The following is a 70,754-nucleotide window of genomic DNA, read 5'->3' on the forward strand; positions in this document are numbered from 1 at the left end:
GACTGGGAGGACTCGAGGTGATCCTCATCCTATGCAGAGACTGTGCTATGAGGCTGGAGTGAAGCCAGTGAAGGGCGGCGGGACAGTCTGCTCTGGGGCTGCAGAGGAGAGGGGTCTGACCCCAGCCCTGTCATGCCACTCAGGAAACTCAAATGCTGCCTTTGTTTACTCTGAATCAGCAGATCAATATTGTATTTTGTCTGGACTACAGAGCAGCATCCTTCCCTTCAAGATGCCCTCTTGACAGTTTGCTTGCTGCTTAGGCCTGCTACGACCTGCCAGTACAAGGCTGTAATGCATTCAGTCATGGAGCTCATGCAAGGGAGGATGACATCAAACCAGCCTCATCACAACCTTCCCTTCTAGAAGGATCACAAGCTCCTAACGGATCAGCTGGAGCTGTAGTCCCTTCCCCATGTGCTCCTGTGCTACACACAACATGCTGACACTGCAGAGCCTGCTCTCTGCTGATCTTGTCCACACCTGGACACACGTGGTCAGCACTGTCCACCACATTCTGCATCCTGTCCATCTGTACATCCCAGAACATGATTTCATAGCAATTTTTAGGGGCCTGTTTCTTTGCAATGGTGAAGAGTAATTGCATAGAAGCTAACAGAGACCTCCACAAAGCTCTCCATGGCCAGTAATGACCCTTCCACCGAGCCTGTGAGCGGGCTCCTGGGCAAAGGGGTGAGTGATAAGAACAAATGCCAAGTGCTTGTATTTACATGGGCAAAACATGGAAGGCCATGGATTTGTTATACTGAGCCCTGAGTGTGGGCTGTTCTTAAGCTTTCAGCCAGAATACAGAGTTTTCTGTGACAAGAACTGTGGCTGTGAAAGTCCACTTATCATCTAGATATGAACTAGACTTGGAAACTGATGTAAATGCAACGGTTCTTTACCTCTGGTTTGAGGGAGTGTGAGAACCTGGGTGTGAGCGAGGAGCCTCGGCGAAGGTGCTGCCCAAAAGAACCCCGACAGAGCCAACATCTTAGGTTGAATTGAATTAAAAATTTTAATGGCTAAATGACATTGATAGTCTGAAAAGATGAATGAGTAACATATATTGGAAATGAGATTACAAGTGTAACTGGAGGAGGCCGATGCCAGCTCTGTGCCGCAGCATCTCAGAGAAGGTCGCCGTGGAGAGCGCAAGACATCCTCACAGCACCAGCGCTTCCCTGCTCCACTCTTTGGCCAGGGGTACAAGAAGTTGTAATAAACTGAGATGCAAGAGGCTTTACGTTCTCCTCAGGAGACTGTGGTGCAGCTGTGGTGCAGCGTGCGGGCCGCAGGCGAGAGGCTTGGCTCCCCGCTCGGCTCGGTCACCACTCGGCTCCCCGCTCAGCTCGGCTCCTCTTTGGGCTGGGAAATGCAAATATCCACGCACAAAAATAGACTTTAAAAAAATAAACCCTCCTTTGAGCACTGTATTTGTGACAAGAAATGTACAGGTCAGGTCCTCTTCCATAAAAAAGCATCATCAAAAAGAACTTGTGCCAGTTTTGTATTAAAAGGCCTATAGAAATCTCTGAGGATCGCCTTGGTTGCCGGCAGCATGGGTCCCAGGTTCCTGTCTTCGGGCCGCCTGGTGTTGGATGCAGGACTCTTTGTGATCAGAGCTTCTTGCTTCTCGCTCAGCGGTCCTGTGGACAAGGAGAACATTGCCTTCAAAGAGTTCACCCCAAGTGACAGTTCTGCCTCCAGTTCTGGAGCCCCTATTACAAGAGGGATGTGGAGGTGCTGGAAGGTGTCCAGAGCAGGGCCAGGAGGATGAGCAGAGGGCTGGAGCACCTCTCCTGTGAGGACAGACTGAAGGGGTTGGGGCTGTTCAGTCTGCAGAAGAGAAGGCTCCCAGGTGACCTCATTGTGGCCTTCCAGTATCTGAAGGGGGCTACAGGAAGGCTGGGGAGGGACTGCTCAGGATCTCAGGGAGTGATAGAACTAGGGGGAATGGAATGAAGCTGGAGGTGGGGAGATTCAGGCTGGAGGTGAGGAGGAAGTTCTTCCCCATGAGAGTGGTCAAGCCCTGGAATGGGTTGTCCAGGGAGGTGGTTGGGGCCCTGTCCCTGGGGGTGTTTAAGGCCAGGCTGGATGAGGCTCTGTCCAGCCTGATCTAGTGTGGGGTGTCCCTGCCCATGGCAGGGGGGTTGGAACTAGATGATCCTTGTGGTCCCTTCCAACCCTGACTGATTCTATGAAGTGCCCATGCTGAGGGAAACAAGCCACCAAACCAAGAGGTTTGCCAGGGGATGACAAATGGGATTTGTGTTAGCAGCCATGATGCTTCAGAATATCGCACATGGGCTTTGATGAGCCAACACAGAAACACATTGATTAGCAAACACAGAAACACATTGATTAGTAATCACAGAAATAAGAAGCTTTCCTTTCACATTAACTAACCATTCCTGCTACAAGCAGCAGAAATAATTTTGCAGGGAAAAACAATTGTTTTCAGACAGCAGTGCTGCCAGTGACTGGCATCCCTGTCCCTTCTGGAGACACAGCCGTTTCAGCCTCTGATTTCATTTCATGCTGCAAGTCATCTAACACTTGGTAGAGACTCCACAAGCTTCACTCATGTAAGCCCTGTCTATGTTTGTTTGGAGGCTGGGATCAGAGTGGAACACAGGCAGAGTATGCCACTGCTCCAGGAGGAGATGTAAGCCCCTGGCACATAGATGTGGCACTTGGGGACATGCCTCAGCAGTGACCTGGCAGTGCTGGGTTAACAGCTAGACTTGATGGTTGTAAAGGTCTCTTCCAACCAAAACAAGTCAATTATTCTCTGATTCCATGTACTTGAGCAAGACAAAACACCCACAGACTTTTCCAGCATAAACCACATTCAAGAAGGGGATGCCAAGCTCTTCATCTGTTCAGTCTGCTGCACTCAAACTTCCTCATCATCCAGTGTTTGGGCCAGACAGGCTCTTTTGCAGCCACATTTGCATCCTCTCGCTACTGTCAGATCAACGTTGGGCAACATTTGTGTCTGCCAGCCTTTCTCTGACAATCAGCAACAAATGTCTCAATCAGCACAGCAAAACCACAATTTCCTCCTCCTCCCTGGCTAGAAGCACAACCCTCACGATCAGATGGGGGGTTGGATCTGCACCAGGGGAGCACTTCAGTCTGTTCAAACTCTGCAGGACATCTCTTGCACCTGTATAAGCTCATGATAAGCACTTCTGGCTGCCTGCAGAAGCAGGGCTGCCTTCCCTGGGGTAAGATACATCCCTGCCTTCGGAATGGCTGTGATATTTTTTCTTGGTATAGTCTTAGCAAGGTCCTCTCCCACCAGTCTTTCCCAGTTTTGATTGACTCCAGGCACCAAGATCCATGCATCTGTCAAGACAAATTCCCATGTCTGTCCCTTAATAAAGCACAAATGACCCTGCAGAAGGACAACCAGGACTTCAGCACCTCTCTCAAAGCAGCCAGGGGACACCTACCCAGATCCAAGAACTGGAACACCATCTGCATGGTGTACCTCATGTTTGAAGCGTGGTCCTCCAAGCGAAGAACGAGGATCTGATCTTTGTCAAACACTGTGAGCCAGTCCAAAAGATACACAACATAGAGTCCCACCTGGAGCCTCACCTGCAGCACAAAACCAGAGCAAAATTCATTCACCTGGCAACACCCCTAGCAGTAACAAACCAACACTCGCCTCTGTCCCCTGGGCAGAATCCCAAATGTCTGCTGCTGATGAGCCACAAGAAGACAAGAGCTGAACACTGTCTGTTCTCCCTCTGGTTTTCAGTGCAGCTTAGGGAAATCTTTGCAAAGGGCCTTCCTGCTGCTTAGGGATGGCCTTTCACCAGCAGCTTGGCTATGCACTGGCTTGCTTCCACCCCTCTGCTGCACAGTGCTGCACTCGGCATGCAAGTGCTGCACAGAGACAACAACCTACAGAAGGATGTTCGAAATGACCCAGGCCTCATGGAGACACTGAGAGCTCTCATCCCCTGGGTGAACAGCAGTGGAAGGGAATGTGACTGTCTTTTTAGCAGGGCCTGTTGCAACAGAGCAAGGGCTAACAGTTTTAAGCTAAAGGAGGGAGATTTAGATAGAAGGAAGACAACTTTTGTCACTGAGGGTGGTGCAACACTGGCCCAGGTTGCCCAGAGGTGGGAGATGTCTCATCCCTAGAAACATTCCAGGTCAGGTGGGATGGGGCTCTGAGCAGCCTGCTCTGGTTGAGGATGTCCCTGCTGACTGCAGGGGGCTGGACTAGACCTTTAAAGCTCCATTTCAGTCTAAAACATTCTATGACTTCATGTTCTATGCTAGGTCCTGCTGCCTGCTTCAGGTCACAAGGCTGCTTATCTCACTTTGAGTATCAGCTGCACCAGATCACACTGCTATAAGCGGTGCAAATGGCCTGATTCCATGGCAGGAATTAGATTTGGTGTATTTGCTTGTATCATCTGATTGCAATAATGAGCTCTAGATGTAAGCTGCAGTAGCAGTGACTGCTAGACAGCATTAATGGGGCACTGTCTGAGCACAGGAGGAGAGCACCAGGCGGCATTAGAACACAGATGTGCAAAGGCAGACTTTCAGCCTGTCCTGACCTCATCCCTGTTTTCCTTCCCTCCTCAATTTTACATCACAAGCTGAAACATAAAAAGGGCAGGGTGGTGTTCTTAAGAGTCCAACCATGCTTATAAAATGTTTTCCAAATCCCTTTGGGCTCAGAAGAGAGGAACATGAATCCCAACTCATACACATCTTTCATCAAAGAGCCTTCACTCCTGCAAGCACATCGCAGCAGAGCCCATCAGGCCAGACAACGGCAGCCTCCTTTGCTTCTTGCCTGACCCACACTGACACATCAGTTCCAGCCAAACAGTTTGAATGATTGCCAAGGCATTCTTTTGATGATGACAAAGCCTTTGCTTTGCAGGAGATGTCCATCAGCGCTGCTCATGGCTATGACATCTCTCTCCTTTCAGGGAGACATTAACAAACGGCAAACATTCTTCTGGCATAGTCACATCATCAGCAACCTCATGAGCTCAGCAGGGGAAATAACCCCAACCCTCTCAATACAGCACACCATGCACATCACAGACTTCAGAAGCTTGGCTGAAGAAGCAGCTACAGAAGGCCACTGAGGAGCACAGGTCACATTTTTTGTTTTATGGTGAACACCTGCTTTGGCTCCCTGCAATGAGGCATCCTCTCGTTGGTGCCCAAAGCATCTTCTTCAGAGGGACAACAAATGAAGGTTGGTTCTGCACCCTGAGGACAAGGATCAGAAGAAAATCTTTCCTTCTGATTCCCTCTCTGCCTTTCCCTACAATGGAAGAAGTGCACTTGTGTGAGCAGAGGGCTAGAAAAGACTGGAACTGCCCAGGAGCAGCTCTTGTCTGTGGAGGTCCTGGAGGCCATCACCAAAGAGCGGCAGCTCCAGTGCAGTAGCCACAGCAAGCAGGAGCAATGTCCTCCTTGCCCTGCCCCTGCAGGACCCTAGCCTGTGCAATATGGTCTCTGGTGGCTGTTTTATTGAGTGGAGAAGGCAATAACTTCACCCTGGAGACAAAGGAGGGAACTCTGAGTCCTTCACAGCCTGAGCAAATAAAGAAGGATTAAATGGTGCACTGGCCAGATGTGACACTTTCAGTCAATCTCTGTCATATTTTCTTCCCCTCTTCAAGCAAAATTGGAAGCCAGTTCTACACTAAAAATATGAATTCTGGGATACCAAACCTGTACACTCAGCATGCCCCTGCCAGCAGTTTCTGATGGGCACAACTGAAATAACATTTAAAATGTGCTATTATTGGTGGCCTTTCCTCGAGAAGGAATACATCATCGACTCTGATTTTGAGACAACTTTACCCCACAAAGACCCTCACCAGAGCTGCTTTTGGAGAGATGTGCAAAGGATGGAGAGAAAAAAAAGCTTCCAGCTGTAACCTTCCCTAAATGTGCTCCCCGCAGGCTCCCCCGGGCACAGCTGCTGGCGTCCAGCTGAGCGGGCAGCCGAGCCCCGCCAGCAGCTCGCAGGTAGACCGACATCATCCGCCTTCCCAAGGGAGCTTGTGTGCACTGCGGGTTGGAAGGGGAAGGAGCTGGCCTGAGGCAGCGCCGGGGAGCAGGGGCCGAGGCGCGGTGGATACGCACGGGCATGGCGTTGTTGAGGCTGTTGTTGTAGACGCAGGCTCGCAGGGAGGAATCCAGCACGCAGCTTTCAAACAGCTGCAGGGACTCCGACACCTTCTCGTGGAAGTCTTCTGCAGACTTGTTGGCACTTGCAAAGTAGAGATAATCGGAGTACAGCCTGGAAGGAGAGCCGGGAGGTGAGCGGCAGAGGGACAAGGCAGCTTTATTTACACGACAGTGGGCACCGAGGGGCACGGCGGCTCCTGCGGGACGTTACCGTCTCTGTCCGCTCTGAGGAGTTCAGACACCCTGCCACCCTCTGCAGCATCCACCGGCCGCACACCCTCCCCACTTCCCCGTCCGGCACCCCTTGGGAACCGGCCCCCAGCAGTTGTGCAAGCCAGTCTCTCTTCTTCCTGCAGGAAACTGTTCAGATGTGTCACCTATGAGCAGCAGAACTGATCTCAGCTGTCCCTGCTGCCCCTCTGTCTGTGGTGCTCCTCTCAGAAGCTGAAAGATGACTTCAGAGCCACCAGAGGAGCGGAACAGGTTAGGAGGAGTGATTGTTAATATGATTACCAAGCTGGCTACCACAGGAGCAGGCAAGAGCCCACATTTCCTATCTTTTTTCCAGGTACCTCCAGTCCTGTGTTGACTTTCTATTACAAACTTTTAATCTACAGCACCCCAGCTCTTGGGTTGTTTAAGCTGAAACAGTACAGCTGGGTGACTGACCCACCTACGATCTGCAGTGCTGCAGTCTCCAAGCACAGATGTGGTGCTGTGGTGCCTAGGGGCTGGGGCTAGCACCAGCCTTGGTAGAGCTAGGGAATGGTTGGGCCTGGTGGCCTCAGAGGGCTTTTACAACCCAAATGATTCTGTGGTTCCACAAGCAATGCCACCTGCACTTTGAGGGCATCAGGACGTGGGCCCATGAATGCCTGCAGCTGGCAGGCCAGCAGAGCCCCTGCACCAGCTGCTGCAGGAAGCAACAGCCACCAGCAAGAGCAATCTCCCTAAGTCACAGCAGGGAAGCCTCCCCTCACAGCACGTTTTTAGCAGTGTTTACAGTTGCTTACTATAACTCAAAATAAATCTTAATTGAAATGCCTTTGGGGGTGGTGTTGGTGACACAACCCAAACCTACAGGCCGGTAGAGGATCTGCTTCAGCACTGACCCCTGGAAGCTTGGTTAAACTTCTTCAAGGTGGTTTAGCCCCAGCCTTGGTAGAGGCAGGGAGTGTCTGGACTCAATGACCTCTAAGGGCTTTTCCAACCAATACAACTCCATGATCCTATGCTCCTAAGTTAAATATGGTTCAAAGAGACCAAGAGAATGCTCTTCCATGGCATAAACACCACATCTGCTGACACAGGAACGCTGCTTACACTGAGGCTTAGACACCATGACCAGAACCCCAACAGCACTGCAGGATTTTGGAGACATCTTCACAGTACAGCTTGCAGCACAGCTCTCACACACCCACAGCAGCCACCTCTGGAGAACATTCCTGAAGTCCTAAACATCCTTCAGCCTCTGTCAAAAGGCACAGGTGTCCAAGACAGGATCTTAAACCCCCTGCTTTATTTAGGTTTCACTTTACTGCTGCACTAACCTTTGCTATTCCACTTACTTCATTTATTTTTTAACTTCCCTAGATTTCCACAGGTACTTAAAAATTCATCATTTAATTTAGCAAGTGTAGGCCCTAATCCAGCAGAGCACTTAAGCCCAGGAGCAGCCCCCCTGCACTCATTACTTATGGCAGTGTTTTGCAAGAGCAGGACTCAAATGCCCATGTGAAAGAAATGAAGACTCCCTACTCCTCTAAGGTGGGAGAAAAGAGATTCCTTTGTGTCAGGTTGCTTTTAACTTGGTGGGCGTTTGTTTTGTGAGGTTTTTAACACATCTTATTAACAGGAAAGTGAAGATGAGAAAAGAGAATAGAAAGGGGAAAAAAAAGCCAACCTGTCCTGGGCTGATCCCCAGCAGTGTGGGCAGCAGGGGCAGGGAGGGGATTTTGCCCCTCTGATTCACTCTGCTGAGACCCCCCCTGCAGAGCTGGGGCAGCTCTGGAGCCCTCAGCACAGCAGACAGGGACCCGCTGGAGCAGGGCCAGAGGAGGCCACAGCAATGCTGGCAGGGCTGGAAGCCCTCTGCTGTGAGGCCAGGCTGGGGAGTTGGGCTGGGTCAGCCTGGAGGGGAGAAGGCTGCAGAGAGAGCTTGTGGTGGCCTTGCAGTGCTTAAAGCTTACAGGAAGGCTGGGGAGGGACTCTGCCAGGGAAGGAGCTGGGGAGAAGCTAAGGCACAAAGGCAGCCAACATCAGCTAAGTTAGGGCACACAGCAGTAGCCCCTGGCTGCAGCAAAGTGCCTACAGCAACAGCACTTGGGCTTGCCCAGCTTGTCCCAGGGATGGCAGCACAGACTGCTCCTGGAAGAGCAGGGAATGAGCTTCTTGCCAGCAGACATTACATACAGCATGGGCCTGTCTGCACCTTGATTTAAAGGGTTTGATATGAGCATTTCTGACCATCCATTAAAACAACTGCATCGTGCTGACATCTTGTGGGAAACCACACTCTTGAGGAGAAGCTCTCTGCAGGGCAGGCAAGAGTTTCTGTTTCTTTCAGGCTGTGTTTAATTCTGGAGACATCTGGCTGAAAATAAACCCTCTGCTGATTAGGATTTCAGCTGCTCTGGCTGCCTGAAGTGGCTCCCCTCAACTGTGAGCTGTTACACCCATGTCATTCACACTCACCACCACAAACCTTGCTGCCCTCCAAAGATACCCTGCTGCAGGACAGACCTTAGCCTGTGCAGCTTAAGTCAGCCTCTGTCCCAGACCCTGTGCAGCATCCACCACTTCTTGGCAGGAGGGGAAAGGGGTGGGGAGGCGGGGGAGTTCTTTTGCTCTCACACTAGACCCATAACAGCTACTCCAAGGCAAATGCTCCAATGCCCTGCACCACCCAGGAGCTCCATTACCCTCCAACGTTTGATGGAGCTGCCCAGGCTGCCCCTGCTGCCACAGCTGCTTTTGCTCCTGCAGTTCAGACAAGCTATCAGCAACAGGGGCACAGGAAATCATAAACAGAAGGAAACCAATTAATTCTAAATACAGTAAGGGAATGGAGCTGACTTTTTGCCACCAGCATTAAAGCTGGCAAAGAGCTACAACCCCATTACAGAGGGTGGTTAAACCAGTCAGGGAATTGGTCAGTAATTTACATGAGGAAGCCACTTCAGCCAGCTCTCTCCCATAAAATCACCATCTGTTAGCTCCTGAGGTCAGGAGTGCCGTTAAAAGTGAGAGCTGTATTTACTGATGCTTCACAGCTCTGCCTCTCACCAGCAGCCATGTCCTGCCCAGGAAGGGAAGCTGCATCCCTCCCCTCCCACTGCCCAGTCTCCCTGGAGAGCTGCTAGGCAGAGGGGTACAGGCTGCCTGCACCAACACCCCATGCCTGCCCCTCTCCCAGTGCCTGAGCTCACCCTGGCACCTGGATTCCTCTCTCCTGTTTCCTGGGTGCTTCTTGGCTTTGTTAACACAGGCTTGTTGGAGAGGGTACAGAGGAGGCCATAGAAGGGATCAAGAGGCTAGAAGCCCTCTGCTGTGAGGCCAGGCTGAGAGCTGGGCATGTTCAGCCTGGAGAGGGGAAACAACTTTTCAGTACAAAGGAAATCAGGAAGGCCAAGGACGATCTGCTGTGCTCAACACCACTGCCTAGGGAAACCTGATGTGAGAGTTGCACCAGAGACCAGGAGATGTGGTGCTGCTGGCCAGTTTAGTGGTGACCTAGGAGTGCCGAGTTAGAGGTTGGAATTCCTGACCTTAGAGGCCTCTTCAAACCAAAATGGTTTTATGGTTCTGTGATTTGCTGACTTTGGAGCTGTTTGCAATCTTCTAATCCTTTTGAACAAGATGCCTCTTGAAGACATAGAGAGGAGCTGAAGCACCTCACAGGGCCTGTAGCTGCAGTGCCATTCTCAGCCCAATGAGCCCTCCCCAGGGCCTTAGCTCAGGCAATGGACATGCATGCTTTTCCCCCAGGGAGCTCATGGCGCTTGCAGTGGCACTCTCACTCCCACGCCCCTCTTTGAAACACTATCACAATTCCCTGAGCCACAGCGCACAGAGCAAGGCCCTGGGCAGCTCCCATCACAAGCCAGCCTCATGTCACATGCAGCGGAACACTCAGGTGTGTGCAAGAGAGTGACTGAAGCCCCTGCAGCCAGAGAGCGTTCTCGTGCACTTCACAGCGCGTTCCTGGCTCACCTTTCAACAGGGTCTCTCAGCATGATGATGAGTTTGGCATTTGGTTGGAAGGCATGGATGAAATCCTGGATTAAGAAGGGAGGTTCTCCTTCAGTGCTGTTGTCATAAAAAAAAATCCAAGCGTTGTTGTCCCACATGGTCGAGGCGCTGGCCTCCCCTGCAAGGGAAAAGCATCCCTGCTGGTTACTCATTGCATTCTTGGCACTGCAGGCGGGCTGAAACCTGCTGCAGGCTGATTAAAACTGACTCTATTCATGTCCACAGACCTCAGTTCTTGCACAGTGGCCTGGCTAACGCTCCCCACAGCCAGAGCAGCCACACTGCCTTGTACCTTTGTGCCTCTAGTCATGGCTGAGGCATGCTTGATGTAGTTCCACCTGAAATATTCCTGTCCACTAAACACATTGCTTCCTCTCAGTGGTTAGCAGCTGCCAATCTATTTGACCTGGTCTGGAATGGACTGCTCAGGGTTTGGCTCACACTCCAGCAAGGAGGCAGGAGCTTGTGGCTGCCTAAGACCTGTCATCTCTGTAGCACCCCCAGGTTTTGATGCTCCTCATCTCAGAGTAGGGACTTGGGAAGCATTTGTCCAATCTGACACAAACTAAAGCAAGAAGCAGAACCCACCCCTCCAGTGGATGAGGAGATTGAGAACATGGACAGGAGAGTTGGTGAGCACATGAGAAACCTCTAACCACTGAACTGTGTCACTCCAGTTTGAAATGTCCCCTCTGGAGAATTATCCATTGATCTGATCAGTGAAGGGGGTCTTATCAATGCTTATAAATATCCTAAAGCTGTGTGCCAAGAGGATGGGGCCAGACTCTTTCCAGAGATGAGACAGGCACAAACTAGAACCTAGGAGGTTCCTCCTGAATGGGAGCAAAAAAATTCTTTTGTGTGAGGGTGCTGGAGCCCTGGAGCAGGCTGCCCAGAGAGGATCACAGAATCACAGGTTCACAGGATGCTAGGGGCTGGAAGGGACATCGAAGGCTCCTCCAGTCCAAATCCCCTGCCAGAGCAGGATCACCCAGGGCAGGTCACACAGGAACACAGCCAGGTGGACTGGGGAGTCTCCTTCTCTGGAGAGCTTCCAAAGGCCCCATGCCATTGTGATCCTGGGCAAGCTGCTGTGGGTGCCCTGCTTTAGCAGGGGGTTGGAATGGGTGACTCCAGAGGTCTCTTTCAGGCCCCACCATGCTGGGATCCTGTGATCAGAGCTTTTTTATATAACTACAGTCGTTCATCTAGATTAAGACACAGTTGGTAATTAGACCAGTGGTTTCTAGAATAAGGCCAGGTTCTGATGTCCTTAGCTCCTGAGGAAGCTTCCCCTGAGTGTGATGCTGCTGGGAGAAACACAGTCACTCCTGTCTGTCCAGAGCAGGGTGCATGATGCTTCAGCTGCCAAGCGAGTGACCTGATAGGGTGTCTGGGGCAACCTTCCCCACCTTTTAAAGCATGCTGGCATTTAACTGCCACACAACCCTTTAATAAAACACACACAGAGGCTTTGGGGAAAATTCCACTCTTTGGCAGCCTAATGAGAGTTAATTCTTGTTAATGAGGTTATTCAAATCAAAAGGAATGTGATGAAAAATAATCATGTTGCAGGCTTATAGACTCACACATGATTGCACTTTTCTTTCCCTCTCTCCTGGGAAAATTCAATGAGGATTTAAAAGGCTTGTCAAAACATCCCAAGGAAAAGGTATGGGCTCAAAACTGAGCTGAGCATAATGTGAGTCACTAATAAAGTCTGGGAGCTGGGAAACACATTCATCTTCTGGCATCTCCATTTGCCTCTCCTCAGGAGGAGATCAGGTCCAGTGAGCAGCGCTGGGTGTTCACCATAGCTCTGCTTTCCCATTCTAAATTGATTAGCCAAAGCACTGCCTAATCATGGGTGGGCTTTGGCTTGTCAATTAAAACTCAATTAGCCCAGCCCTCATGTGGGCCAAGTAGAAACACAAAAGCCTACATGCAGGCCAAGAGGTGAGCTGCAGCACAAGCACCTCACGCAGCGAGTGCTGCGCTGTCAGCAGGTGGAATGATGCTACTGGGGAGCAGCACTTGCATGCACAGTGCACTTCAGGCACGAGATCCACCTTGGAAAGTCACTGCTGCAGCTCTGCAACAGGAACAGCTAAGCTTCCACTGCTTCCTCAAGCAGTTTGTCTAAACCATGCCGAAGATTAAAGTCTGTGACTTCCTCAGGCCATCTATTCCTGGAACTGGTCTGCTCATCAATTCCATCTGCTCAGAACAGAGTTGCTGATCTTCCTTCACGTTTCTCTGCTCTGTAGACCTCTGATCATATTTGATGCTCTGTTGGATTTATTCCGATTAGCTCACATATGGTGACCAAACCTAAGAGGATCTGCTTACACCTGTGCTACCTGCACTAAGATAGATCAATGCATTAACACCTCAATGGGCAGACTCTCCCAGAATCACAGGCCAGGCAATGCCACAGGAATTGCTCCAGCTGCATCAGTTGGCACCACCAGAACTCTTCAAGGAGTGTCAAGGCACACAACCAAGTCAAACTACAGTGTCACAGGGACTCCAAGTGCTGCTCCAATGCACTCAGTCCAGGATAGCCTGGGTGCAAGAAGGCAAAGCTTCCCAGAACAAGATGATTGCCTAGAATGAAGCTGGGGGGGATTAAATTAAAATAAGTAATCCTGGGCTCTGAAGACTCTTTTAATTTTGTGAAGCAGCCAGAAACATTCCTGATGATCTGGCAGTGTTCTTGTCTGGTTGCTAATCCAGAGTCAGTATCTGCAGAGGGAAGCAGCTGTCCCGAGAATGAGATACGCTCATCACTGCTATAGCAATCACGTCAAATTAAAGCACTGCAACCAAAAGTGTGTTCTTTCTTATGGACTTAAAGGACTGAGGAATTGCTGGACTGCCTGGAGACTGGATGTATAACCTCCACATTCACTCATTCAGGGATTAACCTCACACTGTGCTTTCTCAAGATAAATTAGTGATCAGCAATAAAAAAGTGCTGCTGCAAATGCCTCCAGCTGCCACAGCTCTGTCAGCCCTTGGGGTCATCTCTGAGCAGATACTGTTCTGAAAGGGGGGGAGCTGGAATTATTGCCCACTAAGTTTAGCATCCAAAGAAGCTTAACTTTTCAAAGTACCATGAGGAACTACTGAGGTATTTGTATTTTTAATTGAATTATTCCTTTCAGTCATCAGAAAGATGAAAATGGAGGACTCCAAGCAGCCCTGATATTCCTGCAGCTTCATTTTGGGCTGGCCAGCTTGGCTGTGGTTTTTACCAAGGTCGTAAAAGACTGACTTAATGAGTGCAATCATTCAGGGCTTGCCTGTAAACTTAATAAGAGCAGTGAACAGAGCCCTAATGGAACGAGAAATGAGACTACAGGAAAGAGAGACACAAAGCAAACTCTGGAGAAAGCCATATCAGGAGGCAACCAATCAAAGATGTACACAGCCAATTAGATTACTGAATTTAATTAGCATGAGCACTTCACTCATGAAAGGACAGGAGGAAAATCTGCAGATGTCCTTGACAGCAACACTGCTGGAGACCCTGTCTTGCAAAATGTGCTCAGTGTTGGATATGTAATAGAGGAATGACAGGCTGGACTGGCGGCTGAGGCAGTATGAAACAGATGTGACCGGAGCCAAGGCTCTGGTTTAGCCACCAGAAGACAGTGCCAGCATTTCATCCAGCCAGCAGCAGCTTCAAAAGTATTATTCTGAGGGTATTCCCTCTGAAGGCAAGCAGCAAAATGCTGGTCTCTATTTGCTGTAGAATAATGACCTCAGGTCTCCTTGAGAGCTCTCTTTGTAGCAGGGAACTGTCTCTTGCACAATGAGCACGTTCATGGAAGGTGTCCAGCTGCCTGGGGAGGTTGTGAGGTGACAGAGTAAGTCTGGTACAGCTGTGGAGTCAGCAGAGAGAACTGAGAGATTCCTGGTGGCCCCTGCAAACAAGGGGCACCGTGGCCTGAGGTGGATGAGCAGGGTGCATCAACCAGTGTGTCATGGAAAGCAATCCCAGGATCCCTCCCTAGAGCCCCTCCATACCCACTCTGCTCCATAAGGTACAATACAACAGCATCACAAAGTAATGACTTTGTGCTACACTTCAGTGCTAACCAGGTAATTTAGTCTCAGTTAAAACTGTAAGACTGGCATCAGCTAGCAGCTTGCACTGTGCCTGCAAAGAAATACAGCACAGGATAGCTACAGCTTGACTCTGTTCCTGCTCTTGAAACTTGCATTGTCCTTGCTGTTAGCAAACCAGCTCTGAGGTTAAGTCATTTCTACTTCAGGCACCACAGGCTCCATAGGGGTGATGACACACACACAAAGTGGTGCTTCCCCCTGTGTGTATCTTATGCTGGAGCTCAAGTGCTGCTTGGAGCTGTCCCTATCGTGGAAACTGCCTGCAGTCAGCCACGGGATTTCCACAGCACCCACTGTATGTGGTAACACCTCAGTTAGTGTGGCAGCTCCAGCACTGGAACCCCAGCCTGCAGTCTCACTGTCCTGAGAACACAATGAACACAGCATTTGAAGGAGCTGCCAAGGGCACTCACTCTTCTTTTAAAGCCTGAAGTAAATGCTAATGCTCACCAGCACTTACCACTCTCTACAGGCCCCTGAGTGGCAGCTGTAGCAAGGTGGGTACTGGTCTCTTCTCCCTGGTAATAAGTGATAGGATAAGAGGAGGCAGCCCCAAGCAGTGCCAGGGAGATTTAGCTTGGACATTAGGAAAAATGTCTTCCCCCAAAGGGTTGTCAAGCCCTGAGTCAGGCTGCCCAGGGCAGAAGTGGAGTCCCCATCCCTGGAGGGATTTGAAAGGCACATAGCTGTGGTGCTGGGGGACGTGGTATGGAGGACTTGACTGTGCTGGGTTAGCAATTGGACTCAATGGTCCTAAAGGTGTCTTCCAGCCTAAAGAATTCTGTGCTCGTATGAGACATTCATTGCTTGCTTGGACACTCTCCAGAGATAATCACAGTTGTTTGGCAAAGCAAGGCAAGAACTCCTGCACTATCCACACACCCCAGAGAAAACCAGCTTCAGAGGCCCTGTGCTGCCAAGCATTCCCATCTGGGCAGGTGCCCCTCTCACGGCTCGGCTGGAGCTGCAGGCACTGGGAGCTGCGTTTGCCCTACCGATGATGATGTTGCTGACGGCGCCGTGCTCCTTGGCCGCTTCGCTCTGCAGCACCCCCTGGATCTGGTGTGCTGCTAAGTCAAACAGATCCAGGTAATCCTCCACGGGGTAGCGATCGTGGAACCCATCCCTCAGGCGAATGATCCCTGGAAAGAGAGGGCTCTGTTAAAAACAGCGTAATAGCAGGGCAGGATCGACTGCTGGTGTCAACCACGGCAGCTTCCCCGGCGCGGCCGGCACTGTGCCAGCCGGCGGCAGTACACAGCCAGTGCAGTGCTCAGGCACCAGTGCCAGCAGTGAGGGAGCTGAGATCTCAGGTACTGTGAGATTAAGCCATAAATCCACAGGGATAGGAAATATCTTCAGTGTTCTGGTTCACAGTTCCTGCAGGCATAGCTTGCACTTACTCTCTTCTAAATTTAGCATCTGGAAGGAATACAAAAGAGCAGATTCTGCTTGCTTTTGCCCCAGCATAAACTGAAGCAATATTAGACTCCCACTAGATTTACTGTTCTGAGACTGAGCACAGGTTCTGATGCCAAATATGCAAATCCACACACACTTATCAAAATCAGAAAGCTGGGAAATCATTCACGGGTTTGTCTTTCACCAGGATGAAAACAAAGCTCCACAGCAGGGTCTCCCTCCACTCCCTCCTTCCCCCACTCCCAGGTGGGCTCAGTATCACCTTCCCCCTGCATTTCACAGCATCTTGAGCCACCTCTGTGATTGTTATACTCCTTTTCCTACACTTTCCCCCAAATCTAGTCCCACTTCTACACTTTCTGTTCAAGCTCCTGGTGTCTGTCTTTGCATTCTTGCTTCTTACCATACCACAGGAGAGTTTCTCCACCGGAGAGTGGGCAAGGACAGTATTAGGAAAGCAAAAGAGTAGCAGCAAAGATAAGAATACAGAGTAGGACCTCTCAGCTCTCCCTTTCTTGTTCCCACAAGGCCAACAATTATTGATTACATGAGACAAAATCTCAGCAAGGGAGTTCTTTTGTCCACTCTCTGATTTTCCCCTTCAGGACAGTGGGATTTAATGAGAAGAAGAAAGCAGAGCAGTGTATTTTTGCTTATTTTGAGGGGGGGAAACAGACTGACTGCCTTGATTTCTTGCCACCCTACTCATGGGAATGGAGATTGTGGCTAAGAGCCAGGAAAAAAAGACAGTCCAGTTTGGACAACGTCCGGTAGAGCATCAGCCAGCCCAGCAGAAGGGTAAAGCAGTGATTTACGAAATGGGGCTCCCCAGGAGGGCTGTTTATCTTCAGCTGAAATTAGCCAGCCTCACAAAACCCCAGGGAATCAGAGGAGGCCACAGACCAAAGAGACTTTCTCGTCCAGGTAAGTGTCACAAAGCAAAGCAAGTTTATAGCCCTGAGCAGCTGCCTTACGAAGGGAGATGTCTCAGTTCCACTCGTTAGGCCCTTTGTCACAGCCTCTTTTTCGTTCTTTAAATACTAGCCATCAGTCACTGCACTACCGAGGCACAAAGCAAGGGCTGAGCCAGAAGGAGCAAACTTAACCCTTCATTCCCAATGGCAGACAACCTGAGATGATCACAAGGTCATCTGTGCAGATCTCCCCTCCACGAGACCACAAGCTCTGCAGTCTTTCCTCACTCCTTGGCTTTACAAAATGACTTCAAACGATGTAATTGTGTGTAGAATGTTCTCCTCGAGGGTCTGCCCTTTGTCCTCAGTGGCTGACCACAAGACTCTGCAAGTGGAGGGTTTGTGAATGCCAAAGCAGAGACAGGAATTCAGCCTTGCTCTCAAAGGTCCCTTCCAACTCAAACCATTCTTGTAAACGCAAGGAAGCAGTTCCTCTTCCTGCCTTTACACATTCACAGGTTGGCTTTACCTAGCAGTTCTATTTTTCTCCTAGATCTCCCAAAGCACTGCCAAGAAACCACATGAAATGTGCATCACGTAGAGAAGCCTGTCCCGAACCAGCAGTGACCAAAGGCAGGCTGCTGGAACCTGCCCAGCATCCATCCCCTGGAGTTTGCAGAACTGTTAACTCCAGCGGTTTCAAGACAAGCCAAAATGAAGCAAATCTGCAAACATCACCCCAAATATGCCCAATAAACACCAAAGCTCTCCAGAGACACCTCTGCTGGATGCCAGGGGACGTTGACTCACCAAACCGTTTCCGCGTCCACCAGTGCGGCTCCTTGCTGGCCGAGAAGCGAACCTCGGGGTGCAGCCTGAGGCGGTCATAGAGGTCTGTGGTGCCACACTTGGGCTGGCCAATGATGTAGAAGTGTGGCAGGCAGCGCAGACGGTAGTGCCTGCCCTTGTAGTGGTACAGGTGGTTCCAGAACACCTTCCTGAGGTAATCGAATATCAGCCGAAAGCGCTTGGAATACAGTGCATAGGAGTTGGTTGCGTAAGGGTCTGTGGTAGTGTTCCCTCTGTACTCTGCATACCAGCAAGGATTCTTGCTGTTTGGAAGGAATTTAGTAGGAATGACTGAAAACATCTGCAACATGAAGCACAGCAGTTTCAGTCAGGACAGCCAAAACCTGACAGTTGAACCTTCCTAACTTAGCACAGCAAGAGAACACTGCAGAAAGGCGCCACGGGCATCCTTAGCCCGTAGGTTTTGAACGACAAAGCTGACTTAGCTTATCTCTTCTGGTGACACTGGGACCAAATCCTGCACAAACAGTTGAACTGGCAGAGAGGAACGTTTAGAAATGCTTTGGGCTTAAGGCCAGAAGGGACCTGCCCTGCAGCCCCAGGAGTTACTTTCTAAAGTCTAACACGTCGTACTCTGGGCAGAGTAACTGCCAGGTTTTAACTCTGAACGACAAGGCTTGTCAGGAAGGCACCCTGATGATCACCCATTAGAAAGGCTCTTTCCTTATGTATCGTTCAGGGTGACTGGCCAATCCAAGTCAGGGTGGTTTGGCATTCAGGGAGCTTGTACAGCTATCAGAAACCTGCCTGATCTTTAGTTTCTGGTGTCAAGACCATTTCTGTAACCCATCTGTTCTGCTGTGACTCAGAAGGACCCGACCCAAGCTCTCAGCTTCTCAGCTGGTTTAAGCCAGGAGGCTCTAGATGGTATAAATCACCACATGAACAGCTCAGAAACTGCACTTCCCCCCCCCCCAGTCTCAGTAAGAGACTGCCCCAGAACTCTGGAAACAAGCAGGTTTGCAGCAGCTTCGGGCACACCCCGCTTCATACTCACATGTGGCTCCTGTTTCCTCAGCTCTTCCAAATCAGGGCGCTGTCTTGCCATGAACTCAATCTTTGAAGTAATAGTGTCAATAATTAATTTAATGCTGGGATAATCCTTCACATATGAAACATTCATTTTAGAAGGCTGGTAATGGTCTTTCATGTCACTAAGGCTTTCATTGTCCATTAAGCTGGGATTGCTAGCAAAAGCGCCGTAGTGGAAGGGAGATGGTATTAACAACAGGCCACGCTTGGCCCCAGTCAGTATGTAGGATGCCATCACTAGAGTCATTATAATCAGCCCAAATATTAAGCTGCATAGCTTCCCCTTCCTCAGGCAGAAAAATCCATTCCAGCTTTCCCTGTGATCAGTCCTTACTTCCAACACTGCAAGCAGCTTCATCTGCTTGCTGTCGGTGTACAGAGGGATCCTGTTCTCTCCTTTGCAGACAGGACACTTGTGGTTATGATGATTAGGTCCACAGCATCTGAAGCACTGTCTGTGCAAGTCATTTGGTAATAAATGGATGCAACAATTAATGCAATACCTCATATTACTACCCTTAAACTCCTGGAATAACGAGACAAGCACAGCCATAAAAATGTTTCTGAAGCATATGAGTCATCTTCTGTGAGTCTGGAACTATTAAGGTTCAAACAGGACAGCTTCAAACCAGAACAGGTAAAAGCACTCAGAAATTGACATATGTCACATAAAGGGAGAAAAAACCACAACCAAGACACAAAAATAGATGCACTGTGGATGTGGCTCAGCGAGAGGAATGTGGCAAAGAACAAGCTGCACAAGGGGCTCAAGTTTTTCCAATTAAACAAAGTGAGGAGCAAAAGAAACTGTTGGGCAGTGTGAAAATATGCAAAACCCAAAACCAATTCATTGTCCTCTGATTGACACCAGAACAGGCAAATATGGGGAGAAATTCCCAGGTACTTTCAAACCAGGCAGGTTCCAAACCAGACAGATGCCATTGGAGGGAGCTTCTTCCCTGAGATGTTTCACAGGCTTGCACTGTGCAACCTAGAGAAACAGAGAACAGCAGATACAGCCTCTGCATTCACCTTCACCCAAAGCCATAGCAAAGTGCAGCCTCCCAGGAGCAATTTCCCAGTTTCGATTTGCCAAGAGTATTCATCACAGCACTCAGGATATTAAACCCAGGCAACACTTGGCTGCCAGTTCAGAGAGGGCTGCCTCCCTTTGCACTCACCCATCTGCTCACAGCCACACACACTTACTACCACAGGTAACACTACCCCACTTCCCTCAGCTGCTCACCAACCTACCTAACAGATCTTCCTCTGCTCTGTAAATACAGAAGCATTTCTGGCTAGTGGCCAGTAAGACAAGATTAAATATTTACACTCTGTCTGTATGTGAGGGCCTTACATTAACTGCTCCGAAATGGGGTGGGACCCTAGCTAAGAGAACAAGGCAGGGATGAGATTGGCTTTTACCTCATATGCCTGAGGGAAGTCTAACAAGAAACTCCTTAAGCCACAAGTAAAACATTCAGCAAATCAAAGGGCTTAAGTAATAGGCACAAGCAAAGGCTCAGGACAGGTCCTCTGGCTTCTGGGCCAAATGGTTCTGAGATCAGAGTAACCACACCCGACCCACCGCAGGGTACCTTCAGCTCTCCTGGCCAAACACCTTCTGAATGCACTGTGCTCACTCAAACCAGCAAGAGCTGCTACCCAGATGCAGGGTACCCATCAATACTGCAACTCCAAGGCAAGACCCTGCATCCAGGAAATCATCCCAGTTCTCATCAGCACCATTACAGTTCTCATAGAGGCACTGCTCCCCTGGTCTAAACACACCTCATAACCACATGCAAAGACTTTCCTCATTACTTTTTGCCAGTGGGCCCACAGTAGTTGCTTTTAAGGTTCACAAAAGCTTTTTCTCTGCACTGTTTCTAAGCATCTTTCTCTCTTTCCTATCCTATCTTTGTTCCACCCAAACCCACCTAACTTCACTCCTGCTTTTGCACACCTCTGTCTTCAGCAGAAGTCTTCCTGTCTGACTTTGGACCTCAGTTCCTGAGAAACAACACAGACCTACACAGAGGAGGGTGCAGAGGAGGCCACGAAGGTGACCAAAGGGCTGGAGCATCTCTCCTATGAGGATGAGCTGGGAGAGCTGGGTCTGTTCAGCCTGGAGAAGCAAAGGCTCAGGGGAGAGCTTATAGCAAACCGAAGAGGACCTGCAGGAGAGCTGGAGAGGGCTTTTGTGTAAGGGCCTGTGTTGACAGGCTAAGAGGCAATGGTTTGAAACTAGAGCAGAATAGATTTAGATGGGGCATTAGGAAGAAGCTCCTTACCACCAAGGTGGTGAAGCACTGCAATGGGTTTCCCAGAGAAGCTGTGGGTGCCTCATCCCTGAAAGTGTTCAAGGCCAGGCTGGAGGAGGCTTTGTGCAAGCTGGGCTGGGGTGAGGTGTCCCTGCCCAAGGCAGGGGGTTGGCACTGGATGATCTATAAGGTCCCTTTCAACTCAAGCCATTCAATGAGTCTGTTGCACAGTGCACATTTGTGTAACACCCCAGACACCAGCAAGGAACATAATTACTCGTGACAATACAATGGATACACAAAGGCTGCTCTGATTGTTCCACAACACCCTAAATCAGACAAGGATGAGTCCCAGAGTTTGACTGCTCTGCCTTTAGCTCTTTCAGCAGACATTTGTAATTCTCAAGGAAAACTGCTGTCCTGGCTCATTCCTGCACCAGTCTCCAGATGAGGCAGGGCATTCACCATCAGCCTCTAGCTGCATTCTCTCTGACACAAAGTGCTTTTGTACAATGATTTGTATTCCCGATGGCTCTCCTGCCCAACGCTGTCACACACGGGTGCATCCTGCAATCAGCACCAGCAGGCTGTGTCTGAAGGACTCAGCAATAATTACTTAGGGCAATACTGAACAAAATTATTTGCAAAATACCTTCCTACAAAAAAAATAAAATGCTAATTTCCTTAATGAGTTTATTCTAGAAGTCAGAGGAGGCAGACAGAAGTCAGAGGAGGCAGACAGAAGTCGTGGCATAATTGTTACTGACTACATTTAAACCAAAGAGAAGTAGATCAGTGTAAGACTTCCCCAAGAAACTACTCTTGCAAACTTCTGTAAAGCAATGGACCTGGAAGCTGACTCAAGGGGGCACAGCTACAGCAAAGCACAGCGCTTGAGCACAGCAGCCTGGAGGGCAAATCGAAAGTTCCACCAGCAACCACAGCTCTGCCAGCCTAGGCATGCACACTACAGCAGTCAGGGGATCAGCCTGCTGGCCTGGCACAGGGCACGGGGACACACTGCCCAGCTGACAGAACACAGGCCTGGATTTCATTCTTCACTGACTGCTGGATGCAGACATGCCCTGCTAGATGATTCTCCACTCCATGCTCATGTAATAAAACCCCAATGTGCTGAACACATTAAAGTCAGGATGTTATTCCCTCTTGCCACTCCTTTCTCTTTACCAAGAAGGTTCCAGTGGAAGTTTATTCCCCAGCTTTTTGCCAGGCAATGAGGGATGGCCACCAGAAGGCCAGGAGCTTTCCCCAGGATCCTTCCCCACCCACCCCACAAAATCAAGACATTTTCAGTGTACTTTTGTTTCTTCCCTTCAGCACTGCCAGCAGTCACAGCCCCAGTATCTCACTGCTGGAAGCAGAAGGATGCGGGGTGCGGGCAGAAGCAAGGTTATGAGCTGTGAGTCAGTAATAAACCACTGATGTCTTTTTGTGCTTTGGTTGTAAAGCTGCCGTGGGCTCACTGGCAGAACGCTGCTCTCTGTACACAACAAGCAGTGTCTGTGTGCATTGTTGAATAATGCAGCAAGTCATTTCCTCTTGTTGAAGTGAATGCTGAATTATTTACACTGCTGTCTATATGGTGTTTGGCTGTCCCACACAAATGTAAACCACAAAGCAGAAATCAACACAAACCCTTGCAAATTCCTTGGCCAAAAGCAACCTTCCTTGTAAAAGTGAGGGCGCTGGGGAATCTCCAAAGTCAGGAAACAGGGAGAGAAGAGATGGCACAAGGTGGAATGGGGATAAAAAATAATGGAATCAGAGAATGGTAGGGGATGGAAGACACCTACAGAGATCCTTGAGTGCAACCACCTCTGCCAGAGATCACCTTAAGGAAGGCCACACAGGAATGAATCCAGATGGGTCCTGAAAGTCTCCAGAGAAGGAGACTCCACAACCTCTCTGGGCAGCCTGCTCCAGGGCTCTGTCACCCTCACAGTGAAGAAAGGTTTTGTGATGTTGAGGTGAAACTTCTTGGGTTCCAGCTTTTATCCTTTGCCCCTTGTCCTATAGCAGGACACCCCTGAATAAAGCCTGGCACCTTCTTGACAACCACCCTTCAGAGGATGACAAACACTCATAAGATCTCCTCTCAGGCTGCTCTTTTGCAGAGCAAACAGCCCCAGGTCTCTCAGCCTCTCCTCATCACACAGATGCTGCAGCACCTTCAGCACCCTTGCAGCCCCCTGTTGGATGCTCCCTGGTACATCCCTGCCCCACCTGAGCTGGGGAGCCCAGAACTGGACACAATGCTCCAGGTGTGGCCCCAGCAGGACACAGTAGCTATCTGATATGTCAATATATTTCAGTAATATACTCAATAGTCAATACATATTTCAATATACTGCTGCTGAAACCAAGGAGTCCTGCATCACTCTTCCCAATTAAAGCCGACTCAGACTAAGAATTATGTTCATGTGCAACAGGGAACTTGATAGCAACCAGCGGCTTTGCCACAAAAGCAAACAGCAGAAGGCAGAGCTGCCTGCTAGAGCCTTACAATAAACCACCACCAATTCAGTACCCACAATGTGCTACTCGGTGCCAGGCAGGAAGCTAAACAGAGTAAGAAGATAAATTCCACCACAAATGAAAGCTGCAGGATTTCTCATCAGTCACCTGTGTTTGTTCACTGTATGGAAAAGGGCTGAAATTCTGCTTTATTACTGCCAAACAAACGTGTCACAATCCCTCCCCTTTCTCCTCAAGGACAGTATGGAAAGCCTGCAATCAGAATGGCCATAAAAAGCAATGACTTTCATGTCCCCAGCCATATAACTGCAATTCTCCTTCTCTATGCATAAGATCAACCAGATGGAATAGATTTCACATGCACACACATCCTCTGGACATCTAAATGTGTGACCTCTTTTTCAGGTCACCAGTTGTAATAATGACTGTGCTCTCGAGCAAAGATCAAACAAATGCTGCTGGTACTTCTGAGGCTACATTTCACACCAGCTTTGTTACCTTTAATCATGGTACAGCTTCTCCTGCTACCACTTGCAGAGTGGCACGCTGCTTGCCCTGTGATAGACACACCTCAGGCACAGCAGTAACACAACTGCTCCTCTCTTTGTTGGGCTAAGGCACTTTGCTCCCTCTCTTCACACAGTGTAATTAAAATGTGGAACTTGTTGATGCCAAAATTATGGACTCATCAGACAAGTAAAGGAGACTAAATCTATCACAGGTAGCTATCTTCAAGTCCTAGAAGGCAGAGAGGGATGGGAGAAATCTATCCGTAGCTGTTCTTGCAGTCTTTCACTGAGCATTTATCACTGGCCTTGACCAGAGGTAGGAGAAAGGGACAAAGGTCGCTGTGCCAGCTGAAGATTTGAACTAAGATGGTCACATTGGGCAGGTCACAACCTAAAATACAGATGCCTAAGAGCACTGAGAAAATAATCCACCAACTCTCATCTTAGATGGGACCTACAACTACCTGAAGGGAGGTTGGGGCTGGGGGCTGGTCTCTTCTCCCAAGGAACAAGTGATAGATCAAGAGTGAATGGCCTCAAGCTGAACCTGGGGAGGTTTAGGCTGGACATCAGGAAAAAATTGTTCACTGAGGGGCTGTCAGACATTGGAGCAGGCTGCCTGTGGAGGTGGTTGGGTCACCATCCCTGAATGGGTTTTAAAGTCATGCAGATGTGATGCTTGGGGATATGGATTAGTGGTGGACTTGATGGAGCAAGGATAATGGTTGGACTCGATGATCATGAAGGTCTTTTCCAACCTCAGTGATTCTACAAAGCCCAGACAAATCTTGCTCCTCCTCTGCAGCTCCACAGACAGACTGCACTCTCCCTGAGCAAGCTCTCTTCAATCCCTATTCTTTTTCCTACTTCCAGCAATGGCATGCTTCACACCAAGGATGTTGTATGTTGATCTGCTCATCAGACCTGAGGGGAATGAGCTCTGTTTCCCAGGGAATGTGATTGCTTCTGAGCAAAAGCCAGAAGATAGAGCTATTGCTATGTGCAGACACAGGAGCATTTGATGTTCTCTGTTGCTTCCTCGTTACCAGCAGAATGTAGCTGCTGCGATGTCTGCTCCCTCCCCACGTGATGAGAAGCAGTTTCACCAGGAGCAGATACCTCATCTGAAGCATCACTCAAAGCAGAGAGGTGGAACATGTCCTCTGCAGCAGGTAGCCCTTGCTCTCCCTCTGTTACATTAAATGAAAACTACAGGTGCTGTAGCATCTTTAGCAATAACCAGTCAAAGGGATCAGGCCAAAGGCAGTACCTGATCTCACGTGGCCAGTAGCTCCTGGGGAGGACATGGATCCTAATTTAATCATGTCTAATCCCTTCTTTGATTAACAGCTCTGTTGTTTGAAGTCTCCCAATTGCTAAGAGAAGAAGGCAGGGATGAGACAGACTCCTGTCAGGAACACGAGGTAAAAAGCCAAACAAGAAACCCCTTAAGCCACATTCAGCAAACTGAAGGCTCAAATAATGGACACAAGCAGAGGCCCAGGACAGATCTAGACAAACATCCTCATTGCCTAAGTGCCTTCCCTGTCAAATTAGGAAGATCTGTTTAATTCAAGTTCTCAGTTTGTGCTGCAAATGTTTTTTGCACTCTCAGAGGAAGGCTGATCCAACACCATCCACCAACAATCCAGAAATGAACTTCATTTTGGCAACAGCTCCCTCCCCAGAGCTCCCGTGGCTGTCAGTCACACGAGAGTTAGGTCTCCAAGTGAAGCTGCCCACGGCTGTACCATGACTCACATGAATAGGAATGGAAACATGAAGGGGCAGAGTGAAGCTGGCAGAGTAAAACCTTCATCAAAGTTTCACATGAAAATAAACAACAACAAAAGAAGCAATATTTAGAAGCAGTGCAGCACAACCACCTCATTCCTTTTCTGGTCCTTCATTGCCCCTTGCAACGTGGCCCACAGCAGGGATCAGCTTCCTCCCTGCACCACAACAGTTCTTCAGCCTGTGCCAGACACGTTTATGGCCTCTGGACACAAAAACCCTGCAAAGCTTGACCATTACAGCTGCTTCTTGGCTCTGGAGCTTTCTGGAATGGACAAGGACTGAACCAGACCACAGGATGCACGATGGTTTTGCTCTCAGATGTGGTCTCTAGCTGAAGTACTTATGCAAGTGTAGTGAAGCATTTGTACAGCATGAGGAAGTCAGTGGGCAGGGCGCACCACTGTGACAGGCAAACAGTGCAAGCAACAACACTGGGGAAAAAAAGGAAAGACAAAGAAAATGAACTCAGGAAACTTTGCCTGAACTCACATCTATTTACCTCAAGAGAAATCAACCAGCTGCCAGAAAGAAGATGAGTCAATATAAATGAGAATCATGAATCACTGACCTCTGCAACCTCCTTGCACTGACAAAAAAAGAGGGAAGGGGGAGGGGAAGGGGGAAAGGGAAAAGGGGAAAAAAGGGGGGGGGAAAGGGGGAAAAAGGGGGGAAAAAGGGGGAAAGGGGGAAAAAGGGGGAAGGGGGAAAAAGAGGGAAAAAGAGGGAAAAGGGGGGAAGGGAAAAAAGGGGGGGGGAAGGGGGAAAAAGGGGGAAAAAAGGGGAATGGGGAAAGGGGAATAGGGAAAAGCAAAAAGCTATTGTAGCTGTTTAGAAAACCAGCAGGCCAAAGCTCAGCAAACTCCTGCAGGCCCAAGCTAGGCAAGGCTCCACTGTTTACTTAAAAAATAATAATATTTAAAAAAAGGAGTCCTAACCAATCAATTCATCTACCAGGAAACTCAGCAATCCTCTGCAAACACTGTCACAGCAATCCCTTGAAACACAGTCACACTTTCCACAATGTGCTGTGTGCTCACAGCCCATGAGCATGCATTCAACCTGCTCAAACAGCTGCTGGAAACTTCCATGAGTGTAAATCACTCTTTAAAGGCACCAGCCCTGAAGACTTCTGAAGTCAAACCAAACCCCTGAACTGTTACTCAGCAAGCTGTGGCCCGCTCCAGAGCCCAGCTGGTTCCTCTCTCTAGATCTAACCCAAACATGCTCTGCTCTTTTCTTGTCACCACACTGCCAGTGAGTGTCAGAACCACACGAGTCACAGCCTGCATGTGCCGAAACTCTAACAAACCCCCCTCAAATGAGAGCACCCATGACTGTTTCAGTGACACAAGGACCACAACAGGCATAAAGAGAGCTTGAGCATAAAGGTGATTGGAAGCAAGGAGAGCAGGAGCTTGTCCTAGATCAGCCTCAGCATGGCCATGCTGTCCCCCAGAACCTCTGATTACATATTCGTTCTGCAGGGCCTAGGTCCAGCCTCTGTGCTCCTACCATGCCACACCTGCACCTTCAGACTGTCTGATTTGCCTTGAAAAGGTGAAAATAACCACTCAGCTTGGTGTTGCTCATTTTGACTCTGAGCTGCTTGTCACTGGAGAAAAACAGTGACAAAAATAATTCATTACTGCTGGGGCATTGTTTTGGATTCTTTCTTTTGCCTTTTCTTGTTTCCTTCCTTCTCCTGGTTAGTCTGCTTCAAACCAATCTAGAGTCAGATCCATCAGTTCAACAAGGTTCAACCTCATGACGTTCGAGCAGGCCAAGCGCAAGGTCCTGCAGCTGGGTCAGGGCAGTGCAGGCTGGGGGATGGTGGAGCTGAGGGGAGAGAGTCAGACCAGAGATAAGGAAGGCAGTTTTTACAGTGAGGGTGGTGAAACACTAGCCCAAGATGCCCAGGGAGGTGGGAGATGCCCCATCCCTGGAAACATTCCAGGTGAGGTTGAGCATGGCTCTGAGCAAGCTGACCCAGATGCAGATGCCCCTGCTGACTGCAGAGGGTGGGACTGGATGGCCTTTCAAGGTCCCTTTCAACCCAAACCAGTCTGTGATTTTGGGCTACCTGCAGCACAAAACTCTAGACAGGGAAATAAATCCGAAGCAAAGCCAACCTCTGAGCTTCTGCTGAACTACAAGCTGTGCTGTGGTCTCCTAGTCAGATAGAAATAAGCACATAGGTTTAGAAGACAAGGACCTGGTTTCTCCACAGGTAAGGCAGGCATGAGGGCTCGGCAGGCATGAGGGCTCGGCAGGCACGCGGGCTCAGCAGGCACACCACTCTCAGATGCACACAAGGACATGTCCAAAGCTGTTCCCATGAAGGTTTTATGAGGGCTGAAGAGAAGGGTAGGGATTTGGGGCATCATCATCATCATGACTTCCCCAGACACACAGGTTCAAAGGCCCTGGAAGAAGTAAAGCACTGCTGCCAGCCGCTCAGTATGTTGTACCACGCGTCCCAGGCACCATGAATCCATCACCCAGCACCAGGGCAGAGCTCACACTGATGTCTTTACATCCTTCCTTTGGTACAAACAGAGCAAATCCTCTTCTTCTCATTTATAAGGACACTCAGAGCAGAATTGTGCTTGCAGTGCACACTGGCTTCCCAAATCCTGATCAAAACTTGCTGCCTGTGATGTGCAACATCTCCAGCAATTCATCAGCTCACTTCAGTTGGTTTTCATTCATCTCACACAGAGCCTGGCTGCAGGAATGCCAACAGGTTTGTACTGGATGTGAAAATACAGCACACGGTAGAGAGAGTTTGTCCTTCCACAAAGAGCTGCAGTGCAAGGCTGCTCACAGCCACGCCAGGGTAAGCCACTGCCAGAAATCACCATGCACGGTCCCACCTTAGCAGCTTCTGTGTGTGTGTGTGTTTGTAATTCTCACGGCAACCACAAGCACCTTCCCCACCTGTCTTACTCACCTCTTGAGGTCATCCCATGAAAACAGAGATAAGCCAACACATCCATCCTCTGGGACTCCCAAATTCCCCTCCCCACAATCTGCAACCAGATGAAAAAGTTGTGGTGTTTGAAACAGAGGCAGCAGTCGCCACCATCTACCAAAAAAAGAGTCAGGCTCTCATTACAGTGATCGAATCACGAAGAGGCAGAACAGACATCAACTACTGCTGCCAATGGGAGTCAAGCTTCACCCCTTGCCAAGCAGAATTCTATAATCTCCAGAAAGACAATGAACGTCAGACCCAGACAGCACGAGAAGGTTAAGTAACTGCCTCAGTGGCTCAGTGTCAGGGAGAAGTCTCCAGGCTGGACTTGCCACATTCAATGTAAAAAGGGAACATACTCTAAGGGGCAGAGCGAAACACGAGCGCAGGTGGTGAGGCTCGGCTTTGCACAACTGTTTCTGTCACATTTTAACAAGATTAGGCAGGCATTAGGGCTGCATTCCCAACACAGGACATCACATTACAGGCACAGAGATTCTTACCTCCATGTTCTTTCAAGGAAGGTATCCCTCCAGCAGCCCACAAGCCAGCCAAGTGCCTCTGACAAGCACTAAGGCAGCAGGGAAGCACGAAGCCTGAAGGCTGAGTCTGTTAGGAAGCTCTCCCACCCCAGATATTTTTATCAAACAAATCCGGGGGGGTGGGGGTTGGCAGGTGGGAAAAAAATTCATGTCTAAATGCAGCTCCCATACGCCCTGCAGGCAGGCTGTAATCAAAGCTAAGTAAGTACTCATCTTCAGACAGCTCCAGAGGCAGGGGACTGATGCAGCACTGACAGAGTTCACTTCACAGATCAGGCTGGGGGTTGTTACTCCTCTCTTTCTGACAGCTGCCTGCTCTGCTCTATTTGCAGGCTTTCAAATCTGCTTCATTGTTGGAGCCTCTGGACAGATCCTGCTGCAGAGTGCTCAAACAGCTCTTCTGGGGCAACTCTCTCAAGAGAGACATGTGCTTTCCCTTCATGCAGAGCTCAGCCTTTTAACACTTAAAGACACTAAGGAAGATGGACACGGACTTTTTAGCCATGAGGGTGACAGGCCAAGGGGTGATGGTTTTAAACTAAAAGAGGGAGGTTTCGACAGATAGAAGGAAGACATCTTTTACAGTGAAGGTGGTGAAACACTGGCCCAGGTTGCCCAGAGGGGTAGTAGATGCCCCATCCTGGAACCATTCAAGGTCAGGTTGGACAGGACACTGAGCACCCTGATCTAATTATAGATGTCCTGCTCACTGCAGAAGGGGATTGGACAGGATGACCTTTAAAGGCCCCTTCCAACCTAAACCCCACAGAACTATGATCTTGTGGTTCTACAACAGCACACTTGTTGTCATAGTATCATCTGTATTCGAGGAAGCTGCCTGGGACAATGTCTTTATGTCAGCCACACTGTGAGGTTAGAATGGCTGCTTCAGATTTAGGCATCTTTCACCCACATCGCCAGGGTTAGGTTTGCTGCATGCCAAAGCCTCACTGAGGAAGAGAAAGAGAAACCTTCCCTTTCAGAGTGTCAGTTGAGTCTGATTCAAGGAAGAGCTGGAGAGCGAATGTGGCACAGCTGAATTTGCAGGCAGAGAGCTTTGGGCCCTGGAGAGTTATTTTAAGCCTGAGTCTTTGTCTCTTTCATTGATTACTGGTCTATAAGCAGCACGTGGGAGAAAACCATTCTGAGACTCTTCCCAAAGGTCCTGGCAAGCTCCTCCAGCACGCTGCAGAACAGTGGGCATTGACAGTCCTGTTACTCTGATTACCATCTTGTTCTTTTTACACATTTCATCTTGCTTGCTTTTTGCAGCTGCTGCCTCAAGTCAGTGTAAAGCGAGAAACATTCTTTCCACCATCTGAAATCTAATACTTTCTGCCACTTTGCAAATGGTATACAGTATAAATTGCTAAATCCTGTGGGTTGTGAGAGATCAGCTGCTAATTTGAGGCTGCTTTTGAGGGATGAATAACATTTGATGGAATAAATAGAACATGCATAACGTAATGCCTCTAGTGCCTGTTTATCTCCTGGGGTGGGAAAGTGTTTCTGCCGGCAGCGCTGCAGCCAAACGGCATCGACTGGAACTGATTTGATATACCTACAGGGGTCACAAAGCAGCAGTCTGTCTGGAGGGGATCAGGCTGTGCCACACTGAGCATTGCTTTAAGCACAATGTTGGTGTTACCGCTCTGGAGCTGCATGCATGCCAACAGCAGCTCATCCGACTGTTAGTGGCTGAGGAGGGAATTTCCTCCACCTCCAAAGGGAATTTTCTCCATGGAAGTTACTATCTTAACACAGCCATCTGAAGGCTTTTGTTATGACTCATCTGTGGTACCTTCTCCACGAGACATCCATTCAAATGGGTGGAAAATCATCTCTCATCTGTCCATAAGCACCACGCAAGCACTTCTTCATGAATAGGGTATTTCATCTTTCATCTCGTGCTGAGTGGGCGAGAGGAAACATACACAGCTGCATCCTGAAGAGGCAAAATCACTATGCCAGGCTCTTGTTAAAGTTTCTTGTGAAATCAAACAAAAATTACCCAACTAAAACTGTTCACTGAGGCCAAATTACTGCTGTGGCTTTGTGGGAACCTTTGTAAACGTTCAACACCTTTCATTCTTCAGGAAACAACACAGCAGATAAAGCTCAGCCCACTGAAGCACAGGCTTGCTGCAAAGCCAAGCAGATTCAAAGTCCAAGTGGAGATACCCCAAAAGGTCTTCAGTATTCTCAGGAAGCTGCTAGTTACCTCTCTCTGTAAGACTAGTTAAAATCCCTGCAGGTAACTACTGGCCAGAGCTCATGAATGCAAACCTTTCTGATGGAACACATTACAGCAGTTGTGGGAGAGGTTTATTCTGCTTAAGTCAAGCAATATTTCCTTCCCACATCGCCTACCCTATCCATAAGGGTCTCACTGCAGGCTTCAGCTCCATCACTCCTATGTGCTCCAACTGTACATAGGCAGAATCATTTCCTACTAGCCAGCTCACATCGTTCTGAAGGTGTTTCCGCACAGCTTTGCTCTATTTTGTGTTGCTAACACCACAGATCTTCACAGTCAGATCATATGCTTGGTGTGGAGGCCTCAACCTTGCAAGTGCTCAAGGCCAGGCTGGAGGAGGCTTTGAGCAGCCTGGTCTAGTGGGAGGAGCCCCTGTCTGTGGCAGGGGATTGGAATGGGATGGTCTTTAATGTTCCTTCCAACTCAAGCCATTCTATGTGGAACCTAATGCCATTTGATAATGGATCAAACACTCAGTATTGTCCTTTAGGTCACCACAGAAGAACACCACTTCTGCCCCAGATGACAAGGATTCAAATATCTTCATTTACTGATTTCTGCTCTTACAGGGAAGAAAACGTGCTGCATTCTTCCACCAGCTGCCCACAACAGTCACAGCTCTGGACACAGTTTTCATCCTGTAGCAAACTCTAAGCCACCACATGAACAGTCCTGGCTACAACAGGAGCAATGAAGAGACAGAGAGCCATGCTGTCCGGGGGCCCAGCACTACAGTGAGGGAAATCTGTTCCTCAGCCACCCAGTTGCTGGCTCCTGGGCTTGACTCTGTGCTTGGCTGCAGCACACTTGTTCTGCACTCGGGAAGCACACAGCCACGAACACTTCTGCGTGCTTTAGGCTGTACTTAGCTGGACTGCAGATTGCAAACAAGATAAAAATCTGAGAACTTCCTGAATTTCCATTCAGAAGGTCCAGGAGAATAAAGAAAAGCAAAGCACATACCCAGCTCTGCATAATGGTGAACAGACCAAGAAGATATTGGCACTTCCCCTCCCACTCTGCCTCTCCTGCATCATTTTCTTCAACACAAAGGCAACGTTTAGCCTAGCAAACCAGATGCTCTATGGTTGTGGCACAGAGGCAAAGGCAAGCTCTCCAAGAGACTTCCAATGGAGATAGCTTCTGTTGTAGGGAGACTGCCTCGAACTCACCCTCCACTCTTCCTTTGCTTGAGCTGCAGAGGGTCAAAATTCACTTCTTATGGCCTTGCACTGAGAAACTGGAAGAGAGCCTCCCACCCTTGCAGGAGCTCCCATGTGGGACAAGTGCCTAGTTCACTTGCTGGTGCTCACTGATTCCTACCTGAACACTGTACAGGGATGCCTGGGACCAGGATGACCCTTGCACCTGCTCTGTGGGACAGACCAACTCCTGAGATGGCCCAGAAGACACAGCTGTAATGAGAAAGGGAGAACTGTTCTTAAACACCCAGCTCCAGGCAGAAAGCTCTCAGGGCTGCAAAAGTCCTGCGTCTCCGGCAGCAGGGGGGCACAACTCTAAAGCAGTCAGTAGGAGGCAAAAGGCAGTTTTGTTCTGTAAGAGCAGTGCTTGCTGATGGAAATGACTCTAGACAAATGAAGGAGCACGTGGAGTTGCTTTAGAACTTTGCAGCTGACATCAGATCAACATCAGTGCTGAAGCTCCAGTTCCTCCTTTTGAAATGAGCCTTTCCTGAAGCAATGCACAGAAGAACTCTAAAAGGAAACAAATTCCATCAGCTGCAGTTGGCAGACAGCTCTGCAAAAGCAGATGCCTGGCTGTTAGCTCAGATTCTAATGCAGGAAAAAGGAGACAGAACACAAACACCACAACGTTCTGCAGGGAACTGGAAGCATCTCCAGAATGCTTCACACGACCAGAAAGCATCTCCAGTAAAGACACCTGCCAGGTACTGCAGTGCATTTCCACCCACCTCGAGTCAGCAGCACGAGTCTTGGGTTTCACCAGATTAATGCAGTGACTTGGTTCAGGCTGCTAATGTATTCAGAGCTTCCAGACATGCGGGAGACTGAGATGGCATCAAAAGCATACAGATGAATTTGGAGGAGGTATTTTTTTATGTGATACAAACTGGAACTTCCTCAGTATGTCTTTGCAGTAGGGACTACACTGAAATAAAAACCTTTCTAGGATCTCTTAGGGCTGAGGAGGTGGCTTCCAAGCCCCTTGATGGTTTCTAGGCACCACAAGGTAACCTATTCAGTATTTAGTATTCCTAAGGTTGGAAGAGACCTCAAAGATCATCGAGTCCAACCTGTCACCACAGAAGGTAACATACCACCGAGGCAAATGCCTCAAACTCTAACAACTAAGTGACAAGACAAGCTTCCAGAAGAGCAGTGGCCATTCCACAGCCACGTTTATGGCCAATGAAGCATCTCCATGACGTGCAGTAATCAGTATCCAAATGCAAGGTGTCTGTCAGCAGCTCCATCCAGCCGATGCATCACACTGGAGCCCTTCCAGTGCCTCAGTTCCAGAGCCACCTTTGGATGGGTCTGTGTTTGCCTGTCCTATCAATCATGCCACCGAGTTACACCTGGGCTCTTTCACCCAAAGGGGGCATGGCAGAAGCTTCCTCCAGAGGGGTGTGGGCAACAGCCAGCAGCTGCCCGGAGAGCTGGATCAGTCACTGTCCCCTGCAGCCGCCACGCTACGCCCACAGCTGACGGCAGCAACATGCCATAACCTGCCACAAAACACCACATCTTCCCTCAGAGCCTCGGGAGGGTGACTCAGCACCCAGCAGGAGCAGCCTCAGACACTGCAACACCTCCACCCTGTGTTAGTTCCTCTACCAGAGGAGGTCCAAGAGGCACAAAGCTGCCCCTACCCCAGCAGGTGTTGCTCGCCCTAGCGTCAGCAGACGTGACCCAAACACCACTCTCTCAGCCTTGGCACACAGCTGTGACAGCCTGCATGGGGCTGGACAGTGGGGCTGGCACCCAGACTGCCTCTTTCAGTTGGGGCTTTAACCACTGACTGCTGTGGTACTCTGCCCATGAAAACCTTCCACCACCCTGACTGCTTGTAGAATCACAGGACCACTACAGCTGGAAAAGGCCTTTGAGATCACCCAGTCCAACCCCAACTCAGCTACCATCACCACTAAACTGGGTTGGAAGGGACCTTAAACCTCCTGCTATGGGCAGAGACACCTTGCACTAGATCAGACAGTTGAAAGCCCCATCCGGCCTGGCTCTGAACACTGCCAGAGAGGAGGCAGCCACAGCTTCTGGAGTTCATCTCTGTGTTCCTGCCTTCAGGAGGAGCTGGCATCTTGACTGTGACAATCCCCTTGGGCATCTCCAACCTGGTTTAGCAGGGCAGGTCCTGTTTTGCACAGCTGGAGCAGAGCTTTGAGCCAGAGAGACAACAGGGGAAGGCACCCAGGGATCAGCTCTCTGGCCCTGATGGACAGACTTTTTCTAGTGGAAAAAATGAAAGCTGCTATGAGAATAACTGAGTCAGCCCTGCTGCTTCTACAGCAGCTACTGCACCAGCCTGTGGAGAAATGAGGCATGCTAGAAACCCATTTATTCCAGGTGTGGGAGAGAGCTGAGAGCTTTACCACTGATCATTTCATCTCATTTACAGCTTTCCTGCATGTTTAAGTTCTGAGCATTCAAAACATTTATAATCAAACCAGGAGACTTCAGAAGTTTGGAACAGACTGAAGCCTCAGCATTTCAGAGTCCTTCTCATGAAGTGAAAGAGTCACTTCTGTGCTGAGAATATGCTTCCACACAGCACAGCTCAGTGTTGTGAATTAGATTTTCATAACAACAACAGATCGGAACAGAGCCTGACAATTCCACACTGCTGCTTCTGGTACCTGTGAAAACTTGACTCTGGACTTATTCTGACTCCTCCTCCTACAGGTTACTCGTGCAGGGCTAAGCCAGGCCAGCAGAACTGAGCTGGAGCAGACAAAATGTATTCCACTCCTCCCTTCACAGAGAAGCTGCCACCCTCCCTGCAGAGCTAACTAAAGGCAGCAGCCTCACTGCAAGCGTTGCTGCCACACACAGCAGGCTCGGGGGTGCACTGAAGTGTACTCAGACGTGCCTCAGAGCCTGGCTAAGGCCCACCTGTGCCAGGCCCCTGGGGCACAGGCAGTATCAGCCTTCCCGGGGGCACTGCCAGCAGCAGATGTCACAGTGCTTTTCAAAAGTGCCTCTCAATTTGGGGGTGAGAGAGTGCCAGAGCACTGCCATGCCTTACTGCTGCTGCCGTATGGCACAAAGTGGTAGGAATCCAGGGGAACTCTCCATCTCCTGCCTCACCATGCACAGGCCATTACATGGGGACTGGGGGCTTTGAAAGTCCCCAGCAATCCAATGCCTAAATAAATCATCTGAGGCAGACAGTACTGCATCTGAATCTCCCCAGCAGTCACACTAAACACTTCCATAAGCCTGGAAGACAGAGGAGGTAATTTTTCCGACCCTTCCAAGCTGCCATCACACTCCCTGAGCCAGTGCCAGTGGCAATTAGCAGTGCTCAGTGTTCTGGGGGCAGGTGGCACTTTCAGGAGCAACGGTGCAAGCTCTGCAGCTAGGAAGTGAAACCCTCAGCCTCATAAACAGCTCAGTCAGGGCAGTGGAGCACTCATTAACATAACTGCTTCCAGAGTAGCTTCTAACCCAGTATTTCACTGCATTGACAACATCGTTTCTTGCAGTTCAGGAGTGCTTTCCTCGGCTCTATTTTCCCTGAAGCACAGAAGAAAGCAGGGGAGAAATGTCTCTGTCATATACTCTGCCTGCAGGTAGTGAATGGCATGCTCGAGCTCATTTGTCACCACAGATGAAACATGAAGGTTGGTAGTCTTTCAAAACAGCTGCTCCTGGGGACTCAAAAGGAAAATAATTTGGAAAGCAACCCCCAGATCATTCCCTGGAACCAGTGGCTTTTACATCCTCCAACCTACATGAGATGCACAGAGTGAGCATGACTCCATCCCAGACTGAAATCTGAGGTAGGAGATGCATCTAAAGCATAAAACCAGACTCCAGTGGGGAACAAATCCTCCCTGACCATCACCTTCAAAGAATTCACTCCATTGTCAGGCTTCCTGCTTCAACTCCAGAACATTAAATTTCCCCTGTCAGAGACTGCCTTTGAGCACAGAGTGAAAAATAACTGAGCACAAGGCTTATGTGACCACAGAGCAAGGTCTGCCCCTCGCAGCTCAGCATCTCTGGGGATGGGAGGAGCAACCCACTGCTGCTCAAGCTCAGGTCACCTGCCCTCTGCTCACCCTCCCTGCTGAGCCAGTAGTTGTCTCATCCTCCTCACTGACACCTTGTGCTCCCTGTGCTGGGTACCAAGTGCTCCTTTCCACATTCCTCTCTATCCACCTTTATGCTTTTATTTGAAGGCTTCAAATCTGGAGGGTGAAGTGGATCACTCTGTAAGTGGCTGCTGTGCTGTGATTTTAGACGTGGTCCTTCCCCTGTCTGCACAGGTGTCCACCTTGCTCCCAGCCCTGCGAGACTCCAAGGCTCACCTCACTGCTTTTAACTTGACTGAAGATGAAGAGACACTTAAGCCTCTGGCTGGAGTGCCCTCAGTGACAGCACAGTTCATAATGATAAATCTCTCCTTGCTGTAAAATGTCCTTTCATCCTTTTGAACTTTCAGGAAGCTTATTAATTATTTTCTTCAAGTGAGTTCCAAAATGTCACTGCTGACATTTAAGGCTCATAAAAAGTGCAAGCCTGCCTTCTGTGTGAGAAAGGCGTCCAGACCACCCGTTCTGAGATGAAAACGTTCATCAGGGGAGACAGTTATCAATCCTGAGCACAAACAGCAGCAAAGCCACTTAAGCAAGCTGCTATTCTTGTAACCTTTTGCACACCAATGGCACAAAACAAGTGACATCTGGTGGCTACACGCTGCAGTGTGAGGCAGCTCATGGCAGTGCCCTGAGACAGTGCCACTTGGAAGTGTCCTGCTCCTTACTAAAGCTTTGTAGAACAACAACACTGAGTTGCTGGAGCAGGTCCATAGGAGGCCAACAAAGCTGGTGGAAGGTCTGAAGAATAGGGCTGGTGAGAAGCAGCTGAGGGACCTGGGGGGTGTTTAGTGTGAAGAGGAGGCTGAGGGGAGACCTTATGGATCTCTATGACCCCCTGAAAGAAGGTTGGAGTCAGCTTCTTCTCCCAGGTAAGCAGCCATAGGATGAGCTGAGACGGCCTCAAGTTGAGCCTGGGGAGGCTCAGGTTGGGTATTAGGAGTAGTTGCTTTGCTGCAAGAGTGGTCAAGGATTGGAACAGGCTGCCCAGGGAGGTGATGGAGTCTCCATCCCTGGAGGTGTAGACGTGGCAGTCGGGTTTAGTGGGCATGGTGGCTCGGGTTTGACAGTTGGAGTCAATGATCCTAGAGGTCTTTTCCAACCTTACTGATTCTGTGGGACTCCTGGACAGGCATGGTGACAACTGCTGTTACCTAGTGAGAGCAGGATTGTTATCCTCACGCCAGGAAAAACATGGCTCCAGGAGGGAATCAGCAAGGCGTGGCAAGGCAGTACTAACAGCTAGCTGGGCAACACCACTGGGGAGTAGGCAGAGCCAGGCTGAAAGAAAGGCTGTGCAGAATTTAGCAAAGGAAGCCCTTCAAGTGCTCAAAGTAATTAATACCAGCCAGGCTCCTCTGACTTGTTTTTGATTAGATTTTAATTAAACCCAAAAGGAAATGGCTGCAATTTCCATTCTGAGCTTAGTAGCATCCTGGTGGCTGAAACTTTCACAAATTTGAAACAGCCTTTCCACTCTACCACAGCTCATTGATCCTCAGAGATGGTCACATCTAACCCAGCCAAGCCTCCAGAGCCTCATCCTGCACTCCAGGCAGAAAGCAATTTCTGCTCCCCTTGTAACTCCTGCAGCCCAGAAATGAAGTTCTCTTGCAGAAAGCTGTATGCCTCTCTTGGATCGTTAATAAATGCTCTGCCAGTCAGCTATGCCTACAATTACAGCATTGCCAGCACTGCCATTTCAGGGCTGGTAACATCATTTTCCTCAGTAATAAGTATTTATGGAGAGGAAATATAAGCAGAGCCTAAATATTTATCAGCAGAGGAAGTTCAGAAATATCTCTGCACAAACAAAGCGGATGGCAGGCGAGATCCAGAGCCACGCAGGGCTCTTCAAAGGACACGCTAGGAGGAACTTCATCTTCAGGCTGACATCGCTAAATCAAACTAATTCCTTCCTCCCATTCAATTGCCACAGAAAAAAAACCTTGGTGCCAAAAGGACAAAGCTAAAACCATCCCTAAAGCCACGTCTGAAGGCTGCACTTGAGGTCAAAGTCTGCCCAGCCTCTGCCCCAGGCAGTGCAGCAGTGCAGTACTGCTTTAGGGTTTGGCTTTGGGGCTTCCCATCACCTTTCAGTCCTAAGTAGTAACAAGCAACAGGACAAGAGGAAATGGCCTCAAGCCGAACCAGAGGAGGCTTCACTTCATTATCAGGAAAAATTACTTCCCCCAAAGGGCTGTCAAGGCCTGGCCCAGGATGCCCAGGGCAGTGGTGGGGTCCCCATGCCTGGAGTGATTTCAAAGCCAGGTAGCTGTGGTGCTGAGGGGCATGGCTTAGTGGAGACCTGGCAGTGCTGGGTTAAGGGTTGAACTCAGTGGTCTTAAAGGTCTCTTCCAACCAAACCAGTTCACTGCTTCTATGCAATATCCTAACCAGCAATGCCCACCTGCACACTCTGCAAGGGCAGGCAGCTGCCGTGTCTCAGTAAAGGGGACCTCTGGGACGACACAGCTATCGATGGGTACTGCAGAGACAGATCATTTCCTTTTCGCATTTCCTTATGGCCACCAGATGTTATCTGCACCTTAACTCTTCCTGGCTGAACACATGCACAGAAACACACGACTGAGCAGCTTCAGCTCCAGTCACCCAGCAAGAAGCAAACCTTGCAAGATCCCATTGCAGTGACTTGAAAGAAGCCAGAGGTTCACCCCGAGAGCTGCTGCTGGGAATGCACACAGCATTTATATGAGCTCACTGGAGACCCTCAGGTGTTTTTGTTGAAGGCAACATAATGACAGCTGCTATTCCAGAATTATTTGTCATCTTCAGACAGACACAAAGAAGGTCATTAAAATACCACTGTGTCAGACTGCCAGCGAGCATGGCTGGGGTATTCTTGGTTCAGCAACAGGCAGGGATTTTCCACACAGAAACACACATTGGCATAAAGCTTCAGTCCATTTCCTAACACTGAAAAGCCTCAGAAATGGTAAGAGCCCAGCAAAGCTCACTGCTGATGTTTACGTGCTCGACTCTGCTTGGACAGTACCTATTTATTTATGTGTTGGCCAATATACTAGCAGAGTATGACAAAAAACTGGGAAGCTAGATAGATTACTACACCCACTTAATGGCTACCATTAAAAGAAAAAGCTATCAAAACCCAGCAGCAGCTTTTTGTGCCTTCTCCAGTAGCACACCAAAAGGAGTTATTGCAACATTCTGACTCTGACACCAAACCAGCACTCAGCTTCCAAAGCTGCATGCACAGCTAAGCAGCAAGGGGCTTGAAACCACCTAAGAAGGAAATGTTACACAGAGCTACTGCAATCTGGGGCTTCTTACAGAATCACACAACTGTCAGGGCTGGAAGGGACCTCAAGGATCAGTCAGTTCCAACCCCCCCTGCCATGGGCAGGGACACCTCACACTACAGCAGGTTGCTCACAGCCACATCCAGCCTGGCTGCAAACACCTCCAGGGATGAGGCTTCCACCACCTCCCTGGGCAGCCTGTGCCAGGCTCTCACCACCCTCATGGGGAACAACTTCTTCCTAACATCCAATCTGACTCTATTCATTTCTAGTTTTGTTCCATCTCCCCCAGTCCTATCACTCCCTGACACCCTCAAAAGTCCCTCTCCAGCTTTCTTGTAGCCCCCTCAGATACTGGAAGGCCACAATTAGATCTCCTCAGAGCCTTCTCTTCTCCAGACTGCACAACCCCAACTCTCTCAGTCTGTCCTCATAGCAGAGCAGCTCCAGCCCTCTGCTCCTCCTCGTGGCCCTTCTCTGGACACCTTCCAGCACCCCCAGATCCTTCCTGTAATAGGGGCTCCAGAACTGGACACAGTGCTGCAGGTGGGGTCTCACCCCTCTCTGTGACCTGCTGGCCACACTTCTCTTGATGCAGCCCAGGATACAGTTTTGTTAAAACAATGACTGGGGACTTGAGCTAAAAGCTCCTCACTGCCAACTACTGGAGCATTACAACCAGCTTGGGTTGACCAGTCCTACATCTGCAGCCACACACTGCATGCAGAAGAGGACTCTGAACTTCTCTGATCCCCTTTCAGTCTTCTCCAGCCCAAGGTCCCTCATCCTGTCTTCATCAGAGATGCTCCAGTCCCCTCACCATCTCCATAACCCTCCACTGGACTCCCTCCAGTAGTTCCCTTGACTTTTCTCTTCTTTTCTTGACTGTTTCTCTTGACTTGGAGAGCCCAGAACTGGACCCAGTGCTCCAGGTATGGCCTCACCAGGGAAGAGCAGAGGAGGAGGAGGAGCAAAACAGCCAGAAAACAGTTTCAGTGCCCACAGTGTGGAGAATTCGGGCTCTGGGCCCCCTTTAAGCAGTGAAAAACAAGAGCTGAGTTACCCTAATGCAAGAGAAATGCTCATGGGATTTCCATGGCTACCAACATCTATTCCACTTTATTAGGGGCTGCATTTTTAACTCTGTTGGTCTCCTTAGCAATGCTCAAAAGTCTTCTCTAAAGAGCCAAACCCTCCAGTATTTCAAATAGCCTGATGTTAGAGAAATTGATTTTCTCTCTTGCCTGTAATCAAAGAGATGAACTTGGGCTCCACCATTCCCTTCTGCTCACCTCTCACCTCTCATTTCATGCTGAAACTGTTTAAAAGCTGGTATAAATAGCTTGGCAAAGTAATTCCAATACTAAATGTCAAGAGCCATCGTGGTTTCCTCCTGATTTATCCTTAGCTGTTCCTCAGGCAAGCCAATCCTCAACCTGAGCTGCTGTTTTCATAGCTCTATAATTTATGACCTTTTTCAGCTAAATGATTTGTTTCATGCATGGCTCCCAGGCGTGGCTCAGGGCATGAAGCTGTAGTCCTCGGTGCTGAAGGGCTCAGGAACACGGTTTTGTCTTTTCAGGGGGAGACCACCACTGTATCTCCTGTTGTAGTTCCTGCCAGCAACCTTTAATAATGCACAGCAGTGTTCCAACCCAAGGCTTTTCATCTGCCCTCTGCACTTGCAATAGCTGCAGTTCAAACCCAGCTGTGTCAGTCTCATCCCAGGCCAGAGCTTCACAAAACAAGCCAGGAGACCCTGATACTGAGACACAACCTCTCTGTGTGAACCTTCCTCCTTCAGGGAGCTGAACTGGCACCAGCTCTGCACAGGCTCCAAACCTGATGCCCACATGCAAACTGCTCCTCTTCCACTTCAGCACAGCAGCAGCCAAAATCCCTCCTGGAAATGGCCCCAGGAAATTTCCTCAGGCTTTGGCAACCAAGCCAGAGGGATGAACTGCACAGCAGCAGTCCTGCCGATGCAGTAACCTGGGACTGAAAGAGAACTTCTCACTTAACATGGTGAAAACCATCTCTGAACAGCTGAGCCTTCAGAGAGCTCCTTGAAAATGCCAGCAATTTCCAGTTACTCATCCATTTCACTCAACACAATCTAGGTAACATTATCTGTTTAACAGCTGCACAGCTCAGCCAGAAGGCAACTTCATCAACTAGCAAGCAGCCAAAATCAAAGATGTTGGAAAGGGATAACAAGGCATTTGATGGACTTGCCAAAAAAAGGTTGGGTTTAAGGCTTGTTGAAGACATTTCAGGAGATGGAGATGCCCTGTGAAGAGCTGGTCCTGCAGGCACACCCATCTCATCATGACACCCATGCCTCACAACCTGTGAAACCATCCTCCTCCATCTCCAGCCGTGCACACCCTGACCTCCTGACTGCAGCACTCAAAGTCCTTCTCCTCCCTGGATTAAGAACTTCTGGCATCCAGGGGCCATTCTGTCCTGGCCAGGCACGGTGAGGTTTACACTGGGCGCTCACTTTTCTTCACACCCTGTGCAAACCCACCCAGAATCCAGATTTATGTGGTCTTTTTCTCATCTATTTTTGGTATCCCACTGCTAATGTGGTGCCACATCCAGAGAAGAGTAATGAAGTGCCTTCCTCCCCCATCTGAATTTGAACCGGGGATAGGGAGCACGCAAGGGCATTGCCATCTTCAATAGGAGTGCTGCAAACTTGCAGCTATTGTGTTGCCCTTGTCCATAGCAAGCTGTCAACACCACCAGGCTTCACCCAGACCCTAAGCACACAGGTTGCAGGTAAATCTGTGTTATTTTTTCCTAGGTATCTTACAGAAGTTTGCACTTTCTCAGAGCAATCTCATCTCGTTTCCTCTGCTCATCTTTGAACCTTACAGTTTATCTTCACTCTTCTTCTCTGATCTCACAGATGTCCCCAGGGAAAACTCACCTGCAGCATAATGACTGTGGTTACTTGAAGGAAATGGCCTTCCCTCCACGCCATGCAAAGCTGAGAAGTCACCAGGACTGACTCAACCCTGGCAGATTCAAGCAGTGCACCCACAGTGCAAAACAGCAATACCAAAGTCTCCTCCAGTCTCAGCAGGGCACATTCACCCACACTGAACATCTAGGGCTTTGTACAGGAAAGAGATCTCCTTATGAAACATTTGCTTCCCTCTTGGAAGGCGTCAAGCAAGGGGGAAAGGTCAGGTTGAGTATTTTGCTCTTTAGGTGCACACCTTGTACATCAAGGAATGACCTCCCCTGGAGAAAGAGCTGGTATGAAAAACTACACTTATTTATGGACTGATGTGTGGTCTGATGAGTCCAAGTGATGGCACTTTAATGAGCACACACCACGGGGAGCAACCTTGTGGAGAAGCACTTGGGGGTGCTGGTGGCTGAGAAGCTGCCCATGAACTGGCAGTGAGCACTCACAGTCCAGCCCCAGCCTGATCCCCAGGCAGCTTGGGCAGCAGGGGCAGGGAAGGGATTTTGCCCCTCTGATTCACTCTGCTGAGACCCCCCCTGCAGAGCTGGGGCAGCTCTGGAGCCCTCAGCGCAGCAGACAGGGACCCGCTGGAGTAGGGCCAGAGGAGGCCACAGCAATGCTGGCAGGGCTGGAAGCCCTCTGCTGTGAGGCCAGGCTGGGGAGTTGGGCTGGGTCAGCCTGGAGACCTTCTGGGGTTTTTTCAGTGCTGTGTTCTGAGGAGGTCTACAGGAAACATGGGGACAAGCAGGGTCTTTGTGACAGCACAAGGGGCGATGGTCTAAAACTACAAGAGGGGAAATTTAGACTACATGGAAGAAAGGTTTTACACTGAGGGTGGTGAAACACTGGCACAGGTGGGAGATGCCCCATGCCTGGAACCAGTCCAGGTCAGGCTGTCTGGAGCTCTGAGCAAAAGGTCCCTGCTGACTGCAGGAAGGTTGACTTTTTAAGGTCCCTTCCAACCCAACCTATTCCATGCTTCTATGATGCTTTAAGCTCTAGAAGAGGAAGCGTGCATGTAGTATGATATGGTATATACAAGAATCAGGGCCTGTGTCACTTCCTACCTCTCCACCACCCCGTTTGCTTATAAAGCCGAGCCCAGCTCAAGGGCAGAGCAGTACACAGAATGCAGGCCCCTTGGCACCGAGGTGCCTTTCACTCTCCCAAATGCTGCAGGGGCTTTAACTCCTTCTCCAGAGCAAGGGAGGAAGGCTTGCTGCACCAGGAGCTCCAGAAATGGTTCTGGGGCTGGGCTCATGTCACGGAACCCCATGGGGTGTGGCTTGGATGGGACCTCTTGAGATCATCTAGTTCAATGCCCTGCTAAAGCAGATTCAGCTAGAGCAGGCTGCACGGGATTGTGTCCAGGCTTGTTTCGAGCATCTCCAGAGAAGAAAATATCTCTGGCAAGTCCAGAGGGAAATCTGCAGGCTCACCACTTTAGTATTTGGAAAACATAAACTTTGGGCAGTTCAAGCTGTCCTGGGAATTTTAAGAAGCTGGAGCTGGGAATGGGAAGAGAGAGGGCAATGGGTTGGGGTTTGCATGCTGACAGAGGGGGACAGAGGGAGGGCATTGGGACAGAGCCAGCCACAGACTGCTCACATTCATCATCACATCTGGTCTCCTACCAGCACCACAGCTGCCCTGTTGCTAGCACCCAGCAGTACCTGACTGGACATAGCTTTTGTTTCTGTTTTCTCTTGCAAGGCATCAGGCACACCGCCCAATCAGCTCCTTCCAGAGGATACCACACTCCCTAAAGCAAGTGCTTACAAGCCACATCCAGCAGCTGCTGGAAACCAGGTGTAACATAAATTAATAAATATTCCTCAGCAAAGCTTCATTAACTGCTTGGCCCTAAAGTGCTGCTCAGTGGCATGTCAGGCACAGCTGTGTAATGAAAGGATTACAGAGCTCCCATTGCGCCCTGCCTGCCGCACGCCAGCTCCTCTAGAGCTTTCCTGTCTCCCTTGCCTGGAAAAACCAAACCCAGCCACTAGTACAGAACTGTAACCATGCCTTCAGCCCGGGAAACACCAGCCAAGAGGTGGCAGGCACCCATGGCCAGTGCAGCTGGGCAGCACACTCGGTGTTAGCCCCAAGGACAGCCTCACGTACTTCCCAGGGATGGGGAAGGGGTCAGCAGTGCCACAGGTGATGAGCTCCTTTGGGTGAAGGTGCAGCAGCAGTGGGGAGATGGGTGCCACTCAGGCTGCTGGGAGATAAGGGCTTGTGGGAGCCTACAGATCCCTGCCCTGACATGAATAGCTGTGTTTAGACTAAACCTGGCACCAGGCTTTGTCAGTAAGGCAAACTGCACTTCACTAAAAAGCACAAATAAATAAGAAACACTAATGTGGGGGGAAAGCTGTTACAAAAATAGTGCTCTGCTGTTGGGATCTGCCTTGATTTCCCCCTGCGCTTCGGATTCTCCCAGCTGAGCAACATCACTCCAGGCAGCAACACGGTGGGAAATACAGAGGAAAACAGGTGAGTTAAGGGAGGAATTGAAGGCTAAGCACAGCAACAGCCCAGGGTGCAGCTCCTGCAAACTCCATGAGACACTGGAAACAAGTGTCCAAAGTGGCACTGGATGATTTAACAGCACATGCCCTTGGGGTTCTGATTGTGGGAGCTATAACCTTTAAGGATACAGAAAGAGTAATTAAGAGCTAGGAGGGTGAGAGAGCACACTGGCCCCTGCCTAGGGCATGGCTTCCTTCAGCTGAGTGATGATGTGTCTGCACTGAAGCAGAAGCCCAGCTCAGTGTCCTGGCTTCCCAAATCAATATGCCATTTGTACAGGACCAGAGCAGTGCTGCCGGATAGCTCTGGAGCGTATCAGAGCACAGCGCTAACGCAACTGAGCTACAGCTTCTGGAGCACATCAGGCACAGGGAACAGGCAGAGTAGTCAAGAAGAAAGATTCCCTTCCTAGGAAGGAGGGGGTTAGAGGAACAATAGTATCATGTCAGCAATAGCTCATCAGCTTAGATGATCTTTAAGGTCCCTTCAAACCCAAACCATTCTATGATGAACTCAGAAAGAACTGGACCTTAAATACAAGCCAGCACTCAGAGAGACACGTTCGTACTGGGACACAACCCATCTTTAAACCATGTGAGATAACACTGCAGTCACCTGGGCTACCAACCTACCCTCTGCCCACCGACACTCCTGATTCTCAGCACTCCTGCCCAGGTTGCTTCAAGCGATGGTACAACACCAGCAGTAACTTACTTGCAGCCTTGTGGCGATGCCCACAGGATCCTAGCCTTGCTTACACCGCTTGTGGCTGAGGTAACTTCATCCGTTCACCTGAACCACATGGAGTAACTCAAACACTAGAGTTTGCCTCAGCCTCCTCTTTCATACAAACACCTACTTCCAGTTGAGCAGGGAAGATAAACTCCATTGCTGGCTTCTGTTGCATCAGTGCAATTAAGTGTTGTGTCATGCAAATCTCTACTGCTTCATCGCGTTGCTGGATTTGAGATTAGATTTCCTATTGCACAATCTGAGCCATAAAACTACTCCATCATCCATTTCAGGGGGAAAAAGAACAAACCCTTCACACAAGTAGTTTCCTCTTTTCTGCATTCAAATTGATTTTCTTTCTTCTGGCCGTGAGGAGCCAGATGAAGCCTTTGACTCGGTGCCCAAGAGCGAAACGGCACCGGCAGCAGCAGGGGAGCTCTCGGGGCAGCAGACGTGTGACCAGAGAGCGGCTCCGGCACAAGCCCTCCGTCAGCACTTGCTGTCCACAGGCGAGCACATGCATTACAGGTGGGCGTGTCGGCAGAACACATAGATCAACGCGCAGAGAAACACAGACCTACAGTTCCTGTCTCTGTGCTCTCCTACCGATGGAAATTTCCCTTTCTGCCAGAGATCAAGCAGTCCCCAGCCAGTACCAAGTGCGGTGCTGCTCAATTAGGCTTTTGTTTCTGCAAACAAGCACATAGGATTTTCAGTCAAACCTGCAAAATATTGACTCTTCCTGAGCACTGCCAGCAAACTTTGAGTTTAATCTGCAAATCTGCTCAGCTCACTGCTCTGCTGCTTTATTTCAGCCACAAAACACCAAAGACACGTGTTTGTTCTACAGCAGAGGATAATGATTTTTGGTCTGGCTAACAGTTCAAGAAGTGAAACCAGCCTGATGTCATATGCCAGCAGATCAATATGGAAAGAACTTTAGGCCCTAGAACCATATAACAAAAAACCTCAGACCAACATTCCCACATCTGAAAGTTTGGAAGGTGTCTAGATGCACTATCCTAGAAACACTATCGCCTGTTCCACCAGCCTACAAATCAAGCTGTGCCTCAGTCAAGCCACTGCAGAGCAGGGCTGGAGTATTACAGTGAAGCAGCAGAGACAAACCACACACACACAAAGCCATACATGACACACCGAGGTTCAGCTGGTGAATTGTTGCTTAACAGCCTCTAACCATAATGACCCCCCACCGAACCTTGCCTGCATTCCCAGCAAAAGCCTGCCATGAAGCTATTTTTAACAGCCAGCAGCTTGCATTGAAGAAGCACCCCTCGTCCCCTAAAAATATTCACCAGAGAACGGCAACATCTATCCACGGCTTCATTCTAGGTAGGATGCGCTGCCAAAACTGAATGAACCTCTCAGAGACAGCCACTTCCAGGCGTCTGCTCTCCCAAACCCCCGTAAAACCAGCAGCACAATTAGCCAATGAGCAGTTCCCGAGGCAGGCAGCAGGGATCTGCCCAACGCAGGCAGCCCGGCGAGGTGACAGCAAATTGCATTATCTTTTGTCATCATTCCGTCCTCTCCGGAGCACTAACCTGCCCAGGGGCACGGTATAAAAGAAGTGTGTCCCCCACACACACCTCCCCTCAGCCTGCTGCGAAGCACGAGGGGATGCTGCTCCTGGGGGGATGCTGCTCCTGGGGGATGTTCCACCCGGGCGATGCTCGGCCCGAGAGATGCTGCACCCCGGGGGATGCCGCTCCTGGGAGATGCTGCACCGGGGCGATGTCTCGGGGTGCCCCAGCAGAAGAGAAGGATGAAAGGGATACTCACTACCCCCTTGTTTGCTGGGGAGGCATCTTCAGCCTTCACCCTGGAGTAAGGCGGGGAACAGCCGGAGATGTCTCCCCACTTCCAGAGCCGGCCTGCCGGGGTCCCCGGGCCACTCCTCCGAGTATCCGTCGCTCCGTGCCGAGCCGTCCTAATGCACCGAGCCGTGCCGAACCGCACTCCCCGGTAGCGCGGACTTGGCCGCCGAACTTCCCTCAAAGTCCTGCCGCCTCCGAACTTGGGGAGCCAGCGGCCAGGGGGATCTCTCCCCACCCCTGAGCACTGACCTCCAGCCGGCGCTGCCCCGATCCGCGCTGCCGCCTCCTGCCATCCGCGCCCGCCGCCTCCGCCGGCTCTGCCCTGCGGGGGGCGGAGGAGGAGGAGGAAGGGGGAGGGAGAGAAGGAGGTGGGGAGGGAGCAGCCCCGCGCTGCGCAGCCCGGGAGGCGGCGTGATGCTGCCTCTCGGCTCGGCCCCTTCGGCTCCGCGGGGCGGGGTGTCCCTAGCGGCACCCCCGCAGGGGACAAAGGCGGGGGGACGGCGCGGCAGAGCTCCACTGGCGAAAGGACGCGGAGCCCCCACGGGCTGTGGGGTCCCGCCGGGCACCAGCTGCCAGCTAGGCTTGCTTAGGAGCTTTTGGAAGGCCGATGGGGCTCCCCTGAGGATCTCACCCAGAGATTCGACCTGTCCCAACGGAACGGTGTGACCAGCAAGACCAGGGGCATCATTGTCCCCCTGTACTGAGCACTGGTGAGGCCACACCCAGTGGACTGGGGTCAGTTTTGGGCTCCTCACTCCAAGGACACTGAGCTGCTGGAGCACGTCCAGAGAAGGGCAACAAAGCTGGGGAAGTGTCTGGACAACAGGGCTGGGGAGGAGCAGCTGAAGGAACTGGGATGGCTTAGCCTGGAAGGAGACTGAGGGGAGACCTCATTGCTCCTTACAGCTCCCTCAAAGGAGGTTGCAGCCAGGTGGGGGTTGGTCTCTTTTCCCTAGTAACAAGTGACAGGATGAGAGGAAATGGCCTCAAGTTATACCAGGGCATGTTTAGGTTGGATATTGCCAAAAGGGTTCTCAAACACTGGAGCAGGCCCCCCAGGGGTGGCTGAATCCCCATCCCTGGAGGTGTTTGAAAGAAGAGATGTGGTACTGAGGGACAAGGTTTAGCACCAGCATTGGTAGAGTTAGAGAACAACTGGACTTGGTCATCTTAAAGCTCTTTTCTGACCAAGAGGGTTCTATGAAGCAGTGTTTTGGTGGACCCAGCGCTCCTGATTGCCGTGGGGGTAGTCAAGAGTCAGCCCAAGGAGAGACATTGCTCATACACTTCCAGCTCTCCACCGCTTGAGCAAGGCAGACTCTTAGCTGCATGCCTTGCAGAGCACACGCAGCATGGACTGATCTGGTCCACTTCTGAAACACCAGCAGCACAAACATCGGCTATGAAGCCCAAATCTGCTAGCTGCTAAGTGCAGGGCTCATTCTCAACCACATACACAGACTAATACAGAGACATTTATCTATTTGTAAATCATTGTCTGCTTGGTAAGCTGTCCAGGTGACAGATGCACACCTGCTGTGATCTGTGTGAAGTCTGACAGGATCCCAGAATGGTGCTGCTTGAAGGGATCTCTGCAGATCATCTGGTCCAGCTGTCCTCCCAGAGCAGGATCACACAGTATAGCTCACACAGCAACATGGCCAGGTGGGTTTTGAATGCCTTCAGAAACAGAGGCTCCACCCACCTGCTCCAGTGCTCTGCCACCCTCAAAGTGAAGAACTTCTTCCTGACGTTTATGGAACCCTTTGTGTTGCAGTTTATGTCCATTACCCCTTGCTGTGTCACTGGACACCACTGAGGAGAGTCTGGCTCCATTCTCCTGATGCTTTAGATATCGAGGTGAAGGCTAATGCAGTGCTTGCAAAGCTGATGGTATCAGAAGTGTGGCTGAGACTGTCCATGGCTGGCCGAGGTTTGTGTGAGCACACTAGAGGAGGAAAGTTCTTGCTGTTTTCCTCCTACCACTTAAGTGAACCCACATTTGGGCTCAAATCCTCATGTTATGTTTAATATTCAGCAAATCATTACTAAGAAGCTGAGGTGATGAAGCAAGAGCCAAATAGGAAGGAGAAGTGAACAGTGTGTGTTAGCATTTCCTTTCGTGATCAAGACCATCTTTGGTTAGACTTTTCGGAAGCATCTAAAACTCAGACAAATCTGTGGGAATGTTTGGAAGTAGAACCATATGTAACACCAAAATGCAAGCCAGAAGCTTCCCAACTGCACAGCTGTGACTGGAGGCTTTCAAGGGGCTGCCTGTGCACCTGTAAGGCCATGTTTGAATAGCTGAGAGACTGACTTTGAAAACCACACATGCACAGGGCAGCACAGGGCATCTGTTTCTGTTCAGGGCACATCTGAACCTCACCTAGTTTTTACCTAACTCCCCCCCCCAGGATAAACCCCTGACTAGGTGAAGCTGCAGTGTGAAACATTCCCACACACTCGGTGTCTCTGCTCTGGGTTAAATTTGCTGCCCTCCAAGGCCTTGCTAGGCCTCCCGGGATGCTCTCAGTAGCAATTATACTTAGCCAGATTTCTGCATAATTATACTCCCTTTCTTTCTCTAATTTGAAGGAGCTGTCATAAAAGCCAAGATCTTTATTCCCTGGGCAAGTCTATGTTCACATGGTTCCTTGCCAACCATCCGCTGGAGGAAATACCTTGATGGCAATACCGAAGCAGAGTAGCTCCAAAGCCCAGGCACCCCATAAAGATTGTGTCTGCCTCTCCCATGGACACTAACAAACTGCCTCCAGCGTTGCCTGGGGGAGTGGGGAGGAAAACACAACATTTTCTGCCATGACAAATCACTGTTGGGGACTGAATTGTGCTACCACAAACGATGATAGTCAGAAGAACAGAATATAGCCTCAAAAACCATCTAAGCATTAAGACTGGACCTTGCTTTGTACGATTCAGGATGCTCAAGGAGGGAAGGAGCATGAAATGCTCTTCATCACTGAAGAGATGTCAGGTTATGTATTACAGTAACACTTTCTCTGACAGGTTGGTTTTCATCAAGTGAAAGCTCCTGGCCTGCACCTCTGTGGTTATGATTTCTGCTGGTTGCTGTGGTCACCTTGCAACTCAGGGCTGACCATCTCTGTTTAAAAGCAAGTCTGTGTATGCCTCTTAGCAGGTTTACCTGGCTAAAAAATAAAGAGGAAGCCCTTTAGGAGTGTTGAAAAGCAGGCACACAATGAGTAGTGCAAGTGTGTGAGTTCTAAAGGTGAATTTTTTAATGCAGGGGAGTCATTCCTAATTGCTGCTGACCATAGTTTGGGGCAGAGCTCTGTAGGAGAGGTTTGGTGGCTGGTTTGAGAGCAGCAGACCTGTGCCTTTACAGCCAGATGTCACTGGGATAGGTCAGCTCGTGTCCTCAGAGCACTGCCTATGGGATGCTCATCCAGGGACATGGGCTGCTCTTCTTCCCCCTGCCTGCTACAGCATTGGGTTATTGTTAGAGGGGTTGGAAATGCAGATGGTTCTGCTTTGTGCTCCCTTCTTCCCCAACTCACAAAACAGAAGCAGAAGTTCATTGCCTACCAGCACTCGGGAGACTCCTGTTTTCCACTCCTGTTGCTTTTGGGGAGCCCTTTTCCCACGACCTCACATCACCAGCCAGAGCTTTCCAAAGCCTTCCTCAAGGGCTTTCTCAGGGTACCAGCATGAAGAGAAACCCTTGCACTAGATGGAGAAATCACAGCAGGAACAGATGTGGGTTATGACAGGAAACAACAAAAGCTTCCCCAAATGCCTCTGTCGAACTTTTGCCACGAGAGGCAAATGGACACACCAAGCCAGAGCAGGCTCAGGATTCCCCCTCTGCCCAGAGAACCAAAGGGGTGGCTGAAGCTGAAAGCAGATGATTTACCGGGTGGGGACCTCCAAGTTCAGCCGTGGAGTTTCCGTGCAGTGAGCCTGACAAACCACAAGGTGCTAGAGGTGGTGTGTTCCGCAGCTCCGGGACCCGCACTGCTGTGCCGCTGCTGCGCTGCTCTGCTGAGCACAGGAACAGCAAAGCCCGGCCTCACGCAGACCTTCGATCCTGTGGGTGAGTCCAGCTGCAGCCTAACTCAGGCTGGGGTTAGGCTGTGCAACCACAGCGCTCTAACACCCGTGCAGACTGTTTCAGCTCTTCCAACTCTGAGGCTGGGCTCTGAGCTGTGAGCTGGTGCTGTGAGAAGCCTGAGGTATCTTTACTCCCCTTAGATGTTTGTTCTCCCATTGGAATGCTGGAATTAGGGAAGGTGTGTGTTTTAAAGTGCATTATTGCTTTTGTTTTGCCCGTGGTATCCTGGCAACAGACACATTCCTGAAGGACAGATCACTAATTTCATGTCTTATGCATCCCCTGTCTCTCAGCAAAGAGTGTATCAACCACTGAACACCCGCGATGCTTCTGTGCCGTTTTCTGCTCTCGGGCTGGGGGATGTGGGACTTGGGCATGCACAGCCTCAGAGTGCCTCTGGGAGGCCTTGCTCAGGCTTTCATTGAAGACAATGCTCACCCACTCCCCCACCCCCAAATAGGCAACAATTAATACTGACACATGATTAGGTGAATGTGTCAGAGTTTGGTTTCTCCCAGACGATCTGCTGGACTTTAAGGATGTATGCTGAGAGCCAGTTTCCTCTTGCCTAATGCCATCCTTTTATCCCACCTTGTATGTCCTTCAGCACCCTAAAGGATTCCTTTGAGTTTGTGGTACTATTGCCCTCCAAGTACTTGTTGAAGGGTATCATTTCCCTCTTAGTCATCACTGAGCCAGCCAATACATATTAAGTCCCTTTAATCTTCACTCATAACTCAGTCTCCTCAGAACCTTCATCATTTTTATTGCTCTTCTGTGAATTTCTTCCAATTTGCCTGCGTCTCCCTGGCAATCAGGTACCCAGAATGGTTTAGGTGTGACCTCCCTGCAGCAAGGCAAGAGATGTGGCCTCCTGCAACTCTTATCCAGCAGCAACTTAGTGGTGTGCTGGAATCAACTGAAACAGACTTGGAGTACTTCAGTGCCCAGAATGGCCACAGGGCTCCTGTGGCACCATGACACAGGTGCCTGAAGCTGGTGTGAAGCCTGCTGCCCTTGGAAATGCACCTGAGTGGCTTCTGGGGCAGGCAAAGCCTTTACACCTGCTGCTTCCTCGTGCTCTAAAGGAGCTACAGTGTAGGTGACAAATGGAGGTGAGTTCAACTTGGCACCAGAAACAGCTCATGCCGATGGCCTGAGGGTCTCACACTGCTCCTGCTATAGCTCTTGGATATGTGACCAAGGGCTCAGCACCCTCGATAAACCAGCAGACCCAGAGCCTGGAACTGGGTTGCTTCATTATTGGTTGGGTGTTTAATTTCTTATGCTTTAATAAAGAAAGAGAAAAGCTAGAGATCTGTAACACACTGTGAGCTTTGGCTGAAGAAGAGCTCAAGGTGGCTAGGAAGCAGAGTAGATGGCAAGGTGCTCTATGACCTCTCTGCTAAGACGATCTGATGGATTCTCTGCCGCCATTGTGTGTGGTTCCTCGTTAAAGGCACGCATCACTGCCACTGAAGCCAATGGGAGCTCTGCTCCTGGCTTCTTCTTTCCTGAGTGAACAACCCCGTGGTTTCCTGCTGCTGTCATGAATGAGGAGGCAGGAGTGCTGCTCTTGGAGGCACTTCATTCTGTCACAGAATAATCTTCTCCCCCGTGTGCCCTGCATTTCAACTGCCACTCTCCAGGTCTGTTATGCATGGTAATATATTTTGTCTCTGAACCACTGGTAGGGGGTTGTAGGTCACTGGGCTGTTTCATGTGTTTTTACTTCCATGTCATTCACTACTCCTCTTCCAGTTCCAGAATCCAAAATGAAGCATCTACAATTTGATCAGGGGGCTGTTCTAATGAGTAATTGCCTTGTATGTCTGCTTTGTTCCCCTGATTTTTACCACTTTCTTTACCTCAAGATAAAACAGATCCACTGTATCTATAAGCTCTTTTCCCTCTATACCCTGGTCTCTCCTCTTTCCCATCTGTTGCTCCTCATCCCTGCCTAAACCTGAAGTTCTCTGCAAACCCCTCAGCAGAGGGCTCAGAGCTGAGGAAATCCCAGCCTGTGGCCTGAAGCAAAAGTCCACACACTGCTTGTGCACAGATGTGCCTGCACACAGCAATCTCTAGGGGTTATCTGCATTCTGGGGGGACATCTCCTATGGCTGGACAAAAAGGGGACTGTCTCTTTCAGCCATAGTGTATCAGTGCCTCAAGTGCCAAGACTCATTTGTTAGTGTGCTCCCCAGAGGGACTTGCTATTTGGTGCAACAGAAATCCATGTATGAAGAGCAACCCCTTCACATGTAGGAGAAGGATTCTGAGGGGGATCCTAGGTGTCCCTTACCCCTGATGAGAAGTTCCTACCTGGTAGGTATTAGGGCAGGGAGGGCCAAAACCTGGAGCTCAGCTCTGAGATCCCACTCTGCCATGCTCCATTGTAGCCCAGACAGCGCCTGGTTCAGGGAGCAGCACTGCCAGTGGCTGTGCCCATAGGTAAGATGTCACTAGTAAGCTCAGCCTGCTTTTAAAGGAGGTTGTTTGTGCAGAGATGGCCCATGCTACACTCCTGTACCTCTGGACCAGAGCATGGGCCCTGACCCTCAGCAGCTGCAAAGAGATGAGCTCCAGGCATGCTTATGGCAGATTAGCTTTCATTTTAGAGACACCAATTTAGCTTCTGGAAGTCATTTAACTTGCTGCAAGGTATTTGAAAAACATCAAGACAGATCAACTGTCTTCACCTTCAAAGTTATGAAACCATTATGAGAAGGATAAATCACATACCTCCTTGCTGACACAATGATAGATCTGCTCTCCAAGGGTTATTCTTTTTGCTAATTTCAGAAAAAGGAATATTCTTTCTTTATTTTTGCTAGCTCAGGCTGCATCACAAAGTCCTTGCAAGCTGCAATCACTCTTCCAGTCCACCTGCCACGACAGAACTGATAAACACTTCCTTGTGCTATAATCCTTACTGACTGCTGCAGTTGCACCACACCTTTGGCTTTAGGAAGGCTATCAGAGATGGCAAAGAGATACAAGTCAGTCTCCATCACAGAGGCTGAAGACAGGGCATGGGAGGGATGCATTTCACACATCCATTATCTGTTCTGAACGTTTGGGGATGCTTTCCTGGGAGGTTTAACTCTCATAGTTAAAACACTGCCATCCATGGAGCTGCGAGGAGTCTCTGCTCCTCATGCTGGTTGTTTCCTCTCTCTCACTGCCTAAAAGCATGACAGATAAGAGCAGAGCTCCTGCTCCCTGGTAGTATCTTGCTGAATCAGGCAGTTTGGTGCAAAGCCAATTCCTGTGACTCCTGTGGTCTGGCATGAGCAATTGCTTTTGTTGAAGAAGCCTTGACCATTTAATATACAGAGCTCATGACTCACCATATATCCCAGGAGCACTCAGATGCTGTCATGCTGTCCTCTGTGTTTTCACAACCCAAACACACTCCCTGGAGATTTATTCTGCTTTATGTCCCTTTCCTCATACACATCTGCAGGGGTTTTATGGGGAAGCAAAGAGGGAGCCTAACCATTGCAGGCATCTCACTCAATTTAGCACAGCCCTGTCCTTTCCAGTCCATCCACCTGCAAAATGAGAATGATAATAAGCACTTAAGGGAGACTATTCACATGTCTAGCTGGAGACCTCGAACGTTAGGCTCTCCTGAGGCTCAGCAGCGAGAAAGAGCTTCTAGTTCAGATGCTTTGAATGGGCTTCTAATAGACCCCCCTTCTCCCTGCTGGCAGTCAGGGAGAACAAGTTCTCAGCTCCAGCACTCCTGCATCAGGCACTCCAGGGACATGCTGAAAACCAGGCACTGAGCTCTTCTGTTGTGTCTCCTCCCACATCCCTTTCCGTGCTCAGCTCTCTGCTGTGCAGCAATATCTGATTAACTCGGTGGCTTTCACATGTGCCAAGTGGAGGGGGTCACAGGAGGAAGGTGCTGCATCCCCTCAGTGATCAGCAAGGGGCAATGAATTAGCATTTCAGCAGCACTTTACATGTGTTAAGCTCAGGGAAAGTGCTATTAATTATCAATATGGTCAGTCATTATTATTCATTAGTGGTTAAAGCAAACTACAGAGACTACAGATCTTTGTGCTTCAGTCTCAGCACTGCAACCGAGTGATACTGAGCAAGTCCCTTTGCTTCTCTTATTCTCATCTTTCCTGTCATTCTTAAGTGTGATGTGAACCTTAATTAGGCTTGGAAGAGCCTTGAGAACTTCTGGTGAGAATTGAAATATTAATGTCAGGCCTTCCTGTGCAGCAGAGGAGACAGGGCAGTAGTCTCAGCCCTATTCAAACAGCTCAGACTGGTGCCACAGAGCACTTCAGCAGCTTCTGAGTCCTACCAGAAATAGTGAGGACTGAGGAGCACACCGAGCCAGTCGTCCTCAAAGTGGGAGCCAAGAAGCACCACCAGGGAGTTCAGATTTAGAAAACTCATCTCTGTGCTGCTTTGATTCCAGCTGCAAAGGCAAATTGTCCATTGATACACACAGATGGATATTTGAGCATCAAAATACCTGCTCCTGGACACAAAAGTACAGTTTGTGAGTGTGTTGGATTGGCAGAGAAATCAATCTTCATTTCAGAAACCCTCCTCTTTGGTGTTGAGTCTTTGTGTTGGTGATATGAATTAGGTCCCTATTACAGATGAGCCTCATGTCCCAGAACTGATGTGCTTTGCTCCAGAAGCAAGACTTTTCACATTTCATCATCACTCTGTTTGTTAATCATTCTGCTACCCTGGCAGTGATGAGAAATGCTCACCTCCCTGGAGTACTTCTGGGTTAGCTGTGGGCAGCTGATGCTGTGTTAACCCACCAAGGTGATTTTACCATGTTTAATCACACCATTTAGCAACCTGGCCACCTTCCTTCACACCTCGGGTTGCCACAAGACCCTTTGGCCACTATTCATTCAAATCACTTCCATGCTCGAGATAGAGGCTGCTAGAAATCATAACAATGAGACAAGATTGCAACATGACAGTGACTTAAACACTGCTGAGAGGTCTTATCTGCGTTTTTAGGAGTGTTGTAAATCAAAGTGGTGGGGAGAGGTTAGCAGTGCCAGTGCAGAGAGGTGAATGTGCGTGTCCCTACACAATGCATCTACATTCCACTCTGCCCAGCGTGGCACCACTGCTGACGGTACAGATCAAAAGGCTGTGTTGACAGTGAGGTCAAGCTCTTGCACTGTTCCTTGAGCCCTTCAGAGGTCACTGACCGAGTTCATACAGGTTCCCACAGTGACACAGCCACAGGTTGTTATTCCTCTCTGCCACCCTCGTTACTCCTACCAGCAAGGCACAGAGAAATGTGTTATTGAAGGCTGACATGAACAGGAAATTCTCCTTCAAGTGTCTCATAACTTCTATCTCCCCAGGTGTTTGCTGGTACTCTCCATCCCAGCCTAAAATCCAGCTGCCTTCCCCAAACTGGAGGGGCAAGCCCAAATACCTGAGCTGAGAGGAGCTGCACATCCACACAGAGAGATTCTTCTGTCCTGGTGTTTTGGTTTGGGTAATGCAGCATCCTCAGCTACTGCAGATGCTCTGGGAATGTGACCATACCCTTCCTTCCACCCAGAGACTGCACTCAAGAAATGTACATTAATGCAATGGCAGGCTTGAGATTTGCCATCTGCTCAACCAGCAAGCCTTCAAGTTAAATTGACTCTCAGAACCAGTGCTTGCCTGCTCTCCATTTGCCATCTGCAGCTTTTTACACTGCTGTTTACTCTGTTAAATTTATACCTCAGTGTGTGACAGAGCCCGCAGACAGTGAAAGCAAAGGAGCAGCCTGGCAGGGGTCAGCACAGTGAAGACAATAACTTCTAAATTATCAGATGTTGGTGGACTTTGAAATCTCAAGGCTTAACCTTATGTAAACCTTTGGGGTTTAAATTTAAAATCCCTGTGCTTAGCATTTAAAATCTTACTGCCTCTGGCTGCACTGTCAGCACCCCAGCACTCCTCCTGTGTTAGACCGAGCAGTACTGCAGGTCTGAGAGCTCCCTCTTCACAAGAGGTTCTCTGATGCAGGGGCTGGAGCAAGTCCAGAGAAGCTGGGGAAGGGTTTGGAGAACAGGGCTGGGGAGGAGCAGCTGAGGGTGCTGGGGGTGTATACTCTGGAGAAAAGGAGGCTGAGGGGAGACCTCATTGCTCTCTACAGCTCCCTGAAAGGAGGTTGGGGCGCAGTGGGGATTGGTCTTTTCTCCCAGCAAGCAACAGGACAAGACAAAACGGCCTCAAGTTGTGCTGGAGGAGGTTTAGTTTGGGTATGGGGAAAAATTTCTTCACCAAAAGGGTTGTCAAGGCCTGGAGCAGGCTGCTTAGGGAAGTGGTGAAGTCACCATCCCTGGAGGGGTCTAAAAGATGTCTAGATGTAGCTGAGGGGCATGGCGTAGCGGTGGACTTGGCAGCGTTCACTTCATCAGCCAGGGGTTTTAAAGGTCTCTTTCAACCAAAGTTATCATCATTTTTAGGTCAGCACAGCTGCTCCTCACTGTAGTAAGACCATGCAAAGAGCTTTGGTGCTCAGCTGTGTGTGCTCCCCATCTCAAATTCAGCCTACACACGACCAGGGAATAATGAGAGTGCATTCAGGGATGCAAAAATGCCCAGGTCTGACGATCTGCTTGGAGAGGGCTCTTTAAAAAACAAACCCACCAGAAGCAAATATGCAAAGTGTCAAAATAGTTGAGGAGCAACCTTGAGTGTGGTTGGCTCATTTGTTAAATGACTTCTACAACATGTTTACTTTCACAATGTATTTACTTCCACAAACTTTTCTTCTCTGCTGGGCTGCAATTTCAGGGTTTTGTCCACTCGTGCAGGATCTGCAGTGGCTCATTGCAAGCAGTCAGACCTCTGGAGATGTAACAGATCCAGCACAGAGATCATTCACAGCCAGTCCAGGATTCCTGGACCATGCCAGGCCAGCTGCTCATGCCTTGGAGATGTGCAGGAGCTGCATCACATGCAGACATGATGTGCCTTGAGCAGCCTGAACTGGCCGCGCACTTGCAGATCATCCCACAGACATCTGCACCTTCCTGCAAGCCCTCAGCTCCCTGGGGGTGGGACTGTCCTGGGAAATGACCCTTGGCTTTGCTTCCATTCACCATGCAGGAACAAAGTCATGTGCCACCCTGGAGAGCCCTGTGAAGTCAGGGTGAGGCTGGCCTGGCCTGGCAGTTGTTACAAGCTCAGCTTGTGTGCAAACCACAGGGAAGAGTCATAGAATGATAGGCACTGGAAGGCACCTCCAGAGACCATCTAGTCCACCTCCCCCCCCCAGCCAGAGCAGGTGGATGGGAAAGGAAAGCTGTTTGGGTGAGAAAATGCAGAGCTGCCTGTAAAACCATTGCATCTCCCCTTCTGAATCAAAGCAAAAAGAAAGCTAGCTCAGCCTGACCCATATGCTGGGACCCATCCAGAGCCCCAGAAGACCTATCTCCATGCAGAAGACAAGTGCCCATATGGTGTCTTCATTCACTCTGCAGTGCTGGTAGGCAGCAGGAAGACCTCAGGGAACATTTTCAGCTGAGGAGGTATTTTTAATAAAACAGACTGCAGTGATCTATAACAGGAAAGAGTCACTGAGCCCTTGCACAGATACCTGCACTTCTGTCTCGGGCACTTCCCCTTCCAGGGCTGGCAGAGGAAAACCAGCACTGTGCAGCTCTGAAAAGATTTCCCAGTTACCACAGCTCAGCTGGATCAAGGCTGCTGCTAACTTATTAATATTCATTTTCACTTACACTACTGCAAAGTCATTAGTGTGATAAGAGTGTTATTATCTTTATAAGTATTTGTTAAAAGCATGTACGATGGAAATGTGCAACAGGATGCAGCCTTGCAAAACAGACTGCAATGAATCCCTTAGGAAGAACAAGAAAGGATTCTGGCTGTTTTCATTCCTCCCAGCAGCTTCCCAGTACACAAATAAAGGCAGCAAGATAAGAACACAGGCTGCAAGTCACTTATCAGAGTTTGCAAGTGCAAGTGTTTCTCCTCAGGGAGCGCCTCGGGGATCCATTTCTAGAGAATTATTATTGTCTGCCCTTTTAGCAAGAAACTCTCTGGCTGGTTGTGTTTAATTAAACTGCTGCTGTCAATTACTGCCTGCAAATAACATAAAAGTGTTGAATGATGGACTCTGGAAGGCACTTGGCAGCCACTGAGGCTTTGTGAACTCCCTTTGCACTCCCTACACGTCTGTTGGGAGCAGGAGGTCTGCTGTGAGATAAAATTCCCATTTCTGCCCGTGTCCCACTTTCTTCAAGGAAATAAAAACGATCTCGACGTGGCACCATTGACTAAAACATCAACATTTCCATCCCAAGCTGCAATATTTGCTTTTGTCCCAAACACTTCATGTTTGTCGAGCCTTTCCTGTTGTCCCGGCGAGAGCTTCCTCCCAGGGGGTTGCTGCTCTGACTCCCACACAGCCCCAGCTCCTCTTCCTTTGGCTGCTGGCACTCCCCCCATTCCCAGTTCCATCAACGAGGTTCAACTCCTGCCTTTTTTCACGTGTCTTTTTGCAGGTTAGCAGGAGCCGGCTGTACGCTCAGCTGTTTCCGCGGCTCTGAAGCCGGCGGCTCCGCGCAGGCAGCGGGGTCCCGAGGCGCAGGCAGCGGGGTCCCGAGGCGCAGGCAGCGGGGTCCCGAGGCGCAGGCAGCCGGTGCCGCCCGCACGCCGCCGGTGCCGCCCGCACGCCGCGTTCCCTGCAGCCCGGCTGGAGACTTCCTGCAGCAGCAAGGAGTCCCACAGCCGGGCTGCCGGCAGCCTGGCAAGCGCAGCTCTCTGACAAAGGAACATTTTCTACTTCCTTTTCAACTGGTTACCAGCTGAGCCGTGGCTCCTGGTGCTTTCTGCTCTCAGAGAGCTCAAAAGGTGGCCTCTGATAAACTTTCTGGGCCACCAAACTCTCACACTGGCAGCCATTGTGCGCTGCAGCTTGGGCATTGGCTGCTCCACGACTCTTCTCCTCTATACAGCCTCACAGAATGACAGCACTGTAAGGGTTTAAAGGCACCTCTGGAGATCATCTAGTCCAACCCCTCTGCTAAAGCAGGTTCAGCTAGAGCAGGTTGCCCATAACTGCTGAGGCAGGTTTGGAGTCTCTCTGGGCAGCCTGGCCCACTGCTCTGTCACCTTCGGCTGCCCTTTTGTGTCCCAGTTTTAGTGTCTAAGAGAGTATAAAAATATCAGTGAGACAATGTTCTGACTGGATTGGAGGTGATCTCTGAGCAAGGTAACTGAGTGTGAGGAGGATGCAAGCAGAGAAGTTCCCCCACAGGGTCTCTTGCTCTTTTTGGAGGGCAGTTTCTCTGTGGAGCTGAAGGTGGTGTGCTCTTTCCCATGTTTATCCACAGAAAGGCTGCTCCCAGTCAGCTTTGGATGTCAGGACTGGTTGCCTCTGGGGCAAACCCTGTACAGTCAGGCCAGTCTGGGCCTGGACTCCACACTGTGTTTTCCAAGTGTACAGAGGTATAAAATACAGCAGGCTGTAATGCTAATTATTTTCAGTTTTCCTCCTGACTGGCTGGCCCAGAACAGTTCACTGATTGATTGGACAGATTGGGCCAAAGTTTAAGTGTTTACTCGAATACCTGCTCATTCCACATCCCCACAAATCTTTCCTTTCAGTAGTTTTTGCAATGCTCTCATCACAGGAGGAAACCTGATGTCCCTGCTCTTTCCCAGAGGTGTTTTATTAACAGAGCCATTTCCAGAGTTTCTGTGCTCCACAGTCCCCTGTGGAGGTGGGCATTGGGTGCCACTTTTCACACACACACCCCCCGCCCCCAGGTGCTGTCCTGTGCCCATTCCCATTTCAGCTCTGGAAGATAAGAGAGGGTCAGATACCATGGCACACACCATCTAGTCAGGGCTCTGCCTTTCTAAATCATGACTTCCATGGATTCCTTCACTGGCAGTACCATCCTCATGCTCCTCAAAAGCACCACTCCACTCAACATTTTCTGAGGTGTGCTGACAAGTTTTAATGTCTTGAGCAGCTTTTTCCCATCTAACACTATGGACTCATGGAATGCATTGGGTTGGAAGGGACCCTTGAAGGGCATCTTACCCAACCCCCCTGAAGTCAGCAGGGACATCAGGTTGCTCAGGGCCCCATCAAGTTAGGCTTTGAATGTCTGCAGGATGGAGCCTGCACCACATCCCTGGGCAACCTGTTCCAGTGTCTCCCCAGCCTCACCGTGCAGAACTTCCTCCTGATGTCCAACCTAAACCTCCCCTGCTCCAGTTCCAAACCATTGCCCCTCATCCTATCCCCACAGGCCCTTCTGACCAGCCCCTCCCCAGTGCTTAGCATACATGGGAGACGTTACTGCAAGTAACAAGCAAATGGGTGCAATAAAGCTGAGAGGTAAAGGAGCCAAAGCTGGAGTGAGGCTCTTACTGTGTGCCCCAGATGCCTTCACTTTTTCCTGAGGAGGAGGATGCTCTCTTCTTTCCATATTGCAGGCCTAGTTTGGATCCATCCCAGCAGAACCAAAAATCTTTTGTAAGATTTCTTCTCAGCCTGAGCCCTTTTTGTGATGGAGACTGAAACAGTACAGGAAGGAGATTTGGAGCATGTTTGCATGTGACTGAACTATTGATCTCACTGCCCAAGAAATGACAAATGAAATGAGTGAGACTTTTGAATGTACCAGGAGGAGGGGGTCAGGATGCAGCCAAGCATGGGTCAGTTGCAGTGTGATTCTTCAGGGACACAAATCACCTCAGGAAACCAAGCTGCAGTGTTTGTAGGACATGGACTCAGCTTCTTGAACTCGGCGGGGCCCTGGTTTTCTCCAGGAAGCATTCCCAGCCTTCTTAATTTGCATTACTTCAGTTATCTCTGTGCCATGGAGGGCTGGCAGTGCCTTTTGGCTTGCAAGGGAGGTTTCCTGTCTGAAACAGCTCTGTTCCTACCTCTCCTTATTCCCTCTTGTCTGATCGAGCAGAGGGAGACTCACATCAGGCTTTTCTCTGAGCCTCAGTTTTCCCTGCAGGGAAGAAGATGTGCCCAGCTCTGGCACAAGGTCCTCATACCTCATGGCCTGCTGCTCAGACCTGACCTCAGCTAGGTCTTGGCTCATCAGCACAATCATGAGGCACAGTGGTCTGGAGGGAAATGGTGATGCCTGTCTGACAGTGTGCTGGGAATTCTTTCTTCCTTTTTCTACTGCAAAACATTCTTCCTTCCTCAGCCTGGCCTTAAGAACCTAATTAGTGGTCTAATTACCACTCCCCATACTGTGCCCTAGCTGCCCTTGCTCTCTGGTGCTTTCCATCCACCTTCCCTTGCCAATAGAATGTTGCGTAGCAGGCTTTCAAGGTCTCTGCCACTTCCTTTGTGAATCACAGCATCGCTGCGCTCTCCTCAAGGGTTATGTTTGTGCCATACTCCAATAAAATTGAGCTGTGAAAGGACTGTAAATTTTCAACCTTGAGAGGCTCTTCATTGAGCAACAAATAACCCTCTGCACCTACTTGATGCTACCCTCCTGTAAGCTGTTTGTCACAGCCTGTGCCTTCCTCTGTTGCTGTGCCAGTGCCGCTCAGCTGCAGTGACACTTCTTGCCAAATAGCTGCATCTTGTACTTTGTTTTCTCATGCTCTGGCTGGAGTGTAAAAGTGACAGCACCATTCTCATCCTGGCTGAGGTTAGTTCAGAGACATCTCACCAGTGGAGCAGGTGTCAGCAAGTAGCATCTCGCAGGGCCACTTCTCAGAATCACAGAGACACAGAATGATGGGGGTGGGAAGGGACCCCTCAGCCTGTCTTGCCAGCATCTTCGTGACCCTTCTTGAACTCTCTCCAGCAGATCCCTGTCCCTCTTGAACTGGGGAGCCCAGAACTGGATGCAGTATTCCACATGAGGCCTCACCAGGCCAGAGTAGAGGGGAGAAGAACCTCCCTCGACCTGTTGGTCTTGCTCCTCTTAAGGCACCTCAGGATACTCTTGGCCTTTTGGCCAGGAGGCCTTATTGCTTCTCATGGTGAGCTGTCCACCAGGACTGCCAGATCGTTCCCTATGGAGGTGCTTTCTAGCAGGTCAACCCCTAATGCATGTGATGATCCCTCCCCATGGCAGAGCTCAGCAGCTGCCTTGTTGAACCTTGTTAGGCTGCCCTCCACTTAACTCTGCATCCTCTCCAGGTCCCTCTGAACAGCAGCACAGCCTGAGGGGGTGCCAGCCACTCCTCCCAGCTCTGTGTCAGCAGCAGACCTGCTGAGGGTACGCTCAGTTCCTTCAGCCAGGTCATCACTGATGAAGATGTTGAAGAAGGCAGGAGCCAGCACTGAGCCCTGGCTAACAGCACTGCAGGAATGGATTGCAGTGCCTGGAACATGGCTGTGGTGGCTGGTGGTGTTCCCACAGGCAGAGCTGCTGCTCCAAGTTAGGAGCTGTATGTAAACCATCAGTGTTCTGTTCCTGACACTGTCCCACCCAGACAGCTGGGGAGCCTCTGTTGCCCTGTGTCTGGGGAACATTCTGAGCCTCATCTCCTTTGCAGACCCTACCTGCCCTTGGACAAGTGGTGTCCCAGCTCTCTGGCAGGTGCATTATTAATTTGAAAAGCCAACCACCACCCTGGGAAGTGTGTCATAAACCAAACATTCCCTTCCTGCTGAAGTGCACTATTAAAGCCTCCAGCCTATAAATCCCAAGTAGATAAGACTCTCCATGGCACCTTGTAAAATAAGCAATTTTCTGCTACCAGGGAAACAAATTCTTTTTCCTCAGGCCTATCTGAACTCCACCAACATGGTGGCAGACACAGCACTGCATCTGAGTTTGTTTTTGACAGGCTCATACATTTCTGACTCCTGTCAGAAAGAACAAATGTGTGGAGATTTGAACTTTAAAGGGATCTGGAGCAGAATGTGCTTTCTGGCGCTTGGCTCACCATTGTCTACACCAGACCTTATGCCATGATGCTTCCCACCATTTCCACCACTCCTTCATCCAAGGGTGAGGTAGAATTGAAGTGCCAAGATCAAATCCAGACCAAGATGTCTTTCAAATCAAGGAACTGAGGCTGGGATCAGAAAAACAGTTACAGACTCCCCCAGAAATGTTTCTTCCCCTCCAGAATGTGTCAGGACACGATGGTTTAGGTGCCTGAACATTCAGCATCCTTCTGGGAAACTTCTCTGAACGTGCTGCCAGTGCCTGAGAAAGGACAGCTGCAGGAGGTGGCCAAGACTCTGTGTTGTGGCCATCATGCACTCACAGAATCATTAGGAAAAGCCCCCCAAGAACATCAAGTCCAACCATCAACCCAAGACCAGCATGCCCACTGAACCGTGCCCTGTGTGCCATGATGTTAACGTCATTGCTTCTTTTGGTTTGTGTTTTTACCCATGGCACTGCAGTGCTGTTACCTGATGATTGTCTCAGCAGTTGTTAACCTTTTATTTTAGTTTGGAATGGGGACAAAGGCAGAAATTCCAGCATTGGCTCCAAAACCAAACTGCTATGTTGTGAATAGCTCTAATCACCTACCAAACCAACATCCCGTCCTCATCCACTGGGAACCTATGCAGGCATCCAAATCTATTTCTCCAGCTGAGCTCTCTGGATCGTTGATTTCAGGAAGCTATGCAGCATCTCTCTCTTGTGCTCATTTCTAGAGCAATCAGGAGAGGTAACTTAGTTGCCCACTGTTGTTTTTCTGTTCTCTGGAGCATAGAGTGTGTCTCCTGTGCACCCAGCAGCTGCCAGCAGCGTTCCACAGCAGCAGACCTTACCAGGGTCCATATGTGACCACAGATTTGAAACACAGACATTTCCTTTTCTCTTTTAAAGCTAAAGTTAAATACAAGAGATCTTTATCTACATTCTCATGTATTCAGGGATCAGCCTGCAGCCAGAATACATTTGTTTCATATCATGGGTGAGAAAAGGTCTTGTGCTCCAGCTCAGCAAGGACAGATCCCTCCTGTTGAAGCCCCTGCTCCTCACTACCAACACAAAATTCCCACTAGGACATAAGCATCCTTCCCTTCTCCTCCTCCTCACCATTCACACCAGGTGAAGCTGTGCATTTAGAAGCAGTTCTGTTTCAAGAGGGAAAAACCAAAGCCTTAGAGGGTAGATATTGCAGCAGGCTGCTGCAGAACCATAGATTCTTTCTGGTTGGAAACGACCTTCAATACCACCCAGCTCAACCACTCTGTAACTCTGCCAAGGCTGGGGCTAAGCCATGTCCCTCAGCACCACAGCTCTGCCTCTTGGAAGCACCTCCAGGGATGAATATTCAACCACCTGCCTGGGCAGCCTGGGCCAGGCTTTGAGAACCTTTCAGTGAAGAAGTTTCTTCTAGTAGCCAATCTAAATCTCCCCTGATGCAGCTTGAGGCCATTTCCTCTGGACTGGATCTACTCTCCATAATTATCCTGGGATATCTGAGCAAATTCAATCACCTCCAAGACCATCCTGTGCATGAGAGAGCTGCATTAATATTTGAGTAAGGTCTTCAGGGAGCTGATGTATCTGCTGAGAAGGGCAATACCAAGCAGCCTCCAACAATGGGAAAGATAGGGACCATCTTTTAGCAGGGCCTGTTGTGACAGGACAAGGGGTGATGGTTTCAAACTGTAAGAAGAGATGTTTAGACTGGACAGAAAGAGGAAATTGTGTGCCCTGAGGGAGGTGAAACACCAGCCCAGGTTACCCAGAGGCATGGGAGGTGCCTCATCCCTGGACACATTCACGGCCAGGCTCGGCAGGGCTTGGAGCAGCCTGAGCTAGAGGAAGCCATCCCTGCTCACTGAGGGAAGGTTGGACTAGGTGATCTTGAAAGGCTCCTCCTAACCCAAGCCATTCTGTGGTTCTATGATCACATAGCTACCCAAGAAGTGTCTTCCAGACCCAGTGATGGGAATCTGCAGGAAGGACAGCACTCACTCGGAGGTGGGGAGGTGCTGCTTACCCAGGCAGCACTGACCACCCTGCAGTGCTGCTTTCCTCGTGTCTGAGGAAGAAACCCAGGACCCATGTCCATGAGAAAGGGCCCACAGCATCTCCCACTCCTGCCATGGAAGCCAATTAAAAACCTCTCATAGGGAAGCCAGCTCTGGAGTTGTTTTTCTCCAGACTGCCGTTATAAATAACAGCAAGGAAAAAAATCCAGTGTTTGGGATTTGTGCAAATGCCTTGACAAGGTTGTGCTTCATCCTTGTATAAATATTGCTTCTGTCACACTGCCAAGGAATGGCCTTGAGTGTCTGCAGCCAAAAGCCTGGACCTGCTCCTATCTATGTCCATGTGCCCTACACACAATTCATCTTTGTGGCTGCTTTTCCAGCTCTCCAGCCCTACGAGGAGCGGCTGAGGGAGCTGGGGTTGCTTAGCCTGGAGAAGAGGAGGCTCAGGGGAGACCTTCTTGCTCTCTACAACTACCTGAAGGGAGGTTGTAGACAGGTGGGGGTTGGTCTCTTCTCACAGGCAAGCAGCACCAGAACAAGAGGACACAGTCTCAAGCTGTGCCAGGGGAAGTTTAGGCTGGAGATGAGGAGAAAGTTCTTCCCAGCAAGAGAGATTGGCCACTGGAATGTGCTGCCCAGGGAGGTTGTGGAGTCACTGTCCCTGGAGGTGTTCAAAAAGGGATTTGATGTGGCACTTGGAGCCATGGGTTAGTTGTCAGGAGGTGTTGGACTTGATGATCTCTGAGGTCTTTTCCAACCTGATTGATTCTATGATTTTATGATTCTATGAAGTCCCTGACTGGCACTCTGGACTGTTGCTCTGTGACTGCTGTGCAGCATTCCAGGGTGGCCGCAGCAAGCTTTTAATGGAAAATACTCTTGTTAGACAGCTGACAAAGCTGGGGAGGGAGGCCAAGCTCTCAAAGAGGCAATTCCTTTCTGAGCATTTGGACTTGTGTGCCTGGGTGCTTATCTGTTCCTCCAAAGTAATCCAATAAAAGATAAACTCTCTCCCCCTGAAAGCCATTATCCAGCTTAAACCCAGGGCCAGCAGGCTGCCATGCCCTGGCTGGCTACAAGGATGATGATGGAGATAAGCAGAAGGGATCTGTAACTAAAAAGGGATCTGTCTGAATAAAAAGGGTTCTGTTTAACTACACAGGATGAACAGAAATCTAATAGCTCTGTTGCATAATCTGGCTGTATTCCTCTTGTTGGCTTCTCCAGTTGGTTGCAGCCTCCTTCACTTGGGGAAGAGAGAGGAACTCCAGGCAGAATCCCTCTGGAGGTGCTGTCTGCAGGATGTCTCTTGATTCTGAAGGTTCTGTTGAGTCTATAGCTTCTGTCTCTCATGTGATACCAAGCCCTGACTGGTAGGCACAAGGCCTCTGCTAGTGCCTCTGGAAGCTTTTCAGGTGAGGGTTCAAGTAGCCTTCATGAGAAGTGATGTGAGAATGAACAGATAGCATGTGGGCTTGACAAACACGTGCTGGAGCCTCAAAACCTGCAGGAACCTCATGATTCTGCCATTCCAGAAACCATGGGCTTGAAGATTGGGAGAGAAAAGTACAGGAGGAGTTGAATGTAAAGAACCCCACAGGAGTAGCTGCTTGGTTCTGAGGAGGGCTAGCCCAGACTAGAATTTGCATCCCAAAGGAGTGCTTGGTTACATTCCAGTCTTGAATACAGAGACCCATGCAGATGGAACTGATGAAGAGCTGCCTACTGTTGTCCTGGGCAGGAGAACTACCTTCCCTTACACCAAAGAGAAACCTCTAACAGAGCATAAAAACCTTCTAAATCCTGCTCCCAAGCCTGCACTGCTAGCAGGGCCTGGGCCATTCTGCAGCTCATCTCTCAGCTCACCTTTTATCAGCCTAATGAAAGATGCTTTGGTACAGCAGACACAGGCAAGGGGTTCAGTACTCCTCTAGATATCTGCAGATGACTTTGTGAGCATAAAGTCTTGAACAGAGAAAGTTTCTGACCGTGGCTTCTGGTGCCAGGGAAGGGAAAGGCTGAGCAGCACTCTCTGCCAGGGAATTTTCAGCTACTCTGCTAGAGCCAAAGCTTTCAGTGCAGCATCTGTTGAACACATCAATAGCCATTCTGATGAGCAGAACTGGCATCACCCTGTCCTCCTGCACAGAAAAGACTGGGGGCAGATAATTTTGGGTTGGTTTGTGGTGTTGGTGTTTTTCCCCCCAGATTTCTGTTGTTGCTCAGGCAGAGGGAAAAAAATCTAGTTTGGATTCAGTGTAAGACCAGATGTAAAACTCCTGCATCATTTACACATTCTAGTAGTCAGGACTGAAACAGAGAAAAAGAGAGGGAAAGGGAGGTCTGTCTGTAACAGAAACCCACAGGAAATCAGAATATCTTGTTTTAAAAGACAAGATGCAGTAGTTCAAATGCCCAACTATGTCTTTGTTATGCAGCTCAGGCTGCTGAGAGCTGTCATACCCCAAAGAACAGCTTCCCAAATGCACCTCATTGCCATTGTCCCTACTTGATTCTCCATGCTCTTGGTCTCTATCTGGAACAGGCTGCCCAGAGAGGTGGTGGAGGCCTCATCCCTAGGTACACTCAAAGTCAAACTTGATGTGGCCCTGAGCATCCTCCCTGCTCATTGTGGGGGAGGGAAGTTTGGGAAAGACTTTCAAGGGTCCCTTCCAACCCAATCCATTCTGTGATCCTGTGATTCTGCAGGAGCAGGAATGCAAACAGAGATATCCACCCCGCAGTACTTCCATGGCTCACACATTCCATGTTCCCATGTCATTTGGAGTTCAGGGACAGAAGAGAACTAACATTTGCATTTAAAGCAGCTAACCTTTCTGAGGCTAAAACAGAGTGTAGATGTCCTCCTAGGAATGAAAAGGTTCATCTTCATACACAGCAGACTAAGAACTCTATAAATATGAATATAACCCCCATGGAAGATCTCAGCTGTGTGTCTAATGTAAGTATTTCCAGGTCCAATCAGTGCCTTCATAAGTTAGACCTGCTCCTCACCATCCTCTCTGGCCATGTCCTCTCTGCTCCTCACCATCCTCTCTGCCCATGTCCTCTCTGGCCATGTCCTCTCTGCTCCTCACCATCCTCTCTGGCCATGTCCTCTCTGCTCCTCACCATCCTCTCTGGCCATGTCCTCTCTGGCCATGTCCTTTCTGCTCCTCACCATCCTCTCTGGCCATGTCCTCTCTGCTCCCTCTCTGGCCACATCCTCTCTGCTCCTCACCATCCTCTGTGGCTTCTCAGGTTATGCTGTTGTGAGAGGACTTCTCAACACTTCACTCATGAGTGTACCCTCCCCTGCAAAACCCCCAGCACTGAGGCTGTATCTCAGCTCACCCAGGTGGTGCCAGGCACTGCTGTATGTCCTA

General features: G+C 49.8%; 1 protein-coding gene across 4 annotated transcripts; it reads right to left on the minus strand.

The window, feature by feature from the left end:
* Positions 1–997: 997 nt before the first annotated feature.
* Positions 998–51,925, minus strand: CHST15 (carbohydrate sulfotransferase 15). 4 transcript variants are annotated; one of them, XM_068140472.1, is made up of 8 exons: positions 51,908–51,925; positions 18,778–19,803; positions 17,721–18,060; positions 15,570–15,716; positions 10,402–10,558; positions 6,145–6,301; positions 3,465–3,612; positions 998–1,652 (listed from the first exon to the last, which is right to left on the minus strand). In XM_068140472.1, the coding sequence occupies exons 2-8, from the start codon at positions 19,363–19,365 to the stop codon at positions 1,462–1,464; spliced, it is 1,728 nt and encodes a 575-aa protein (XP_067996573.1). In that variant the 5' UTR covers positions 19,366–19,803; positions 51,908–51,925; the 3' UTR covers positions 998–1,461. The 4 variants fall into 4 exon arrangements, with proteins under 4 accessions (XP_067996573.1, XP_067996571.1, XP_067996574.1 ...); XM_068140470.1 differs by lacking the exon at positions 51,908–51,925 and adding an exon at positions 48,587–48,657; XM_068140473.1 differs by lacking the exon at positions 51,908–51,925 and adding an exon at positions 48,303–48,655 and having other exon boundaries at positions 3,503–3,612.
* Between the last annotated feature and the right edge of the window lie 18,829 nt (positions 51,926–70,754).

This window comes from Melanerpes formicivorus, unplaced genomic scaffold, assembly GCF_026170545.1.
Source record: "Melanerpes formicivorus ecotype bairdi unplaced genomic scaffold, bMelFor1.0.p_v2 SCAF_6, whole genome shotgun sequence".
Taxonomy (NCBI): domain Eukaryota; kingdom Metazoa; phylum Chordata; class Aves; order Piciformes; family Picidae; genus Melanerpes; species Melanerpes formicivorus.

Coding starts and splice junctions, on each gene's coding strand:
- CHST15 (XM_068140472.1), bottom strand. CDS start 19,365: ATGGCTGTGCTTGTCTCGTTATTCCAGGAGTTTAAGGGTAGTAATATG. Junction 6,302..10,401: donor CTGAGAGACCCTGTTGAAAG/GTGAGCCAGGAA, acceptor CTCTCCTTCCAG/GCTGTACTCCGATTATCTCT. Junction 1,653..3,464: donor GTTCCAGTTCTTGGATCTGG/GTAGGTGTCCCC, acceptor CCTTGTCCACAG/GACCGCTGAGCGAGAAGCAA.